The sequence below is a fragment of the Episyrphus balteatus genome, chromosome 4, assembly GCF_945859705.1.
Source record: "Episyrphus balteatus chromosome 4, idEpiBalt1.1, whole genome shotgun sequence".
NCBI lineage: Eukaryota > Metazoa > Arthropoda > Insecta > Diptera > Syrphidae > Episyrphus > Episyrphus balteatus.
Genome location: NC_079137.1, coordinates 34,926,486 through 34,997,083, shown reverse-complemented (window position 1 = coordinate 34,997,083; position 70,598 = coordinate 34,926,486). Strand labels below are relative to the sequence as shown.

Here is a 70,598-nt window from a genome sequence, read left to right as displayed (position 1 = left end):
ATCGGATTTGAAAAAAAAAACCTTCTATGGCAGGTACCGTAAATAATGATTTTCCAAAAAAAAATTTTCATTAGAAGATTGACCTTAGCTTAAAACTAACATTTGAATTTTTTAAACAAAATCGTTGGGGACGTTTTTGAGATATTTCAATTTTACTAAAATCGGTATATGACAAGTACCGTTATTTTTGGTCCAAAAAAATTAATTCCAAAAATCCCTCTGGAGAGTCGCCAAATAACGCTACATACCAAGTTTGACATCAATCGGTCTATCCGTTTAGGCTGTAGCTTCGTTTACAGACAGACAGACTGACAGACGGACAGACAGACGGACCTCCGGGACCCACTTTTTTGGCATTCTCTATCATCGTAATGTCATGGAAAAATGCTATCTCAACTTTTTTTTTTGTACGAATGCATAACTTGATACATTGTACCTATTTATACCGCCGCACCATTATCTAAAATTATATTCTCGTACTTATATAAAAAAAAAAACATATAAAATTAAAGGGTGCGGTTTAGCTGCGGCGGTGGTGAGGTGAAATATTCCATCAAACGGCAGTGGTGCGGCTGCGGTGCGGTGCCCAAAATAATTTCTTTAAAAATTCAATTTCTATATTTACTATGGTGTTTTTCGAAAAAAAAATGTAGGTATGAAATACTGACAAAATTTAATCGGCCATATGTCAGGATTTTTAACAGTGTTTCACAGCATTTAATCAAATAGGATTTCCTCTAGTTTGACAAATTAATGAAAGATGCAGCTTCAGCTCCTTCCACTATTTTGAATATAAAAGAAGCAAAAAAGTGCATTTCATCAAATAAAGTTTTGTGGTTGATTAGATAATTTTTTTTCATTTTTCAACCAACAGCATCGATCCGTTTCAATAATTATGTCAACAATAAAAAAATCAATAGTTTGTCTAATATGGGAGAAGAATAATTGTCAAATTTTTATGTCATAATAAAAATAAAAAAAAAATTAAACGGATTTTTTGTTCAAATATATAAAAAGCAATAAGCCACATCAACATCACACATGTTGGTTGCAATATTTTGGTTAATAAATGTGATACCATAAAATTATGGTTAATTGTAAAATAAACTTAATGGGGTGAAAAATTAGAACACGTTTGTATTGTATTTGTGCAGTAAAATTTCCACCAACCAAACACCTCTCCATCCCCCTAGGTTAATGACTTCATAAATAAATTTTTGAAAACATCGCGTCATAAATGTTACTTTCTGTGAATTAAACTTTTGGTTTCTATGGTTAAAGAAAATTTTTTTTTGAAATCATGAATATAAAAATATTATAAATAAGCATAATAAGCGAAAAAGATAATTTTTTAAATGAAATCTATGCCAAATAGTACACGGAGAAAATATGGCACCTTAAATTGCTACCTCTTAAAACAATACGATTTCCGCTTAAAATAAGTGGAATAAGCTTAAAGTCTGTTAACTTTAGAAGAATTTTCATTTTAATAAACTGAATCATATACATATTATTTATACAAATTTAGAATAACTCTTTCCAATAGATCACTTTGAAAACCTTATTTTGATTTCTATAACGGGGGAAAGTAAAAACGAAACAGCCAGAATCTCCAACCGCACTCCAAAACAGTTAAAATCTGTTAACTCTTCTACAGATTTCAGATAAGTAAAAATCCATGCTTGTGTGTTGATCTCCTTGACATTAATTAATCCTTAAACTTGCCACCTGACCATTCACTGATGCTTGTTATATCGATTGAGACATTCGATTTAAACTATACCATCATCACGACTTCCCTGGAAACACTATATGATGTAGGTATCATCGACATAGTTCAAATATTTAGATAAGCTTATTGAACTATCTTCATTGGATATATGTACAATACATTAGGTATGTCAATTCTATCCCAGTATAGTATCAGTCATCAAATAATCTCTAGAAACAACATCAAATAGAAGATTTTTCTTTTTTTTCTTTTGAACGAAATAAATTGGTTAATCTGAAAAAATCTATACCAAAGATGTCGGTATTCAATAGAAAAAAAGAAAAACGTAAAAAAAAATCAAACTAAGCTACCTGAATCAGTGAACCTTTAATAATAATAATTATTGCTTTAAAATGTGACAAAAGTCGATGAACCTCAAATAATTGGTTTTCATAAAAATTGAAAAAAAAAAAAAATACAAAGAACCAATGTTTTGTTGAAGAAAACAAAAACAAATTGATTTTCTTTTCTTTCTTTATTTTTTGTTGTACCTACACAAAAGTTAATTGCTTTGTTGTTTAAGTCAACATTCCTCCATCATCGCACTCTATAGGTATTGGACCTAAAGAGAGTTTGGTTTGGTTTTTTTTATTTCCATGTCCTTTTTTTTCCATTTTTCTACCTGAATCGACAGGTTAGGTTAGGTTAGGTAGTAGTGGCTGTCAGGCAAATTACCCGACACACTTAGACCCTTATGGATCCATTGTGATACCACAAAAGACTAGCAAGTTGGGACTCACTAGCCGAACCACTCGGTGCTTCTTATGAATGAAGATAGACTTTTAACGTCCGTTTTCACTAGATCACTAGTGTAATCGTAGAAGAATTCTCCTAGATAGAGTTTTCTTCTATTAGAGAGAGCAGGGCAGGTGCACAGAAGATGTTGAACAGTTTCCTCTTCTTCTTCATCCATGCAACTTCTGCAGAAATCGTTAGAGAACACGCCCATTCTTTTTGCGTGTCTACCTATTAGACAGTGTCCTGTAAGGACACCTATGGTGCAGCTAATATGCTTTCTGTTTAAATTTAACAAACCCTTTGAACGTTTCAAGTCTATACAAGGCCATATTTGTTTAGTAGCTAGGCAAGTATTACTCTGAGTCCATCTGAGGTTGGTTTTCTTTAAAGCGTCCTGCTTTAGCATAAGTTTGCATGTAGCGATAGGTGTTCCTATATTGTTCCTTTCTGGTTGAAGAGGAGTAATTGTTCCTAGTTTGGCAAGTTCGTCTGCCCTGCAGTTGCCTGCGATGTCTCTATGTCCCGGCACCCATACGAGGTGAATGTTAAACTGCTCAGACATCTCCCTTAGAGATGTTTGACAGTCGAGGACCGTGATTGAGTTTGTAGAGACGGAGGCAAGAGATTTAATGGCTGCTTGACTGTCCGAGAAGATCCGAATATCCGTGTTGGATATTACGTTTTCTCTGAGCCAAGAGAGAACCTCCTTAATCGCCAGAATTTCTGCTTGGAACACGCTACATTGGTCTGGTAAGCGGAAGAAGAGACTGAGATTCAGTTTTTCCGAAAATATGCCACTTCCTACACCTTCATTGGTTTTTGAACCATCAGTATAGAAGTGTAAAGAGTCATTATCCAGAGTACTAAGGTTCTCCCATTCAGTTCTGGAGGGAATGGAGTTCTGGAAATTATTATCGAACACCAGTTGAGGTGTGGTATAGTCTAGACGATCCGGAAGGAATCCGAAGTTGTTTAGAATGTTTGTGTGGCCAATATGATTACTGGTCCACTGAGAGGTTGCTTTTAGACGAGTAGCTGAGCTAGCTGCTACTTGTTTGCTGAAGATGTCTAGGGGTGTGAGATTTAGAAGTATGTCTAGGGCGTCAGAAGGGGTTGACCTCAGCGCACCGCTTATGCACATACTTGCTGACCTTTGGACTTTGATAAGCTTGTTTAAGTTTATCGTTTTGTCCAGTGCGGTCCACCAAACTACCATCCCATATGTAAGTATTGGTCTTATGACCGATGTGTACAGCCAGTGTGCAATGTTAGGAGAAAATCCCCATTTGCCACCAATGGCTTTTTTGCATGAAAAGAGTGCCACATTGGCTTTTTTAACTCTTTCTTCAATATTGAGCTTCCAGGTCAGTTTTTTATCAAAAATGAGTCCTAGGTATTTAGCTTGATCGGATAGAGTAAGTGTTACCTCTTTAATTGTAGGGAGTTTGAAGTCTGGAATCTTGTATTTCCTCGTGAAAAGGACAAGATCCGTTTTGTGGGGATTAATATCCAATCCACATCCTCTAGCCCAGTGAATTAGCTTGTTTAAAGCTGTTTGTAGAAGTTCTGCAAGTGTCTGTGGGTATTTGCCCGATACGGCAATTGCCACATCATCCGCGTAGGCGATAACCTTAAAACCTTCTCCCTCTAGGTCTAGCAGCAGTTCGTTGACTACTAAGTTCCATAGGAGAGGCGATAAGACCCCTCCTTGAGGGGTCCCTCTGTTGGCTGCTCTACGGGTTTTGAAGTTTCCCAACTCTGAACTGATAATCCTGCTACTAAGCATGATTTCTATCATGTTCTTAAGCGGGTCTTCTATTTTGAGATTGTCAAGAGCATTCATGATTGCTGAGTTCCTGACATTATTGAAAGCACCCTCTATGTCTAAAAAGGCGACAAGAGTGTACTCTTTGTAGTGTAGAGAGTATTCAATGGTGCTAACCAGAGAATGGAGAGCAGTTTCCACCGATTTCCCTTTAGTGTAGGCATGTTGTGCCTTAGAGATCAGACATGGTTCAATTTCCTGTCTTAGATGGATATCTATCATTCTTTCTAGAGTTTTAAGCAGAAAGGATGATAGACTAATAGGTCTTAAATCTTTTGGAGTGACATGAGAGCATTTTCCCGCCTTTGGTATAAAAACCACCTTTGCTTCTCTCCAGGCCTTTGGAATATACGAGAAGCTTATGCAGCTTATCATTATAATTTCCAACTTTCGTAGTATGATATCTGAGACGTGTTGTAATTCAGCGGGTATGATACCATCTGGCCCAGGTGATTTGTATGGATGGAAGCTATTTATTGCCCATATTAGTCTATCCTTGGAAATAAGATCTTTGCTAATTTGATAAAATTGGTTGGGTCGGTGACCGAAGTCACTTATTGAGTTCGAGCTACCAGGGAAATGAGTGTCTAGTAGCAAGTTTAGCGATTCCTCATAAGAGCTAGTCCAATCGCCATTAGAGTCTTTTAGGGAGCTCGGCATGGTTGGATTAGTTGAAAGGATTTTTCTGAGTCTAGATGCCTCAGAAGAATCTTCAATTTTACTACAGAAGTTCCTCCAGGAGGATCTTTTACTTTTCCGTAGTTGTTTCTTGTAACTTTTTAGTGAAACTTTATACAGGTCCCAGTCTAATGGGTTCCTTGTTTGTTTAGCCCTATTGAAAGCCTTTCTACAGTCTTTCCTGAGCGGTTCTAGCTCTTTGTTCCACCAGTGCGGTTTTTTCTTTCCTCTTATTATGGTAAGGGGACAAGAGTTAGCCATGGAATTGTTTAGAGCTTTGGTGAGATCGTTGACTTTTAAGTCAAGATCATCTGTATTAGAAGGGAAAATATTGTCCTGATTATTGTAGCAGGTAGTAAAAGTTTCCCTATATTTCACCCAATCCGTTTTCCTATAATTACGAAGACCGGTGGGTTTTGTGCATTCATCTTCGAGACTAAATTGGATATACCTATGATCTGAGAATGAGTGATCATTAGATACAGCCCAATTCTTTATCTTGTGGTGAATTGTTTGGGATACAAGGGTAATGTCCAATACCTCTTGTCGGTTCTTTGTAACAAAGGTAGGTTCATTACCAATATTACAAATAAGGAGACTAGTACTTAGAATAAAATCAAAAAGTGACTCACCTCTTTCATTTACGTCAGTACTCCCCCACACTGTGTGATGAGCATTAGCATCACTGCCAATGAGGAGATCTACTTTTTGGCTCGCTGCTGCTGCGATCATTCGCCCAAGTGTCTCCCCCGGAGGCGGCCCACAATCATGGCCTAGGTAAGCAGACGTAATCCAATATGTTCCTTTGGAGGTCTGCAGTGTAGCGGTTGTGATATCACGATCGCTGTAATTAGGGAGTAAAAATACTGTTAGTGTTTTCTTTGCTAGTATGCAGGATCTAGGCTCACCTTTATCCGTCACATACAGCAGAGAATAATCTTTCGTCCCGAGGCCTCTCACCAAGGATTTTACAATCCAAGGTTCCTGGATCAGGACTATATCCTCTCCGGACTTGCTTAGTCGGAGAAGAAGGGCGGCCGAAGCCTTTATGGAGTGTTGGAGATTAATCTGTACCACCTGCAGCATGGCTACAACCAGTACGATCAACCTCCACCACTGTGGCATTTAGGTCTTCCGTTTCTGAGGTAGAGTTTAATAGCTCATCCTCAGAAAGAAGATCCTCCTGCGCAACGCTGACAGTGTCCATGTCGGACAAACTTCCAGCCATCTCATCATCTTCCAATACGGAATCGACAGGTTAAACAAAAATCTTTTTTTTTTATGTTGGTTTCATTCATAAAATTTTGAAATTTTTCGTAATAATTCAATAAACACATTCACAAAGGTATAGCTTAGAGTGTTTCGATGATGGTTTTGAATTGAATGTTTTGATTTCATTTCTTGGAAAATATTTGATACAATAAAGAAGTAATCGAAATAGTGGTTTGTTTAGTATTGAGACGGACAAAGTATTCAAATCAAGAAACCATGGATTTCATGTTTTTTTTTTTCTTAATTCTGTGGCATTTTATGATAGCTTTATAGATTTTCATCTTTGAACACCTTATGAAGTTTTTAAAAGAAATTTATAAAGTAAATTCTTGAAACTTTTTTGAATTCCATGACCAAGAACTTCCGATGGTTTTTCATTTGAAACTACAAGAAAAAATAAGGGCTGAAAAAAAAGAGGTTGTCTGTAAAGCCGGTTTACGGACGATGATTTTACGTGATAACGTTGTTTATTTATTTCAAACAATCATAATTAACAAGAAAAAGCTAAAAAAAAATACCTTTTACTTTTCTCATTATATTAATTTTTTTTATTTTAACAACTTAGAAAAAAAATTATACCATTAAAAAGCCAAATATTTCTTCTAAATAATAAAACCATTTTAAAATTTTTACAATGCGCAAAAAGTATTAAAATAATTTATTAAAAACAATCATTTCTTATGAAAAAAGTGAAAAAAATAATTTCCATCACCCAAAAAAATACTTTTTTGATATAACAACCTATAATAAATTTTATACCACCTGAAAGCTTATTGCTTCAGCTCAAAATATATGTATATATCGATCATGTCTATTAGGCATCTACAAAAAGAGCTAGAATTTTTTGAACTCGATCAATTTTCATCAAAAAAGCAAAAAAAAAAACATATAATTATATGTTCTCACGCTATTGAATCAATTTTTTTTAGACAACCTATACAAAATTTTATATCTTGTAAAAGCTTATAATTTTACCTTTCATATGACGTTTCAATCTTATTTCTGCAATGCCTAGAAAAAAAGTTAGAGTTTTTTAAAGTAAACCATGTCGAAATTGCAAACTGAGATTACGGTACTTCCCACACTGGTGGCTGTTCATGATCAACAGATCTCCACAGGTGTTTTGAGGTATTTCGCAAGTTTTTTAATTTAACATTGTGTAGCTTGTAGTGTGAATGCACAGTTATGTGTGATATGCTAAATGAAAGGTAACATCATCAGGATGCTCAATAAAATAAATTAAATCATTAAATCATAAATCAAATTTGTATTTGCTTTAGATCAAAAGATAGAACCTGTTGAATAATAAAACTTTATTTTACCGTTATCTCAAAATTGTGACTACAAAATTGATTGAAATTTATATAGTCCTGTCTATTATCTATCTACAATATAAATTTCATTTTTTTATCTGTTGAAGAAAAAAAAAGATAAAAACAAAAATACCCCAAAATAAGTAGGTGTTTTTCAAAAATTCATACTTCGAAACGCAGAGACTTAAAAAAAACCCGTATCAGACCCCTAACTTTTTTTTTATTATCTTTCGAATGACTTTTTTCAAATTGTCAAAAAAAAAATATCCCTAACTATAATCACTACTTTGTCAAAGGTCTACCTCATGTTTTAGTTTTAGAAAACCATTAATAGCTTGGTTTTGAAATTTTTTAGAAAAAAATTCAATAAAAGTTATAAAAGTATCAAAGTATCGGACACAAGAGAGACAAATTATATATTTCAGTGAATTGGTAGCCAGCCACAAAATATTTCATCTAAAAAAAAAAATATATAACTGATAGGTACATCAGGGGCCCCAAAAAAAATATGTGGGCCTATACGTACTTATTTATTTGTTCTTATTTTCTATATGAGAGGGGCCCCAAAATTTAGCCTTGCCCCGGGGCCCCGACAACTCAACGTACGCCCCTGGCTATAGAAGATTTTTGTATCTTTAATAGTTTATTTTTAATTTTTAATTGAAATTTTAGCCGCACTGCGAAAGTGCGAGAGTGGAACGTTAGAAATTGGCTTCACTTTTTTGTGGTGGCTGCCATGGTTCATCGATTTATAAGACGTTATCACGTCAAAATATATAAAAATCAATGACAACACTTACAGTATCGTGTTTTACATTTTTGGTAGCAAAGAATTACTTTTTTTTTCTAAATTGAAACAATATTCGTAAAATATCAAACTTTAAATTAAAAAACTTGAATTTTTTTTTAAATCTTACTTCATAAAGATTAGTTTTTAATTCCTCTGTTACAGGGTTGAAAGACTAACAATTGAAAATAAAAATGCATTTGAAATTAAAAAAAAAAAATATTTACTGCGAATACAAAAATTTTCCACTAAAAAAAATATTTACCTATTGCAACTGAAAAAAAATTTGAATTAAAAAAAATTTGTATTGCAACCGAAATTTATTTGCATTAAAAAAAAAAATGTTTATTGCCCGTACAAATATATATTTTACATTAAAAAAAATGTTATTGCAACTGAAAAATATCTGCATTGAAAATAAAATTTTTATTGCAAATAAAAATATATTTTGCATTAAAAAATTTTTTTTTTAATTTTCTGCATTAAAAAAATGCAATGCAAAATGTGTTCATTAAATATTATTTTTAATATTCGTCGAATTTCTTACAATTTCGGCTTTTCGACCATATACCTATTAGCCATTTTATATTAATATTTAATGTAGGTACCTTTTCTTGCTTTGCATTTTTTTTAATATTTGCAACAATTTTTTTTTTAATGCAAAATATTTGTAATTGCAATAAAAATTTTATTTTTAATGCAAATATTTTTCAGTTGCAATAACATTTTTTTACTGGCAACAAATATGTTTTTTTTAATGCAAATAAATTTCAGTTGCAATATAATTTTTTTTAATACAATTTTTTTTAAGTTGCAACAATTATTTTTTTGTATGGAAATTTTTTTTTATTTGCACGTTTAGTGTGTTCAAAAATCAAAAAAGTTAATATTAAAAAAAATTCAATTTATATTTCCACTCGAGTATATAATTCAAGCTAAGACGTACCTTTATATTTTTCCCATTACACTTCTTGGTTCATCATTCACGAATTAATTCTTTGAGCTATAAAAATGTAATGTAAGAAGATTTCAAAACAAAAGTATAACAATTTTGTTATCAAAGTGCATAACTTTTGATTTTTTTGTTTTGAAAACATTAAGTATTTATATCGTTTCTTTACATTGTAAATTTTTATTTTTCAAAATGTATATGCAGAGAGAAAAAAAATTTAATTGTTGTTATTAAAAGAAAGGTATTTTCTTTTAATTGAGTGAAATTGAGCAATAAAATATATATTATCATTACCGTCCACCCTCGGCACCCTTCACTTATTTTTTTTTTTTTTTTTTTTCAGGAAAAAGAAGAGAAAAAATGTGAATATTCTTGTGCATAAATTAGTAATTTCTCAGAATTTAGTTATAAAAGCATTTAAATTGGTTGCAGAAGATTTTTTTTTCTGGAAATTTGTTTAACGTTTTGATGATGGCAGGTAGTATTTTTTTTTATTTTTACATTTCTAGTGAAAAAGTACCTACAGAGATACATATATTAATTTCAACGCACTTTGTAATAAAATTTATTTAAATTTGTTTATTCACTGCAATAAAGGTTGCTCAAATGATTTCAATGGAAGTTTAAAATCATACTCAAGAGAAAGCGTAATTCATTTTTTTTTTTCAGTTTTTCACCATTTTCTTTTTTTAACATACATACTCTCACTCGTATATGTCAGTACCACCTAGTGTAAAAATTTCAGCAATTATGTTATTGATTTCCACGTAAATATTTCCAACATCAACTTTTGTTTTTATCCGAAGAATTGAAAAATGGACGAAGGCACTGTTTGCAGAGAATTTCTTTTAATTGCATTTAATTTTAGCCAATCGGCAGAAAATTGTATATACCTCGAGCTACAGCCTAAACTAGTAAAGCGATTTTCTTCAAACTTGGTAGTTAGCAGTTTTGGGTTAGGTACCTAATTCATTAGAGGAAAATTGGAATTTTTTTAAGGACCAAAACTAACGGCACCTGCCATTTAACGGAAATAGAAAAGTATTTTTTTTTTTCAAAAACGGCTCTAACGATTTTAACTAAAATCTTTGTGTGTTATGTTATAGAGAAGGCTTAATTTTTGAAATAAAAAAAAAAAAAAATATTTTTTGCACCGTTATTTTAGATACTTTACTTGCCATATCATCGTTTTGTTTGGTTTCTGAATATCACGTTTATGACTTACCCGATTTCTACGAAAATTTTTATTCAAATGCGTTTAAAAAAATGTTTCAATTTTTTTTTTTTTTAAATCAATTTTATTTAATATTTAGAAATTTTTTTAAGTGAAAACTTCTTTAGTATCGTAGTGATTTGAAACAAGATGAAACGAAAAAGCGACACGAAAAATCAATTGATCATAGCTTTTTTGTTTTAATAGATATAGAATAGCATGGTAGAAATATGATTGAAGCGTCACATAAAAGGTCAAATAATAATGATATAAAATTTATTAAAGGTTTTCTTTTAAAAAATGGATTTAATGGCGTTAGAAGAGAAAAGAGATTGTTTTGTTTTGCTTTTTTTATGAAAACTAATTGGGTTAAAAAAATTCTAGCTCTTTTTGTAGATGTTGATATTTTGAGCTGAGACAATAAGCTTTCAGATGGTATAAAATTTATTGTAGATTGTCATATAAAAAAAAGTGATGGAATAAAAAAAAGTTATATTTTTTCGATTTTTTTAAAATGATTTTTAAGGTTTCACTTCAACCACGTGTGAATTGCACACATGATTTTTTTTTAATGTTATTTAATTATTACTTCAAAATGGCATACTTATTTTTTTGTTTGAAAATTTGCGGGTAGGGTAAATTAGGGCATTATGGCATACCTAAGCACAAACTCAAATATCTTTACTACGGACTACAATTTTTACTTCAATCATTTTTTCTAATTAAATTTCATAAAAACGTAACATAAATAAATTATTTAAGAATAAAAATTCAAGCTTTTTAACAAAAAATAAATTAATTAAAAAATAGTCCAAAAAAAAACCATATTGCCCTATGTACGGGCAATATGGCGAACCCCATTTACTTCGGAACCCTTTACTTTTTTTACGTATATTCAGCATTTCTGAAATATAATTGTTAATAAGTTTCATAAAATTAACGTTAAATTGAGGTTATTTTCAAATTTAAAAAAATGCAGAGTTACTTTTGAAATTAGTTTTACATAAGGGCATTATGGCGCAGTCGGGTATAATATAGCGCCATAATGCCCTTATTGCATCTGCGCCATATTGCAAAATATACACATATTCACAAAACTCCAAAAACTAAACACAATTCTTACTTCAGTTAAAATATAACAAGTGATATAACCAAACCAAAACTGTACTCTGCGTTTCACTCTTTACAACAAACACGTGCACTGTATAGTTACCGAGATACACACAAACAAAAACAAAGATTTATTATATTGGAACCCAGAACCGGTATTTTTTTTTTGTTTTCTTTTTTGTTTGGCACAAAAATAATAGCACTGACCTGCGATCGTCACAAGGCTAGTGTTCGACGAAGGCCAAAGTTTCTGCATTGGTTTTATTTAAAAGTGAGTATTGGAAGTATGGTAGTTGAGAGGTGCGCCATAATGCCCGGTGCGCCATAATGCCCGAAGTTACCCTATAGACAATTTTTTTTTAAGCGGCTCTGACGATTTTTGAAAATTTTTTTCTAAAAATTCGTTTTTATAAAAAAATGATCAAAGTCATTAAAAATGGTATTTCATTAAGTATAAAAACAGTTTTTATTTATTATTTTACCGAGGTATTCAATTCAATTTTTTTTTTTGTGTTTGTTAAATCATAACTTTGGACTGAGTGAATCAATTTTGATTATTCTTTTTGTATTGGAAAGCTGGTGCCTGCATTTCAATCGTTTAGTTGTGGCTATAGAAACTATTAGAAAAATCATAAAACCCAGTTTTGATCCATTAAAGTCGGTTTTGTCTTTTGATAAAAATGATTATTGACTATTAAAAAAGCTTAAAAAAAATCAAATTATAATTTTCCTTATTTTTTTCGTGCATTTTGTTCTGTATTACTAACATTTTCCTGTTATCTTCTTTAGGACTTATTCTTCTGCAGTACGAAAAAATTTCAATAGCCACGATCAAAATTGTTAATTTGAGTCAAAAAATGTTAAAAGACTATTTGAAAACCAAAAATTCAAAGACTCCCAACTATATTTCCGCTGGAGTAACTCACAAAAGACCGAAACCAATTTCCCACAGTTATCAAGCCAACTTATTTTCAAAACTTCTTCAAGTTCTACTCCTACTATTTTAAGGACCAACAAATTATAGCATTCTAAACCTGAAGCTAAAACCTAAACCCTTAACAACCAAAAATATGCCAAAATCAAAGAATGATTGTTATGCAGAAAAGTTGCAAAAGGAACACTCTCCCACAACAGCAACACCATGAACGCACAAAAAAAACACACACACATTTTCTATTGTGTATATGAACATGACATAAAAAACCTGGGTACTTTACTTTGATTCTGTATCATATCGTATGTCCTTGAGCCTGCATGATGTGTCTCTATGATGCCTTTGCCTGCTGAACAAAAAGATGAAATCAATTCATGAATGTGCTTTCGGGGGAAAGCAAGACTTCCTAGGCGGAAATTCAAATTATTAAACAAAAAAGAAAACTTGTATATACGAGTGAGTACCAACCAGTACCAGGATTCTTTTTCTTCGTCTTTTCCTGAATCGAGAGTGTAAGAGGATACAAGTTGTCTATATTTTATGTTCGTCCATAACTCGACAAATCCGACCGAAATCCAAAGCCGGAGATGAAGTCAGATTGGGCGTTGAATCTTAAGGCTTCGAAAATGTAGTTACAAGAGAGAGTTTGTAGGTATAGCTTTTTCTAGGCAAATCGCATATACCTACATGAAACATGATGTAGATATGTGTTGTATATTAATATTTTACCATCTACACAAGTTCAATAGATTTTGTAGCTTAATGTAATTTATTTGTGAGCATTTCAAATTACATTCGATTGAAATATAAGACACAAATGAGGACACAAAACAGGATGTGGATATAGATTGTAGAGGTATAGAATATGTGAAAGTTAAAATTTGAATATTAATATACAACACTCCACTCACGATGACACGTGACATATGGATGACGTGTTGTATAGGTATATCTATACATAATGTATGTACCTTAATGTTTGCATACAGATTGGATGGAGAGTGTAGGTGAAATATTTTGATATGTAAATCCGTCTCTCTGTATGCTCTCAAAGTGAATTTTAAATTTTTTTTTGGCAAGGCTTTGTTTTTGTTATGAAATCAATCAATTTGATGCTTTCAATTCGGATCATTTAATTATACAAACATTTTATGTAATATTTCGTAAATATATGCAAGATCAATATTATGAATTACTTTAATTTGATTTAAGTCACTCCAGAGGGTTTTTGGCCATTAGCAACATCTGGAATAACATAAAATAGGCATCTAAACCTTGAAGGAATTAGGCTCTCGTAACAATATATTTTCTTAATAACTTCTTTTGGCAAACACAACTAAATGCTATTTCCAATAAAGCTGAAAAAGATTATGAGCAAGATCAAAACAGTATAATTCTTAAAATTTAGTTTTTTCTTTTCAAATAAAATAAATTGCACGACTGGGGTCGCACGAACTTGCTCTTATGGTAAAAGTTACTCTAATGTTAAAGGTTTTCATGGAACAAAATAAGGGAAAATTTAAAATTTGATATTTTCATGGAATTTCATAAATGGTACAAAAAAAATAAAATCTGTTTTTATAAATACATAATTAAATACCGTTTTAAATAATCTTTCACAAAAAACTAAGTATGCCATTTTATTTCTTGTATAAAAAAGAATTTTTGGAAAAAAATGTTCGAAAATCGTTAGAGCCGTTTTCAAAAAAATAAATTTTTATATATACAAATTTTCTTACATTTTTCAAAAAAAAAGTTGGAGTAGTTGAAGTTGAAGCAATAATTAATTTACACATAAAAACGGAGTTTCAAAATTGATTTTTCAACAAAAAAAAATTTTGAAATATTTTTTAAAAATCCAAAAATGCGTTTTTTGAAAAATTTAAATTTTTTTTTAAATAATGATTGTTTAAAAGTTTTTGTACAAAAAGTTTGGTCGAAATCTGTTTTATCGTTTACGAGAGATTCATATATAAAAAAAAACCGTTCTATGGCAGGCACCGTTAATAACTGTACAAAAAATATTTTTTTTTTTAAAGAAAGCTTTTATATTCTTCACTACACACAACAATTTTGATCAAGATCGTTATAGCCGTTTTTGAAAAAAATTAACTTTTCTATTTCCGTTATATGACAGGTACTGTTTGTTTTGGTCCTAAAAAAAAATTCAATTTGTCCTCTAGGGAATCATTCAAAACTGTTAAGTACCAAGTTTGAAGAAAATCGTTAAATTAGTTAAGGCGGTAGCTCGAGGTACACACAGACAGACAGACAGACAGACAGACGGACATACAGACAGAATTGCCGGACCCACTTTTTTGGCATTCTCCATCATCGTAATGTCATTTAAAATTGTTATCTCGAGTTCAATTTTTTTACGAATCCTACACTTGCCCTTTAGTACCTAATCGCATGTAAAAATACATACGTGCTTAAAAAAAATAATTTGCTGGTTGAAGGATTAAAACAAAACTCTGCAGTGTTGATGTGGATTCATTTATAGTAATATACCTAGGTGGTTTTCCCAAATTTGTATCTTAGCTGCTTCATGTAAAAAATAGAAAACATTGTTTTTTTCAAAAATTAATTTGTAGACCCAGGTAGACTTGATCGCATTTAAGAGACAACAGATATTTCCACACATTTATGTGCATAAAAAATCATACTTTTTTGGTCTGAAAAAAGTTTTTTTTTTTCATTTGGATTAGGTTCCATTTTTTTTTTTTTTTTAGATATTTTATCTAAAAATTACTTTGTTTGACCGTACTACAACAATACTGCGTTTTTTTAGGGTTGCCAGAAAGAAAAAAATTACAGTATTGTGATATACCTGCTATTTTTTAAATAAGAAAAACACTTTTTTTTTAATAAAGTTGTTTTGATCAACATCAACAGGTTTTAAAATTAAAAATTTTTAAAAATTTGTTATAAGAAGTGATTTTTTTATTCTTCAAATTTTACGTAATTAAACACTTTGAGTATTTTAATAGCCGTGTTTTGTATATTAGTGGTACTCAGTATTTTACTGCCGTAAACATTGTGTGTATTTTGCAAACAACAACGAACGATTACTTTTATTTATTTTATTAATCAGCATTTATTGTTGAAGGGCCAAAAATGTATAAGTTAAAAAAAAATGTTTGTCTCTGTAAACCAACAAATAAAAAACGTTTGATTATCCTTGGAAATAATTTTTTGTTCTTTCCCGTGCAAAATTCTACTGAGCTAAGCACTTTTTTACCGAAAAAACACGGCTAATGTAGGTATAAATAACTTAATGTATAATAAAATTAAATAATAGAAACCGAAAGTATAAATTAATATTTCTCACGTTTTGAAAAAATTTAATAAATATGTACCTACTGTTTTACCTGAATGGACTTTAAGGACATTTGATGTAATAACGTCAAACTGTATACCGCCCAGTTCGAACTGCTGAAGAAAATGTACTCCTGAAAAAAATCTAGAGGGAAATATGCAATTCTTTTATAATTCCATCATAAAACTTTAAAAAAAATTTCAAAAACCTTCATAGAAAAAAATAGTTAGTTAAGAAAAAAAAAACTGCCAGGTTTATTGTTCTTTATTGTGTGCTATTATGATATCGATTATGAAAGGACCCTTGCTCTCCTTTTTATGGACATAATTTATACCTACTAATTTCTAGTTTGACTGTCTTTTTTATTTTTTCTCAACGTTCCATAAAATAAAGCTATCCTCTTCTTAAACTGTATGTCTCAATTTGAAGCTAAGATTTTCAATAATGCAACACGAGATTAGAACAACTTAAATGTCCCAAAAGCATGCTCCTTTTAATGATGATTATTTTAAACCATAATATAAAATAAACTAATAAATAAATATGAGCCTTTAAACCAAGGTCTTCCAGAGTCACAATAAACATTATAATTTAATAAATTTACAAACGACCCATGCAAATGAAATAATATAAAAAAAACAACAACTTTTTGCCCCAAGTGCCTACCATGCCAACCGTAAAAAGGCATAATTTTCGCATCCTTCTATCAGCCTGCACAATGATGATTGTTTAATGCTCCTTTTGGAATCCTCAAAACATCCTTAAGTTCATTGCGCGCGAGATCACAATACACAAAAGAAAATCATGAAATACAAATATAATTTCTGGTAATGGTAGAAAATCATAACCAAAATAATTTTCTGGCGTTGCATCAATAAAACAATTTATTGCTCTTGTTCATTATGAATATATAAGGATTATTATTTATTATATGCGATACCTAACGCTCTTTATAACCCCTTAAATAAGTTTGAATGTTCTTTTAGCTGAATCAACTTTCATATTTCGTTGTGAGAGATAAATTAACAATCGTAAACCTTGTGCAACCCTATAAACCCCCAGATAGATACTGTTTCCTCTTTCTTTTTTTTTATTACCTCACGAAACCGGAGGAGACACCTCATGATAAGACGTTCGCCGAGCAAGAGAGAGTAAACGCAATTTATAACACCTGTAGTACCCAATTGCACAAAATATCCTAACGAAATATCTATGCAAACGCGTTCCAAACCAACACCACTATATACCTCCGTTAACCATCAGTATACCATTACCACCATTACCACCGTACCAACTGTTCTAGCAATCTCATTCCCCAGTCTTTTTGGGGAGCAGCCAGCATTATCATAACGAGCCAAAACAAATGTCAGTAATTTTCTTGTCATAGAAGAACGCTAGAGTTACTCACTGCTATCCGTCTTTCCCTAGCACTTAATCAACCAAAAAGAACGATGAATGAAACATACATACATATATGAAGGTAACTACATCTATAAACCAATTCCAGGATAAAACGCAAGCAACACCAGGTACACCAGTGATACCGCTGAAATCCTTCATAATTATTGTCTGAACAGAAAGAAAAAAAAGGTACGTAACGTAGGTACTCTCAGTGAGATACACCATCTTGAATGATAAGGAAACTTTTGCTAGTTGAATTTATTTCATTTTGACACAGGAAGCGAGCGAGTGAGTGAGGAAAGGAAAAGGATGAGGTCTTAACGTTTTATTCACACTTAACCCCGTGTCGTATAGTCGAAGGATATCTTTCATATAAATCTTATATGGAAATAGGTAAAAGCAAAGTATCTACTTTGCATCCACTTTACGTTTCTTTTTTACTTTCTTTTTTTTTGTGAGAAATGTTTATAACTGAGGGAAGGAAATTGTAAATAAAAATGTTCCTTTTTTTCCCCAAAAAAAAAAAAAGTAAAAAAGAAACGAATTCACTTAGGACGAAGAAACAACAGGGACCATCGAGGACTATATATAAGGAGACTATGGTGGGGTGTTATATTATGGATTTTATTTTATTGCAGATATGATTTTCATACGTTCATCGTTCATTTTATCATTTTATTCTTCCAGATGCTATTAAATTCAATTCAATGCGAAACCTATTTTATCGGTAATAATTTACCTTAAGGGAGCATTCGTCCTTTTTATTTCATTTTTTTTTTTTTACTTTCGTTTTGTTTGTTCATCGTTGAAGTCGTCGTTGTTGCTGTTGTGTCTTGTTTATGATTCCTTTGAGTGTCGACTATACAACAACAACAAAAAAAAAATTGTAAGCACTTTTCTTGTAATAAAACAGAAAAAAAAATATATATTTTCTATGAAGTCGAAGTTCTAGATGGTGTTCCTAAATTTGATCTCTAAACTGACAGATAAAACAATTGAATCTGACTCATCGGAAAAGGTAATACATATCACAGTCAAGTGAGTGAGTGAGTGTGATAAATAAGAAGGAAAAAAAACACATGCAGAAGATGGTCATTAAATTGCTTTTATTCGATGGAATGAAAATAAACAATATATTTATATAGGGAATATAGGTAGAAATAAGGACGATTGAGAATTAGTAGAGTACTTTTTTTTATATTTCTTATATAATATTGCGCACTTGATGTCATATACAGAAATTTATGCTTGTATTATTTTTCTTCTTGTGCAATATCCTTTTTTGCAGGTAAATTCTGAATTCATTTTCATTTTCATTGTATGTAGGTAGATGTAGATGTACATTTCCGCATTTCATAAATTTGTAATTCACCTAATTAAATAATGTCTGCTCCTTTAGCAGCAAGAATATTATGTTCTGCTTTGTTCAATTGAAGGGAGCCGGTTTTAAATGCTTCTTTTGACTTGAATAATTGTAGAATTTATTTTTTTTTTTTTTTAATTTAAATTAACTCGAATGTTATGGTACAAGTATCGCATTTGAAAGAATAAATTTTGGAAATAAATCACTTTTTGAATTTGTTTAAAAAATAAGTTATTTGATTTAAGATAACGTGAATTTGTTAATTATAGGAAAAGTAAAGCTTTGTAAAAACTAGGAACGTTTAAAATTGCGAAAACTAACGAATGGACAATGAATGACCAAGAGAAACTAAACCTTTTCATCAAATTATTTTACGTCCTGCACCACAAGGTAATAAAATACCTATTGCTCAAACGTGATATAAGTTAAACAAAAGATAACATATTAACTCCGAGTCGTAGCTTCCATTGATTTAAAATTTACCATTTAAAAGAAGCAAAAATTTAATCTTCAGTGTTTTTTTTTTCGCCCAGATTCAAATATAGAAGAACTTTTGTCGATTTTTTAAACCATTATGGTTTTGTTAAGATCTTACTTCTTTTATTTCGGGTTGTTCTAATCTGGATTAATTGATGCACCTCACACCATCTTATTACAATAAAACTGTGGTACACTTAGGCGTATACGTACTTTTTTCTATTTATTGATATGTAAAAAAAAATCCTCTATTTTTGGGTTTTAGGAGTTTTGTTGGTTTCTACTGATTGAAAAAAAAATAGAGGACACACAAAAAAATAGAAAGAAATCAAAGGGGTAAATAGAAACAGCACGAACTTGCTCTAAGAGTTCATGTTGCTTAAATTTTTAAGACTTTTTATATAGAAATTTGGAAAATGTAGGTACCTACAAGAAAATAAAATAAAATCTGAAATCAATTTGCCCTCCAAAACAAGTTTGCAGTTTTGATTGATATATTAACGTGCATTTTTAGAAAAAAAAAATTTCAAAATCGTTGGAGCTGTTTTTAAAAAAAACTAATTTTGTATTAATAATTTTTTGGAAAAAAAGTTTTTAAATAGTATTGGTATGCCATTTTGTAGAAATCAGTAGTCAACATCTAAAACCAAATTTAAAAAAAAAATCAATTTTTCAAAAAAAAATTTTCAAATTTTTTTTTTAAATCCAAAAATTATTTTTTTTTTTTAAATTTTGGTTTTGGCTTATATTAAAATTATATAAATGCTTCTTCATAAAAAGTTTCGTTAAAATCGAAGAAGCACTTTCGGTGATAATTGGATTTGAAAAAAAAAAAACGGTTATACGGCAGGTTCCGTTAATAAATGATTATCAAAAAAAATTTTTTTTTATTAGAAGATAGACCTTGTCTTAAAACTTACCTTTGACATTTTTAAACAAAATCGTTGGAGCCGTTTTTGAGAAATTTCAATTTAACTAAAATCGGTATATGACAAGTACCTACCGTTATTTTTGGTCCAAAAAAAATTAATTCCAAAAACCCCTCTGGAGAGTAAATAATAATGCTACATACCAAGTTTGACATCAATCGGTTCATCCGTTTAGGCTGTAGCTTCGTTTACAGACAGACAGACTGACAGAGAGACAGACAGACAGACGGACTTCTGGGACCCACTTTTTTGGCATTCTCTATCATCGTAATGTCATGGAAAATGCTAGCTATCTCAATTTTTTTTTTGTACGAATGCATAACTTGATACATATAAAGTACCTATATCGCAAGTAAAAATTATTGCAACTGAAAAATATTTGCATTAAAAAAATGTTAATGCAAGTAAAAAATTTTCTGCATTGAAAAATATGTCCATATTATTATTATTATTTCCAATAAATTTTTTTTAATTCAAATAGTTTAATTTTATATGAAAAGAAAATGCATTAAAAAAATAAAAAAAAAAAATTATTTATTACAATCTTGGTTTAAGGGACTTCTTTATTAGAAGACCATCTAAATTTAAGCTTTTTTAATAAAATTATTAAGTAAAAAACTGCAATGAAAGCTTTACTTGCGGACAGCTCAAAAAGTTCATAACGATAGGTACCACTCAAAATATTTCTAGAGACAGCTTAGACTTTTAGGAAACTTGGCTTTTTATCATTTTTTTCTGAATTTTTATGGTACTAGTTCTGAATATTTTCTTTAAAAAAAAACACCCTCTTCCATCAAGATAATGTTGTAGTGTATAAGTTTTTATGGCAAACGAACTTTTTTCACCAAATAACGAAGAAAAAATAATAGAAATAATAAAAATTATTTTCATTTTAAGTCGAGCAATTAAATAAAATTCAAGGCTTTAGAGTTGAGGTCACTTGAACTTTAAAAATTGAACTTTTTCACCAAATTTATAAAAAAAAAAAAAATTCATGTCACCATTTTATGAAACCTTTCTTACACAGCCCTTCATAAAAACACCCTTTAACCAAAAAAAATTCTTTGACCCTGCTTCATCTTAAGCATTCATTCGGAATTTCATCAGTTTTAGTTATAATTTAATTGTTGAAGTCAAAAAAACAAACACCATTACTTTTAATCGGCAATAACTTTTCTTGAAGTAATCGTATTGACTTGATTTTGGTATCAATTGATTCAGCATCAAGAACGAAACTTAAAAACTCGTTTTATTAAGGTAACATTTTTAAAATGCCTAGTTTACCTTAGTTAAGAAAAGATATTAGAAAAATTAATCCATTTGAATATTTATTATAGGTATCAAAGTAGCAGGTATTTTTCCCATTTACAGCAAATTCAAAATTCCCTAAAGTTAAATCTGCAATGAAAGCCTTTTAGTTTTGCTAAACATAATAAGCTTTTTGAAAAAAAAAAAACAATTACTTATTCAAAGTTAATAAAGCAAGCAAAAATTAAAGTTCAGGATACCTCTATACCTCTCTTCGAGAAAGACGATCTTATCAGTTTGATGCTGAGCCGCATTTGAAACGCAAAAGGTAGCTTTTTTATCGACTAAGAATCAAAGCATAAAAATACATAATATATTCATTTTTAAGTGTCTTAAATTAAAATTAAAAATTCTCTTAAAATGGTACACTTGGGTGTATACGTACTTTTTATTTTCTTTATTTCTAAGAAAATTTTCATCTTTTTTTGTTTGCTTTATTATAACTTATGTACCTAACAGTCTTTTGAGTTCAATGCAGAAGTTACTTTTTTGATGAACCGATATTATTTTTGGCATCTTATTTTCTGTTTATACAGAATTCTCAATTTTTTTTCGAGTTTTTTTTAAATGATGGTTAAGCCATCGGCATTTTTAACTTTATTTTTCCTAAGTGTAAAGAAAAACAAATCCTTTATCTGGCATCACCAAATAGATGCATTGCATAATATCATATTCAAACAAACCTAATCCTTTAAATTCACAAACTTCAACATGATGCGGAATAATATTTGGCAAACCCGTTTTGTGAGACCAAGTTGGTGCCTTAGTTTGAAGTGAATAATTTTTTTTTTTCTTTAATATTTTTTTAAAATCAGCTTTCACATTTAATTAATAAGTCCTCGACCCAAATTTGCATCATTGTATTTGCTTTATAGTGCTGCAGTCAGCAACTTCTTGTGAGCTTTTGACTGATTTCACGTATATTCCTTGTGAGACTTTAAATAGTCCAGTGTGGCTGTTGCCAATTGGTGTAGTCGCAGTTTCCAATTGGATGAACTCACAAAACTATAAAAATTGTAGCTATATCAATTTTTTTTTTCCTTTTTTTTCTTAAATGCAAAATTTATATATTGTTTGTGGGATGCGACGACTATGGAATATAAGCAACCGGCTCGGCAGTGGCGGCGGCAGCAGCAGCGTCATTAATTGCCACCGCAAACAATTCGTGTTAAGTGGTCCGTTAATTGAATTTTATGAAAGTGTTTCAACTTTTTTTTATTTGAACATATTTTCCATTTCGATGTGGCACACCCCCACTGTATATAGCCTTCGCTGTCGCCCGACGTTGACTTATCTCGGTGGCGAGCGGTGGTATAGTTTGATGGTGGTGGCGCTCGTGCTGCAAAAACGGCCTTTTTCGTCAAACATGAAACAAAAAAAAACATTGCTCCTTTGTGCGTCCAAATCTGAAACAAGCTTATGCCAACGATCCACCGCATAGGCACCACCAGCATCAGGGCATCCTTTTTACTTCTGTTGTTGTTTTTTTTTTTGTTTTATTCTGCGCAACAATATCTTCATTAAACGCAATTAGTCAAGAGCCGAAAGTCTGCCTACTGCCTTCCATTCGTTCTTTAGCCTTCACTTCGCTCCCTAATGAATGGTTGTGGCTCATGCAGTCTTTCATCTGACAAGTTTGGTGCTGTCCTTTTTTCATATCAATGGAATTGAGATTTTTGTGAAATATTGCTCTTCTACATCTTTGCCATTCCTTAATTTTTTGTTCCATGTCCTATCCATCCCTCCACTTTGCCTTTCTTCGCTCTTACTCCATAATTCAGAACTGTTGTGTTCCTTTTGGGTTGCGTCTTTTGTGTTTGTTAGGATTCCATTGGCTTGCGCCTTTGTTCAAAGTGGCTAATTTTCTTAATTGAAGTAATTAATCCATTGTTGCTGACGTGAATCATTTGATGCTGTTATTTTTCGGGGACTTTTTTGTTTTTGTGTGTTGGGATCTCTTATATTTTATTTTTTTATTGTTTCTGAAGCGAGAGTGACAGTCAGTGTATAGTATATAGTGTAAATCTTAATTAGCGGATATACAAAGGCTTGTAAAAGACAAAGTCTACCAAATCAAACAAGATTCTTGGATTGAGTTAATTAAAATTTGACATGGGTTTTTAGAAGAAGAAGAAGAAGGGTACGGATTCCTTTAAAATACATTTTACAAAACAAAGAATTTTTTAAGACTGTCAATATTTTTGCCTTAACCTCTAGCATACAACTTCATACCTCTATATTTTTACCCTTTCTCTCTGAGGGATTTTTCTTACACTTTGGTTTGCTTGAACTTGAAAGGGTGAATTGTGTATTTTTTTTTTTTTTTTTGACAACTTTCAATTTAGGACTTTTAAGTCAGCTGTCTTGCTTTGTTTCTTGTTGTGTTTTTTGGGTTTTTGTTTTTGTGTTTAACTGATTTATGCGTCTGAGTAAGGAATTACAGAGTTGACCTTTAGAAAATGACCCTGGGGTGAACTTGTCAGAGAAAAAGTTAAGAAATTTGTCGTTCAATGTAATGGATTCTGATTTACCTTGTTAAATTTAAATAGCAATTTGAGATATGTTTTTTAACTTACCGACAATTGATTTAAAAAAAATGCCATGTTTTAAATTTTCAAATGTCATGAAGAGCCACAGTACACATAATAAGGTAATATATTCTGAAAAATTTCAAAATTTGTTTGTCAAAAAAATTAGTTTAGCACCAATCTGACAGGCCGGCCTTTAATTTTTATGTTTCAATCACAGTAAACTGGAAATTTGTTTTTGTTTTAATTTATAAAATGTCATTTAAAAAAAATTATAATTTGAAAAATAACAAATTTTCTTCGTGTTTAGTCTCGGAAAATGGTAAATAATTGTTAAAAAATTAGTTGTGTTTGTGGTTTTTCGTTTTTTGTGCGTTTTTCATCGGTAATTTAAACAATTAAGAATTACGGTAGCTGACATTGGTCGCCAAATTGTCATGTTTTGACAATTTGGCGACCAATGTCAGTTCGGAAGATAATACCTTATCATGTGTACTGTGATGTAGAGCAACAAAAGTAATTTTTTTCAGGAAAAACTAAGTTCTTTTAAGACGGAAAAACTAAGTAACGAGCTGAATTTTGACATAACAGGTTTGTGTGACTTAAAAATCCTGAACTATTAAAACAAAACAAAAAAAAACTTATAAGTATAGTTGACTTTATTTTCAAAACATTTATGGAGCATTGTTTTAGTCTTTTTTTAACTAAATAAAATTTTGGATTTGCACCTTTTATTTTCTCAGAATTTTTAAGAAAGAGCTTTCAACTATTAGCATCACACCTAAAAAAAAGTTTTGGTTTAAAAACAAAAACGGTAATGGTTCATATTTTTTTCCTTATTTTATTTTTAAGTTGTTAATTTTTTGGCCAGTCATTTTTTACAAAAGACAACATTGTGGTACATTTTATTTTCCTTCAATTTCATCGATACATTTTCGACATTATTTGCTTTATTCCTTTATTTGCAGCTTCAATAAAGATTATAGCTCAGGTCAAACAAACTCTACATCAAAAATTTGATAGCCAGTTGTAAATAACAATAAATATTGCTGCTGCATGTATCATAAATTGCATCCTTAACGAACGCAATATCATTATCCTCGGCTCCCGGGAAAAAAGAATTTCTACAGAAGGATTGCCTCTTTTCCTCGATATTATTCAGTTTATTTTGATTTCGGGATGTAATCGTAAGAATGCTGTTGCAAGTGATTGAAAACTTTGCATGATCTTTACTGATTTATTTGACTAACAGTAATTTCAGGCCAAATTCATGTCCAGTGCGTATTTGACTTATCAGAATGTCATTTTGCAGTCATTTCAAAACAGCGGATTTTATGAATTTGGTATCCAAAAAATGAAAAACAAAATAATTATATTTTTTTCTTAGCTTTAAATGTAAAAACTAGGAAAATGGGATTTCAAATGCGTTTTTTTTTTATTATTTACGTCGGAAATAAACAAAAAAAATTTATATTTTAATAAATTGTTTGATTTAAATGTTTTTTGTATGTATTTTTATTTGTATTTTAATAATTTTGACTTTGATAAGAGTCAAAAAAAATTTCGTTTCGCTGCGTACTACACCGAAAAAAAAATTTTTGACTAGATTTTACGTTTTAATTTATTATAATGAAACCTATTTCTTTCTTTTTCATTTTTATTATTTTTATTATTTTAAGAATTTTCTTTCTTTTTTCAAAACATTACTGAAAGGATATATTCTTTACAAAATAATGGTGCTATTATTTTTTCTATTATAGGTGATATAATTGTTTTGTTATTTTCTCCCAAACTTTGTGAAGTAAAATTTTAGTGCCGATCAAATTTTCTCAATAAATCATACATTTTACTTCGAAAAAACACAAAGCGCCTTTAAATTAGTACACATTAAGATTTTTTTATTTAATATTTTTCAATAATTTGGAATGAGAAATTGATATGAAAAAATGATAATAAAATATCAAAAAAAATTTCCAAAATGTGACATTTAAATATCATCCTGATAATAAAAATGTTGTTTTAACATTTTAAATATCATAAAACACATTTTATAGAGCATTTTTGGCTGATATTTAAAAAATGTTAAATTGATATTGTTTTTTTTTTCGGTGTAGGCTAAAAGAAGTAAAACAAAAATTTAAGTCTCCAAAGTCAACAGCGAACATGTTAACAAAATAATACCATCGAGCATTGTGCCATAGTCAAAATAATAATAATAATAAAACACAAATAATAAAATTACAATGTACATACAAAAATAAAATAATTCAAGAAAAAATATCAAAAAATAATGTTTAAAAACAAAAACACAAAAATTAAATTTCGTTCAAGATTTCGTTTTACTATTTTTATGTATATGGAAAATTTCGTTTCGCTTCAGCTGCGTACTAGGCTTAAACTATAAATTTTTGTTTTCATTTCTTCAAGTCGATTCAAGACTTTCTATCTTGAATTTTTCTTCTTTCGGCTTTAGCTATTTTGTTTAAAATTTGGCTTAATTCATATACAAAATTATATTTTAAGTCGTTGTTATTTGTGTTAAATATAAGTGAAGTTATCCTATATATAATATATTGATAAGAAAGCAAAAATTAAAAGATTATAAATTCAAAAAAAGCATACGAATGAAAGATAGGTAATATAAAATTCATTGTAGGTAGAATTTATTTTATAAGTAAGAAAAGAAAGAAAAAATGTGAAAGGGATAAGTATCCAAAAACGTAGAGACTAAATTAACCACTTTCGTAATAAAATCAAAATTATTGTGTATTTTATAAAACTTAAACAACAAAAAAGGGTTAAAGAGGAAAATGTATTAAAACGAAATGGAATATGAAAATAATTTATATTTTATAGAGAAGACTTTTTAAATAAAACAAAAGCTTGAGATAAGAATTAAAACAGCGTAAAAAAATAAAAGTTTGAAAAAATGGGATGAAATAAAATCAAATCTGCAGATTTTGATTTGCGGCATAAAATGGGACTTGAAATCCGTTCAGAATGTCAAACTTATTGGGAATTCCCTTTAAAGGGGATCCCAAAAGTAATAATTTAAAATACATACATATCTCAAATTCTTACCATTTTCGATTAATGCACTTCTTGTGAAATTTCGAAAAATTCCTACTTTGAAACAGTATTTTACTTCCCCTGTTCATAAGTAATTTTTGTTTTTACAAACGTTCAATAAGACATTGGTAAATAAAAATCAATTATTTAATCAAAACATTATTTATTTTGTTCGCCATATCGCTACAAATTAGTTAGCAGTTTTAATGAAACTCAATTTCTTACTTTTCTTTTAGAGCAACACCCTAAAAAATAAATTGTACATTTTGAAACTGGTTTATCATTTTTATAACTTGCCTAGTTATCACAGTTTTCAAAAAAAGTATAAAAAATTCGGAAATTGAAGTTAGGACATAGGCTTTTGTTTAAACTAATTTGTAGAGAAATATTTTTTTTTTATTTGTCAATTGTTCCTAACTGTCAATTATTGTTTTAGGGACAGATTTGTAAAAAAAACAAAAATAAATTAATGAATAAATTATCAAAATACTGTTTTAAAGTAGGAATTTTTCGAAATTTCACAAGAAGTGCATTTAATCAAAAACCGTAAATATTTGGGATAGACAAGTTACCAAATTTTAAGAGCCCTTTAAAAAGTCTATCAGAATATTTCATTTGAATCATTAATTTTGAGACACCCTGTAGATGACAGAAAAAAAAAAGATTTTCAAACATTTTTGGAAAATTTTTATTTTATACATTTTTGACCGTTAATCAAAATGGCGCAAATATGCGCAAAATTTTATTTTTATTCCTTGAGTTATATGAGATTCTAAATTCATTCATAACTCGACATCGGCAGTCGTCGGCAAAGGAGAAATCTACAATTGAAAATTAAAGTTGGCCAAATTACTTCCCATTAATTGTTATTTTTTTTAAACAATCAATTTAAGGTACATTCAAAAACAAATAACGGAAAGTAGAAAGTAGAGATTCTGACCTTTTTATTGATAAACAACACTTATAAGGTTTCTTCACAAACTTCTGAGAAAACTAAGTTTAAACTGTTAAATAAAATAGGACGAAAAACAATAAAAATTGAAATGTAAGGTTCGAGACTCATTTTAAGTACTTTTATCCAAAATATATTAAAAACAATGTATGCTATCATAATTGCCCACATTTTTATTATGCTAAATAATCATTACTTTTTTGAAATGATCACATTTGTTAAAACCAATTTTGAGATGGTTTTGGTCGTTTGGTCCCATTGTGCGGGCCACATGCGGCCCACATCGTATATTTGTGCGGCCCAAGCTTAATTTAGGTACAACTTGCATTTTCAATTTTTACATTCAATTTTTCTTTAAAAAATAAAATTTAAATGTCTCTAATGAACACGAACCGGGGAATCCAATAAAATTGTTTTGAATTTCTCCATTTCAACACGATGTTCACTGCAGAGATTTTAATTTTTTGCGATTTATGTCGCAATGGAGAATTTCCAGCTTATATGAGTTCCTGATGGGTGAAAAGGTAAACAAACATTTTGTGTATTGAAAACAAGCTTTTTTTTTGCTGTATTTAGTATTGGAGTGCAGTTTGACCAATGGGAAAGCAGTGAAAAAGTTCCATACGATTTGTTTCATCCTAAGTGAATAAGCTCTAAATTTCTTTATTTGTACAAAAGATTTAAGTCGACTTCTAAACAACCAAAAATTCGATTTGCAGTCGACTTGCAGTCGCTACTTTTTTCTTAAATGAACACCAATGAAAAAAATTCTCTACTTTTTCCCGAAAAATCCATCCTTTTTTAATCTCTTTTTGAGACGGGTTTATAAATATAGAATCAGTACGTAATCATTTGCAAATGGATCTAATCGAAATTCAGTGTGGCTCCGTTTAAAGATCCAAATTCGATGAAGCAGGGATGCCTGAATTTTACAAGGATCTACCAAGCAGATTTGAGAACACTCGAAAATTGGCATATAAAACCATTTGTATGTTTGGAAGCACTTATCGCAGTTTTCACTTATGAATCGAAATGAGTCACCTGTTAAATCCAGAATAACAAATCTACAAAATTTTCATCACAAGTAGAGAAGATGGTACAGAAAAGAGATGCCAAGTGTGAGGCAGAAAACATTAATATTACTACATATTGGTTCTTGTTCTTTTATAAAAATAAATCTGTTTTATTAAAATTGTAATGATTTCTTTTTTTTTTTGCGGCCCATAGAAATTTAGATCCTGCTATTTTGGCCCGTGAATGCCATTGAGTTTGACAAGCCTGGTCTAGTTGAAAAGAAAAAAATGCGTTTAAAACATGTAATCTTATGCACGTCTTAAGTATCTTACAATCTATTACTATTACTATCTATTATTCGAAATTTTTATAATACTGAATATATCAATTTTTTTTTATTAAATTCGCATAGGTACACCTAGATTATATTTTTAATTAGTTAAAACACTTCAAACCGATACAAAAAAGAAAGAAACATGACCAAATGACAACCAATGTGGAAAAATAATAAAAGAAGAATGGCACGAGCTCATTTATTTATAGAAAAATAAACCACTTGAAAGACTCCTTCCGACAACGACGGACAAACGATAAGGGTAATGTCAAAGTTTCCAGATATAACACAACTCGTATATAGTTTCTTTGTGGTCATAGAAAAACCAAGAACAAAAGTATTGAGTATACTATTCTTATGTGGAATACCGCATTAAAGGGATACCGGCACGACATCGACATGGCAATAATATGGCTCAAATGAACAAAAAGAAACTAATTATTCTCTTTAATAAATGAGTAAACCATAAAGACATATTGATTTCAGAGAGGATGCTTAGATTAATTTGAAATCGAAATTATATGATTTTTTTTTTTGTTTTAACAAAGTTTTTTTTTAATAAGGATTCTTAGACAGATTTATTTTTGAAAAGAATAAAATATATATAAATTAGAGTAGATTGTTGTGATGATAGAAAAAAAAGCTAAAATAAATTGTAAAAATTCCAAAAATTTTTAAAATGAAAACAATATCATCATCGGCATTTTTATACCGCCCGCCAAACTGAGAAGATATTATTTTTAATATCATATATATTTTGATTTATATAATTTTTGTATTTGCTGTATCCAACTTGATGGTGAAGTATTCTTCTTTGAAATTGTTACTTATTCATTCTTAAGAACTTGCACGCGGCAGGAACAGGTAATTTCTTATCCCTCCCCGACTTCAGCAGTCCCAACTCTGCAAAACAAAAGCTGTCAATCTAAGACAAAGTACGAACATTTATCTCCTCCCAGAGAGCTAAGAGTATTAGAATATTTTTTTTTTTTGTTTTTCTTTTTTTTTTATTGAAAAGGTATATTCTGCTGGTATTTTGCGTACCCTTACCTGGCTTTACTTTAAATTACCGAAAATCCTTAATGCTAAGTAGATATATGTATCGGAATGTGTATATATATAAAGTTGTATAGAAAACAAACTTGATGGTGTTGTTTGTATTTTTGTTTGTATATCTTTATTTTTTTTACTTTTTTTTTTTTAGGCACAAACAACGTTGTCAATTTTAAACTTTTAGCCATCATTCAACAGATCCTTCAACAAATTTTCCTCGAATCAATCATAAAATGTTACTTCACAATCAATCAACACACATGTTAGCAGGATGGAGGTTTTGAGTTTTGAGTTTTATTTTTTTGTGTTCTATTTTGTTTTTTTTTTTTTTATTTTGTTTTTGTTTGTTTTTATGATCAATGTTCTGCTCACTGTTGCTTGTCCAATCAAACATACATTATTCAAAACAAAAAAAAAATTATATATATACATAAACAAGAAAAAAAGTTTTTATTTTATAATTTCATTTTATTGTATTTACACTCCGTTTCACATGATTGTTCAACGAAATATTAGACATACAAATTAGTATAAGGATTCGAAATTTTTGTACCTAGCATTTGAAGCTGTAAGGAGTCACTGAGAGGATATTTTCTGTCATTATTAAACAGCAACAAGACCATGCGAAAAAGCTAAACACGAAATTTCTTATTGTGTAAAGAAGTCAAAGTAGCTAGTCTTTATACGCAAAGCCGGAAAATTTGGGCAAAAAATTGTACTTATAAGTCCTTCATTTTTTCTCTTTCATACCTACTTTGAATTGAAAAAATAGGATTGCTTCTTTTAAAAAGTGAAATTTCTTTGTGGCAACCCTATTTTATAATAGAAAATTGTCACAAAACTAATACTGTCATGTGTTTGCAGTTTGGTCAAATAAGAGATCCCAAGACTCCCAAGACTAAATAGTGAAAAGAAAACAAAAAAAATAAAGTAATATAAGGAATGAAGGTATACACTGAGGGAAAAGCCACCATAAAACAACGTAAAATCAATGAAAACCACATTGATTTAACTATTATTCGGAGTGATTTTGCGTTGAAGATGAACATTTTAAAATCAACGTGGAAAAAATGTTAATTTTTGATGGTTTCGTATCTTAAAGTCACATGAATCAAAGTAGTTCATCTTTGAAACAACGACGTTTCAACTTCAATTTATTTTTTCCCTCAGTGTACAAATATGGCAACCCTATTTAACTGAAAAAACGTGAAACCGACGAAGTTATGAATCCCAAAAGTATGTGCCACAGAGTTATGCGCGTCAAAGTTATGAAAGACCGAAGTTATGAAAAACCAAAGTTATGAAAAACCAAAGTTATGAAAAACCAGGAGCGTGTTTCAGACCTATTACATCAACTACATTTACTACATCAGCAACCTCAAAAATCAAGAGTTGAGTCCGATTGAACGTCGGGAAATATTTGTATTTTTCTAAATATAGTGCAAATGCCCAATAAATTGATTCGCTGATGTAAACTATGTAGTAAGCTCTGAAATAGGACCCAGAGCTATGAACACCAAAGCTATGAATTTTTTTTTTTTGGTTGGAAACCATTAAGATGATACACGATATAAATGTACCAAAAAGCGAGAGCGAGTTTGAGTCAAGACAAGAAAAAAATTGTATGGGACGGGGTGGTCTATTCTGCCGGTCAATTCTCTCTGACTTAATTTGGAAAAATTTTTTTTTTTAAACAATGGTTATACCAACAAACTGTTTCATTATAGCTGTTTTGTCATTATCATGTTAAACTTTTCCCTACATTGGAAGCAGCTATCGCAATAACAGCCTCAGCTCTAAAGAAAGTAAATTGATGGCATATAGAATAAAGGTGATTCGCATGGCAACAGGATCAAATAAGATGAAATCTTCACATCAAAAATACCATCTTACATAAAATACAGCATAATCAACGAAGATGGTAATGTCATCTACCAAAAACCAGAACTGCGAACCCAGTTCAATAAGCAATAGCATATGACGCACGTTCAAAAACAATCTTGATGAAAAGGCACAGGACCAAAAACTCCTGGAGAAAAAAACGGGAACGGGTCGTTATTCTGCATTCCAAAATTCTGTATGACCAAAATTCTGTATTTGAATAAAAAAATTCTGTATGAACATAATTCTGTATTAAATTATTCTGCTTTTCTATTATTCTGTATTTCAAAATTTTGTAAATCCAAAATTCTGTTTTCAAAATTCTGCAAATCCATTATTCTGATTTTTGGAATTCTGTATATTCTAAACTTTTACATTTTTATCTTGCCTGTTGAACAATTTATATTCAATTAACAAATTTAGTATAACAGTGTTTAAGAGCCGTTTGCAATGTGACCTTATGTGACAGTATACGCAGATTAAAAATTAGGGCATATGAGTGTATGTTCTACTTAAATATTTCAGTTTTGTGTCAGCAAATGGCAATAAAAGACCTTACAAAAAAAGAGAAATAAACCCTTACCTTACAAAAAAAACAAATACAAAATAACAATAAACTATATTTGATGAAATATGTACATAATGAAGATTCTTGGATAAATATTACTCGTATTTTGGTATTCAAGGTATGTCATTGCCATATATGCAAATTAATTAGGGAGATATTTTATTTCAAAGTATTTTCTGCAAAGAAAATAGCAAAGATCTGTATTCCGAAATTCTGTAGATGATTAAAGAAAAATTGTTTTGATAATGAAAAAAAGTGCGTAATTTTTTTCATTATCAAAACAATAATTTTTCTTCTATCATTTACAGAATTTTGGAATACAGAATTTTGAAATCCAGAATTTTGTTTTTACAGAATTTCAGAATACAGAATTTTGAATTTACAGAATTTTAAAATACAGAATTTTGGAATACAGAATTTTGAAATCCAAATTTTGGCCCATGCCGAATTTCGACCCCAACCTTATTATTAAATATACCATGAGTAAAGTTATCCCTGGTATTATTTTTTTCTCCGTGCAGAAATGGAATATTTCGTGAGGTTTGCCCTATGTTCGATATTTATTTGAAATGCGTCAAGTTCAAATAACTTTGAAAGAAAGTCTCCACATGGCAGTTGTCCGAACGACAATTTTTGACAGTATCCAAATCTTTGACAAAAGCAGCTAAACGCAGATTAAAGTGGTACAAGTGATTGTATGAGAATCAACTTAAAGGAAAAAAAATCTTCGCCACCCTTTACAAATGAAGTAAAAGGTAACCATTCAAGTGTCTTAGAGTGTAATTTTCATTTTTATTGTATATATGTTTAAAAATTTTATTATGTTGCTATATAGTATCTACTTCCTGTTTTTCTTTTTGGGGAATATTTTGTATTTTTTTTTTTTTGTTTCATTTCTCATTTATTTTTCAACATTTTCTCAATTTTTCCAACAACAGAGTCTCAGAGACTTTTCTGAACCACTCACTATATTCAACCTCTGCATGCTGCCTTGCCCTGTAACCAAATGTGTACCTAATCAAACATACCCGCTGCCAAACGTTACGAAAAAGAAAAGGATGTAATTTTAAATTTTTGCATATTTAAAATACTTCCTTGTTGAAATGAGATAGAGTTGGTTCTGGTCTTGGGTCTCTTGCTTTTCGTATATAGTAGATACTATATGAGTAGATATCATCTAAAGAAAAGAAAGTTCTATGGATGGGAATCACATTTTGTGTGCATCCATGGGGTTGTGAATCGCGGCAAGATAGTACATCTAGATTCTACGCACAATGCTGTGTAAAAAAAATGTCATCATGCCAACGATATGTTCTTGGTTTTAAATGCATTTTTGAGATTTCGTAGCTCAAGTTTATTTATGGTTAAAGAAATAAAGTCAACCCATTGTGAATAAGTTGCGCGAAATATGAGGAAGACCGTATTTCTTGGAAAATTATTGGGCATTTTTTTTTTGTGTGTGTTTAATTCACAGCACTGTAAGTGTGTACTTTCTGTGCTACTAGTTGCCTCTCGCATCGCAATTGGCAAGGGGGTGTGATGTTTTTTTGTATTTTATTTTATGTGGATAACCCAGCAGCAAGTGTTTGACTGGTTCCTTTCAAATTACTTGAAGGAAAGTTCTTTTTTTTTTTTTACTTGATTCTTTTTTTCATTTCAACCAAAAAGGGAACATTTGGAGAATACCAATCTGGAGAGAAAACGACGACGTCTCCTTTACGTTGAATATATGAGTATAAACGGATGTTCGCGTTAAAGGTTAAATATAAAAGATGTACAAAAAGTTTTTTTTTTTTTTATATATATTTTTTCAAGCGAAAGAAACTTCTAATTTAAAACGGAATACCGTTGTAGAATATGTAAAAAGGATTCATTCGAATGTTGTGTTATACGTATAATATCTCGTTTCCTTATAGTTGTTCATCTTCATATATTTTATTTTACTTTTTTTTTTAAATCTTTTGCTTTTTCTTTCTCCAATCACTATTACTCTTTTTTATTTTCTTTGTAAGAAAAAATATAATGGTTTTATTTTATTCTTTTAGTTTGGATAGTTATGTTGAAATGTGGTTTCAATTTATTATTGTATTTACTAGAAATGATAGACGGTAGAATACCAATTAAATTTATATTTAGACATTTCATGTTAAAGTTCTTTTAACGTAAATATTGACTTAATTTTACTTTATAAATAAAAAATAGAAATATTAAATGACACTGAACTTTGCAGACAATTTAGCTGCTAAAATTTGGACAGCCACCAACACCATAAAATGAAGCGATTTAATCGTTTCGTCCCGACAAAATGTTTTTTTTTTAATTTGACGTTCAGGCAAAGTTTCGGTCAAAACAGTTATCTCTTTTTTACGAGGGTAGTGGAAAGTGGAAGTCCAAAGTTTCGGACGACAATTATTTAGCTCCGTGAAGCAAAATTTTCACCGTTTGTTCACAGTTCGATTATGTTTGTCCACCCAAAATTTTTGTTTGTTCACCCTTCAAAACAATTTTAGAGCACATTCTTTTTTTTTAGGTATAGGAAGTCTGAAAAATGAAAAATCGTCTAAAACGCTCAAATTTTGAGATAGCTATATATACAGTACATATCAAATATTAGTTTATTCTTCGTTTTTCCACCCCCGTTTAGGAGCAATTCAAAAAACAAATTTTGCACTGAAAAACTGAAATTCCCGTAAAATTACCAAAAATCAATTTTTTTTTTCAAACTGCTGTCATTTGTCCACCTCGTATTCTTTATGTATACCAAAAATAATCGCTCGGTAGACTCCGATTAGGAGATATTCCAAAAAGAATTTTTTTATAGCAACTCTCATACAAAATAACGTTTTTCCTAAAACCCCAAAACTATTTTTTTTTTCTTTTTCAAAAATTCAAACGGGTATCGTTTTTTTCTAAAATCCCGAAGAACCATTTCATTTTCAAAAATTCAAACGCCCATTGTTTGTCCACCTCGAGAAATGGATACATAACAAAAATCATCGTTTGTCCACCGTACGTTTAGGAGATATTCAAAAAACAAATTTTCAAAATTCACATAAAAAGTACGCATACACCACAGTGTACCTACTGAAAAATTCAAATTTCTGTCGTTTGTCCACCTCGAGTTGTTTAAATATACCAAAAGTCGTTGTTTGTCCACTCTCTACGTTTACAAAATATTTTTAAAAATAAATTTAGGGGACTTTGAATTTGTCAGTACAAAATTTGTTTTTTAAATACCTTCAAAACGTAGGATGGACAAAGGACGATTTTTGGTATATGCAAACAATTCGAGGTGGACAAACGAAAGAAACTTGAATTTTTGAAAATAAGTAATTTTTGGGGATATTATGGGACTTTGAATTTTTCAGTTCAAATTTTGTTTTTTGAATATCTCCTAAACGTACGGTGGACAAACGATGATTTTTGGTATGTATCCATTCCTCAAGGTGGACAAACAATGGGCGTTTGAATTTTTGAAAATGAAATGATTCTTGGGGATTTTAGAAAAAAACGATGTTTGGTATGAGTATTTGGTATTGTATTGAGCGTTTTAGATGATTTTTCATTTTTCAGACTTCAACAAAGAAGAGAAAGAATGTGCTCTAAAATTTTTTTGAATGGTGGACAAACGAAAATTTTGGGTGGACAAACGGTGCACAAACGAATTAGACAAATTTGGTTCAAAAATTTTGAGGTTGCAGTTCTGGCTTCACGGGGCTCAATTATTTAAGAGTATTTCTGACTCTTTTTGTCGAAAATTCACTATAATGGTAAACAACCTAAAAATGATTAATAGAAATTTTATAGAGACAAAGAAACAGTCTCCTTTTTACGGTATTGGTGGAGTTAAAAATTTCATTACATTGAACATTGCAAAATGTATTTTTTTTTTAGGTGTCGAAAGTCGAATGTAATAGAAAGTAAATAGTGATCTTAAAACAGCGATCTATAAAAGGTATAATTAAGTTAAATTTTGTATATATGTACATATGTATCGTGCCAGATTTGAACTGAAGTTTTTAAACTGTTAAGAAATTATCACAAGATATGTATCATTGAATTCTGACGTAATTCTGTGGAAATTAATTTATACAAAGTGATTAATGAGTGTTTCCATGGAATCAAATTTCAGTCTATTTGAGGTTTTTTAAGTGACTATATTTTCCTTATAAATTAGTCTCACTGGAATTTAAAAAAAAGTAGATTTTCACACAATCCTAATGAAAATCGAAAAGAAAATTGTTTCGAAAAATTTCCGGACCTTTCTTTCTGTCTAAAAACTTGGAAAATATTTTTCTTGTTCATTCCGCTTAAATTAGCTTTTTTATAAGTTTCTACGACCACTTCGATGCTGAGATATTTAACTTTAAATGGAAAAGGACCTTTTTTGTCTTTACTCATCAATATCTGAGAAACCGCTAATTGCAAAAGAAACTTAAGGAGGAGTTTGAAATCTTGAATAATTTTCCCACAAAAATCAAGTATGGTTTTTTAATTTTTTGCATTAAGCTAAGTATACAGTTCTTCTAGCAAAAAAAAAAAACAATGCATTTCTTATAAAAGAGATTTTTTTAGATTTTTCAAAAAAAAATATTTTTTAACTCACCACAGCTGTAAACCAAAATCGAAAAAAATAAATTTATACTCACCACGATTTTTTTTCTTCGCAAAACAATCTGCAGCCCATTGTTTCAACGGATAAAAACTTACAACTGTCATCTGTTCACCACAGATATATATTTTGTTTTTTCATTTAGGTATTATTTTCAAACTATGAAAAAGAAATAAACAATTCTAAAAGCTAAGTGTAACGAAGAGTACATTAATGGTTTTCAAATTTTTCAACTATATACCCGTTAAGAATTGTTTACCTATTTGTCTTTGAATGACATCTTTTGGGACTAGCTGAGGTCCTCAGAGACCCGATATAATCCGAAAAAAAAGTTACTTATCAATCTTTAAAACGTCCAATATTCTGCTTCAGATGAGCTTTTCCCTCTGTTCATTCTAAATCAAAAGTTTCACAGAAACCAATCAATCTTTTCTACCCAAAACATAAAAAGGAATCTTAACAAATAGAACAATTTTTTGTCTATGAACCTTTTTTTGTTGCCTGTGAAAATTATTCTTGACCCAAAAAAAAAAAAAATTCCCAGAGGGTTCCATTTTACTTGTTTCTCATCTCATTCACCCTCCTAGAAACAAACATTTCATCCTTTGATGAAAATATGTACCAATCTAACCATCATCTTACAAAATACTTATGTATTTTAAACATTTTCTTCTTCGAAATGTAATCTTTGAAAATAATTTTAATTTACGTTCATTTTTGTTTTTTTTTTTTTTTTGCTTTTGCTTTCCATTAATGTTCATTACATTAACTTCCTGTTAACAAAAATGAAATCCAAAAAAAAAAAACAAAATCCTTTGAAACCATCGCGATCGATAATATTGCGGAAATTATCCAGAAATGATTTCGTAAATTTTCAAACATTTCTTCGTCGTTATTTTTCATCGGTTATGGTTTTTTTTTTATTTTATTTTATTTTTTTTTTGCTCTGAGATTTTCTTTAATATCCGCTGAATTAATTTCCAATCGCAAGTTCGTTGTTGCTTGCTTGGCCTGGTCTCTTACATGAAACACACAACTTTTTATAATATCTATTAAAAATATCAAAAAAAAAAAAAAGCAAAAAAAGATACGATGCCACAAGATAGCTAAACGAGACTGTCTATTTCTTCAAACAGAAATATTTAATACACTCAGAAAAAAAGTGTTTACTAAAATTTATAATTTGAGTTTTGAAGTCTCTGAATCCAACCATGATATAAAAAAAGCACGAAATAGGTAGTATAATTTCAGAATGACACTTCTTAATTCATTCTTTATTATGTCTTAAATTGGTATGTAATTTTTGACTTCCTTATTTATATGAACTCCTTCTTCTTTAAGAAGATTATCAGAACCACTTTAAAATGCATAGCTTCTTCTTTAAGTAATTTTGTGTTTTTATGAATTTTCCAGAACTGAGAATTGTTTTTTTTTTGTGTTTATATAAGGATTTCATAGTAAACATTACCTGGGTGTCCTTTTCCTTCTACTTAAGTTTTTTTTTTAAGTGTATGGCAAACATAACTTTATTACCTAGGTAACTTTGTACTACCTTTATTTGATTTTGGGTTGAAAATAGAAACAAAATATTAAAAGTTAAATTAGTCTCTTATTTTTGTTTTTCTTGTTTTAAAAAGTCAATTAAAGACAGATAAATATATAAAAATACTATTTTTAGGATTCTCAAGAAAAATTAACTTTTTGCTGCCTAAAAAAAATCACTTTAATATTTTCTGGCTTAAACATCAAAACCAACATCAATTTTATTTGACTTTTTTTTTTGTTTTTATTTTTTTTTTTTGATATATTTCCCGACCGCTTTAAATCCAATTATTTTCGAAGAAACACGTGATTCAGACAGAAAAGACATTAAGATACATTTTTCTCTGTGAAAATCTCTGCAATATACAAAAAAAAGTAGTGTATGTATTTTTCTCTATAAGGTGAATGAAAAATAAATCAATAAAATACACAACTGAGTCGCACGTGGTTGCTCTTTTTCTTTTCAAGTTCTTGTTTTTGTTTTAGAAATTTAGAGGTGCATATTTGTCTGTACATTCACATCAACGAGGCGTTGTCGATTCTTAAAGAAAATTACTGTACTGAGACTATTGAGTAGGCGTAGTATTAAAATTTTAAGGACATAATAAGCCAGCCATTTACAGAAAATATAATTTTTAGTCTCTTAAAAAAATGTGTTAAAATAAGTTAGGTTTTTAATGGCCATTTGCTGAAACGAAACTTAAATAATTTAAGTCGAACATAAGCTCTTATTCCCTACTTTTTCCTCTACGTAAACTTTCACATAAGAATTTATGTAGAACATAAATGCTTAAGTTTCGATTCAGCAAACGGCTCTAAGACTCTCAAGGTATCATATTACCTATATTTTTGAAGTTATACTTCTTATGGGAGGGTGGGTATGAAAATTTACTTTTTGACAAGAATGTCAAAGGGATTATGACGCGATCACCCTGGGTAGCAGGGCTGTCGTTTCACCTTTAGAGTACGCAGTACTTTAGTATTTAAAAATGCAGTACGCCACAGTACGGCACACATAAAACACACAACACGTAGCAAGTTACATGTTTCATGTGGCAAGTTCCATGTGGCAAGTTGTATGTGGCAAGTTGCATGTGGCAAGTTGCATGTGGCGAGTTGTATGTGGCAAGTTGCGTGTGGCAAGTTGCATGTGGCAAATTGCGTGTGGCAAGTTGCATGTGGCAAGTTACATGTGGCAAGTTGCCAGGGTTGCAAAAAGCTAACATTTCAGCTCAGCTCACAGCTCAGCTCAAATTTGAGCTAGCTTAGCTCATTTGAGCTGAGCTGAAAGTGAGCTGAAAGTGAGCTGAGCTGAAAGTGAGCGCCCCAACTTCCAACGCCTATATCTCGGAATTTTGAAAAAAATGAAAAAAATTTTTTTGATGCCAAAAGGTAGCGGGGACTCTAACCTACATTTGGGTACAACTTCCATCCCTGTAGGTCCACGCGTTCTCAAACCGGGAGAATTTAAAAGTAAAAAAAAAATAGGCACGATTCTTAAAAAATAGGCATGATGTGGCGGTTTAACATGGAAGGCGATTTTTTAAAAATCTGACAATGTGCAAAGCGTAGGCCCATGACACAAGCTATCATTTGGCATCACTCCCAAAAATTGCTCTCAAGCGGCTTAGCTTCCAGGAGCGTTCAAAGATTCGGGGATTTTTCGAAAAAAAAATTTACCCCAACTTTCAAACACGATTTTCTCGGAATTTTGAAAAAAATCGAAAAACCGGATTATACCACTTTCGGGTAGCTGAGAATATAAGCTTTCATATGGCACCACTCCCCTGTCTCTAGATCAAAGCCTTCCAACGCCTATATCTCGGAATTTTGAAAAAAATGAAAAAAATTTGTTTGATGCCAAAAGGTAGCGGGGAATCTAACCTACATTTGGGTACAACTTCCATCCCTGTAGGTACACGCGTTCTCAAACCAGGAGAACTTAAAGGTAAAAAAAAAGTTAAGCCCGATTCTGAAAAAAAAGGCATGATGTGGCGGTTTAACATGGAAGGCGATTTTTTAAAAATCTGATAATGTGCAAAGCGTAGGCCCATGACACAAGCTATCATTTGGCACCACTCCCAAAAATTGCTCTCAAGCGGTTTAGCTTCCAGGAGCGTTCAAAGATTCGGGGATTTTTCGAAAAAAAAATTTACCCCAACTTTCAAACGCGATTTTCTCGGAATTTTGAAAAAAGTCGTAAAACCGGATTGTACCTGATTTTTTTTATGATTAAAAAAGAAATATTTTACTAAAAAAATAGAAATATATTTACTATTAACCCTAGAAAGATAATCTACGTCTGTAAGACGTATGGCGTGTAAAGAACTGTTTTATCTAATTCAATTCAAATTTCTGGGTTTTTGTTAAATTGATTTGATTTATTATATCACTTCTTTAAAATAATCTAAGTAATGAGTTAAATAAATATGACAAAAAGTGTTAACATAAGACCATAGAATCATACGTCTCTGAGACGTATATTATGATTATCTTTCTAGGGTTAAAAAAACCAAGAGAAAGATCACGAAAAATTATCTGTTTTATTTATAAAAATATCCATGTGTTAAAATAATTCCATTAATAACTAGAACCAAACATCTTGAGCTATGGTGTTTTATAAAAGTTTAACCCTTAACTATAGTGGTGGGTCCAGGGGACCCACGTCTACTTTTAAAAAGTTAATAAAAACCGTTGAAAATGAATTTTCTCTTTTTTTTTTTTTTTTTTACTTCTTCTAAAATTGTTATCTTTTAATGCTTAAAAAAAAATTTATAAAAAAAATCAATTTTGTATTTTATTTTATCATTTAAAAACACCACAAATTTTCACCACTATAGTTAAGGGTTAAAATATCTTCATATTTCATTATACTTTCCAAATAAAAATCAATGTATCCTCTCACCCATCACAGCTCAGCTCAGCTCACTTTACTTTAGCTCACCCAACAGCTCAGCTCAACCATCAGCTCAGCTGACTTTCAGCTCAGCTCAAATGAGCTGAGCTATGGTACATAGCTCAAAAGTCAGCTAGCTCAAAATTTGAGCTGAGCTGTGAGCTGAGCTCAGCTCACTTTTGAGCTTTGTAGCAACTCTGCAAGTTCCATATTGCTACTACTAGTGCTGAAGCACACACAATTCTCATAAAATAACCATATCGCACATTTTATGCTCAATTCATTTAGTTTCGTTAAGCGTATACCGTACGTTCTGAACCGCACAACATGTGTAAATTTCACAGAATAAATTGAAAACTACATGGACGCAAGGAGGATGAAAGAATTAATTTATTGTTCACTTGATAAAAATGTAAAAAAACGATGTGTGGATTAATTAATTTAATAATAGAAATTAAAAATATCAAATGAAATTCATTTACATATACTGAATGAGAAGTATAACTTCAGTCGCGTGTACATGTGTACACACACTCTTTTTTTTATATTTTATCATAAAATTCATTATCTAGTCAAAATGATCCTTTTACGAATATGTATTTGTTTTATACACTGAAAATAATAACTTTAGTAAAAATATACTGCCGGTCAATAGAATAGGTTCACCTTGTAAACGGCAAGGAAGAGATTTTTTCGCTTAAAAAAAGCTTTTCAAAAACCTTTTCGAGAATGCAGTTTCAAAGCATGGGTTTGTTCCTAACTATAAATCAGATAGAGGTAGTTGAAAAACTATTGTAACGGTAAATGTATATCTTGTTTTGGAATGTTTCTAAAAAAAGCCTTATTTTAATCGGTCAATAGAATAGGTTAACCCACTTTAAAGTAAGTTTGGGTTCAAAGAAACTTAGATGAGTGTGCGGGTTTTTTGGTGGATTAAAGTGAGGTTTATTTGAACATGTTTTAAGGGAAAATGAGACAGTCGAAGTGCCTTAGTTTCGAAAAAAAAAAATAATAAAAATCAAGCTTTAGACGGAACAAAATTAAGGTGTGTGTGTAAAATCGAGAAAAAATGAAAAATCGTAGAACCTCGTTAGCAATTCTTTAAGAAATAAAGAAAACTACGAAAAAACTATGATAAAAATTTGATACAAGGGGAAAAAAGCCTAAAAATGAAAAGAAAAGCGCACTATCCTTTGGTTGGTATTCGATTCTTCCGTATACAAATCTTAAATTAAATCTTCCCCTGCAAGTACTCTAAGTCTTTGAACTGTAGAAATATTGTTGAGAAGTGCCCAAACCCAGACCTAGATAAAACCAATAGAAAACTCCGTTAAAACCTCAAAAAATCGAAAGTAAGTTGAATTTCGAAAAGTGTCATATGAGTTAAAAACGAGATTTGCAGCGTGTGTGTTCTTTCCGAGGAATTAAATAAAAATTGGTGTATCCTGGAACCCTTAAATCATTTCTGATTTTATTTAGGAATGGGTGAACTGCTTTTGCTGCGAAATTATAGCCATTAGGTCGAAGTAATGGTTATAGTCGATATTCCATATTTTGATAAGAATAGCCTTGATTTTCCGACGTCTTGTTTCACTGCAAATTCATGCAAGCTCATTCTCAAAATGACTTTTTCAGAGTTGAGCGATTTATTCGGACCCTTTAGCCCTTTAGGTAGACTAGGTTCCTATTCACACCGTCAGAACAGTTTTACTGTAGAAAAACGAGTAAACTCTAGCACTTTTGCAATAGTCTTTCTACTCTTCGGACCTTTAACTTGTTGGAAAAGGTCGGAAATGTCTTGTTCGTGAATTCTATCAGTGAAGATAATATTTTTTAAAAAAAATCCAATAAAAAAAGCCCGAAGAAAGTAAACTTAAATTACATGAAAAAGTTTCACTACCCCAAACCTAATGGAGTTTTTGAGATAGTTGTTAATTAAAAGTTTTTTTTTTTTTAATATAAATAATATATTCTATTGAATATTTAGCATTGCAATAAATAGTATTAATATTTTGTTTTTTTTTTTTTTTGAATAATATGAATCATTACAAAGGGTTTTTGTTCTGTTTTTGTAGGCGCAAAATTCAGTTCATTATCGTTTATAGGGTGAACCTATTCTATTGACCGGCAGTGTATGAAAATCGTTTCATTTTCATACACTACATTTTCGTTGACTCAACGAAAATATGTAATTTTTCGAAATATGAACACCTTCATGATTTTTTCTCCCTTATGCTTCTATGCTTCTTAATTAAAAGATTTATCACTTAATGAAAAATTTTATACTAATCTTAACAAAAAAATTATTATCAAAAACTTATAACTTATTTCATAAACTAAAAAAATCAATAAAAAAAACAAAAGTTTTCATTTAAACATGAAAATTTTGCATAGCTTAACTAAATGAAATAGTTACTTAATTTCCTAAAATAACGAGATACCAACTAATTTAATAAAAAAACTTCGACTAATGTATTTTTGCTCATATACAAAAATTGACTCATGTTAATTTTTTTTTATTCAGTTGATTTGTTCATATAGAAAATTAAAAAAAAAAAAAAAAAGAAGTGCTCCAAAAAATATATTTTAACTTTAAATTATTAAAATTTTGTTGCAACACACATATTTTCAACTAAAATTTTAATTAAAGATTCGAAAATTCAAAATCCGCTCCACTTTATTTGAATTCCAGGCTTTTTAATCCAAAGTTTAGAGAAAGAAATTGGGCAAAACATTTTTTTTCATAATTTAATTAAAATATTCATAAGATTTACGAAAATATTCTTTAGCTTACGAAGCTTTCTTAAATAAATTAATCAAAAAATACATTAACTAACGAAAAATATCATATTTGGCGCACCGTAAATAGTGGAGTGGTGCAGGGTCATAAGTCCACGGGCCAAAAGACCATAATGGACTACTGACTCACTTGGGTGGGTTATAAGTCCACAAATCAATTATGGACTTACAAATCACCTGATTGTGTCAGAAACCCGCAAAAAAGTGAGCCAGAACTCCATAATGTCGAAAAAGATGTGGAAGGTGCTTAAGGAATATTAATTTGTAAAGAATGTTGAAACGTAAATATTTTTTTAACAATATTTGTAAATTGATTTTTTAATTTTTTCATAATTTTTTTTTTTGAAAATTTTATATTTTTTTTTTCTTAACTGACGCGAGTTTTGTTTGTAAAGCTTATTGAAGTAGTTTTCGAAAACTAGCACAAAGCAAAGAAGAACAAAATTTTGTTCAAAAGACGATTAGTTTGGAGTCTCATAGTGATGATCGCCACTCATTTGGGGAACTATCTCGCAAAATTAATTATCACATGGAGATTAAAAACAAATAAATCCCAATTAATTGGCGGAAACCGAAACGGAAAAAATAAGAAGAAGAAATTTGCTCACATGAGAATCTATTTAAATTGCACAAGCCAAACGCGAGGTGTGAAAATAAAAATTCAAATATGAATACATTTTTAGCTTTTTAAAAATGTATATTTAAATATTGTAGGTGTTGCCGTTGTGTTCAAATATTTTTTTGTGTTTGAAGTCAATTTGTGAGAAAATTGCATTTATCACCTAAACGATGGAAGATTGTCCTTCGTTCCTACATAATTGTTTTCCTTTAATTGCCTAGACAATCTTTTTTCATTAATAAATTTATGAAATTTAAGCAAAATTTTTGGAAAACATTTTATTTTGCTCAAAAAAATCTTCAATTGAATTTAAAAAATCAAAACGGCAACAGCGGCAAATTTTAATTTCTCGACTTTAAAGTATTTTTAATTACCGATGTTTGAAAAAAAAGTTCATCAAAATCAGAGCTGTTCGCCCGGGTTCCCTAATATTGTCATTTTTTGAGCTTTAGTTACTCTACTAAAAATGTAAATGTTAATTTTTAACTTTTTGTATTGATCAAAAAATTTTATGAAAGAATTTCATTAAAAAAACGATAGTTTTCGTCAGTTGATGAAGCTTACCGGCTGAAAATTAATTAAATTTTGCGTTGGGTCACCGAATTTTTTCGATGTACCTACCTATTTACGTTAGGATTTGGTTAAGTGAGGTCTTTTAAATAAAATAAATGTTGAACAAAATAGATCAGACCATTACCAGTGCTTAAAAACTGAAAGTTCAGCTTCGCATTTTACATGTTTGACAGTTGTTTATACTACTTGGACATAATATCAGTTGAATTATGCACGTATTTTCTAATATCTACTTCCTTTGTGTTTTGCATATATTGTGTCTAGATATTGCGAAATGGTGTAGAAAATACTTTTAATATTCGCATTTACGTATAGTCGTTGGGTCGATTTTTTTTTTATAAATCCATAGAATACCTTAACAGTAAATACCTTTTTTCTTTGTAGCGTCAGTAAAAAGAAATACTGTCGAAATGATTTTTTTATTGGCGCATCGCAGAGGGATTTGATGTTTAATATGGCAAACGAAATCACCTGTTGTATAGCGAGAAAGTATTAAGAAAGTGCTAACAGATTGCTTGTTACATCGCTTAGATGTGTATAGTCGTATATAGTCAGTCAGTCATTCTCATTCACCATGTGGCATCCTACATTTACAGCATTAAAATGTTCGCGTTATTTTTTTCATATTTTCGTCTTTATATTTCTATTTTTTTTGTGTGTGTATTTTACTTAAATCACATCACCTTAAAACCTTTAAACATTGAAAACATCTGGATCACCTTAATATTACTCTACCCAACCCTCTGACTAAAGTGATTTGATGCTAATTATCTCTATCTGCAACATTTTGTTGTATGCTGATGTGCTTTTTGGGTACTTTTGTTCTTTTCGGTTTATACGACAAATTGATGTGAAAATTTGAAGTCTCTTTCGTAAGCTGATGAAACAAAAGGGCGGACATGACATACAACACGAGCTTACCAAACAAGACCGTTGTTATCCATTAGAACCAATTTGACACACACAAAAAATTGCCCTTAAAGTCACCTTCTGGTCCCTTGTTTTATGTCTCAATTTATAATGGATAAGAACACTAATTATATGAACAAAAACAAAACAAAAAAAAAACTTAGACAAACGAAACAAATAGGTATTAATATGTATCTTAGTACCATACCTGCTAAGCATACAACAAACGTATCTATTTCAATATACACTAGATTTTAGGTTTAGGTTTCTAGGAATGGAATTTATTTGCATTGAATTTGTATAGGGCAGTGAATAGACAGCTTAGGGACGTAAAATTAGAACTTTTCTATTTTTATTTTGATAAATCTGTACTATTGTACTGTATCAACTAGAGAATACAGGGTGAGGTACAAAATTTACCATAACAAAGTCTAGTACTATGTACTTTATAATTTCAGTTGAGTTAACTGTTTCTCGTTCCTAAATAAGAGACACCCCTAAAATTTTGTTGGAGATTACGTTTGTTAATCAACCAGTTTTAGAGCTTTTATTCATTTTTTCGCATCTGAAGCCCACCGAAGTGTTCCATATGAAAGTAGCATAACAAAATCTTGAATGAAATATTTGGTAATGCATTTCGATTTCAGTACGCAGCTCTAAATTCCAGATTATTTGGAGAGTTTTCACTAATTTGTCTCTCACTTTTACTGTCCTAGATATTTTAGAGTTATGTTGATGGTTTTTCAATTTATTTTCGAGTAATTTAAAAAAAGTTTTTTTTTTTATTAATTTATTAGCATTTTCGCTCTCTGCTTCGGAGATTTGTTCGTTTTGCTTCATATGGGTTCTAACGTCCCTTACTTTGGCGGACACTTTGTGGCGGAATCAAAAAAAATGTATCTCATTAATTGTAGGTAATTAAATGCTAATTTGTTGCGCAAACCAATAATTTGTAGCTCGCATAGTTTTTGAATTATTGAACTTTCCGCTAAAATAAGTCTAAAGTTAGCGGACAAAATCTGAAATGATTGAATATAATGAGTTTAGTTGACCTCCAAATTTAAAGCTTTTAAAACGCTTTTCATTTACATTAATTTGGTTTTTGTAGCTTGAACAGTTTTTTGTTATTCAAAATTCCGCTAAAATAAGACTCAATTTCAAATGTAACGGTCGAAATTTTCAAAAAAGTGATATTTTCAAATTTTTTTCTTTTTTAGAAATTGTAGCTTTGCAAAACAAAATTTGTTGCGCAACAATTAATTTTGTAGCTCCTCTCAGTCATTTTCTATTTCAATTTGAAGTTTAAAGACTTTTTTAAATTTTTTCTTTTTCCATTAATTGTAGCTTTTGAATACATTATTTCATTTTTTTTATTTTTGAATACATTATTTATTTTGTAGATTAAACCGTTTTTGAAATATTGAAGATTTTGTTTTAAAAACATAGCTCAAAAGCAATCTTCCAAAATCCAAAAAAATGCGAAATACAAAATTTTTTTTTGCACAAATTTGAAGTAACCTAGACTAAGACGAAATCCAAAAACCTCGATTTTTTGAAAATTTTGACCGTTACATATGAAATTGAGTCTTTGTTTAGCGAAATATTGATAAACCAAAAAAAGTAATCGAGCTACAAAATCGAGGTTCTTGGATTTCGCGAGTTGGCACCCGACATTTTTTAGATAGAAGAGAGTATTATCTAAAATATTGTGTATAGTTTAGCTTTCTAGTGCATAAAAAGTTATACTGTGTTGTTCAAAGAAGATTTTTGTCAGTGTTGTTTTCATTTGGATGGGGTTGCCACATTTGTAGGGTTACGTTCTTTATATTATTTTATTATTTTTTTTTTACTATTTTGACTTTCGTTTGACTTTTCAAAAAAAAATTTATGTGACCAAACAACAAAGATATGAATGTATTAGTTATGTGACAATTTTTCCTTTAAAATAGGGTTGCCACATGGAAGTTCCCATTTTAGAAGTGGCAACCCTATTTTTTTATTTTCAGTGTCAACTTATCTTTCATTTGACACTAATTTTAACCTCTAACCTTATGACTAAGTAACTCGACGGTCGCCTCTCCGACTATAAGCTTTTAAACAGAAATTTTATATGAACTACATTCTTAATTAAAAATTAAAAAGGTCACTGTGGTGTATGCGTACTATTTTTTTTTTTTTTTTTTGTGAATACAAAATAATGGATCTATAATAATTAAACTAAGGGTAGGATAGCTAAAATAAAAGCTGGGCTATCGTGGGCAAACCACGGTTTTTAACTAACGGTTTTTTTCACAGGAAAAAAATTACATTTTTTTCGTTTCTGATAAATGAAAAAAAGTTTTTTGTTGTATCTTTTAAAAAAAATAGTGGAATAAAGATAAAAAAGTTGCTCAATCCTGGGATAACTTAAAGCAAACGAACCACAGTGCAAAAACAACAATTTTTACAATGAATAAAAAAAAAATATTTTTTGTGATTTTTGAGATGAAACAAAAAAAAAATTCCTTTTTAATTTTAGAACTTAGGGTGGCATATCCTGGTTTAACCTTGGGCAATCGAACCAGGAAGGTTTGAAAAAAATTTAGCATTTGGAAGTGCCAACTTCACAACAATATTCAGGCAGATATTTTTTTTTTCAAGGAAAAAGACCCAACAAATTTTTTGAAAAATATTTTTAACATTTTTCATTACAATTTTATAATCTTGCAATTAAAGACTTTAAGCTTCAAATTTCTTTTTCAAGCACTCCGATACGATATTTCTAACAACGATACTGAAAAATCCTTAATTGTAATTATACATTTTTGTGTATATCCTTTCTGCTTGTGTGTTGTGTAGTTTAAAGAATTTGACTCATGGTAAATTTAAGTAGTCGAAATACAAAATTACATAAAATTACTGTTTTTGACCATTTCATTGTAACGTTCACTCTCGAGAACATACAAAACTTCAATTGATTCACATGAACGTTTTGACACAGAACTGACATAAGATAAGAAATATTATTGCATAACATTTAAAATTTAATTCTCAACCTACAACTCAGCTTTAGAAAATACCCACCAATGCGTAATTTCACATTTTCCCCTACATACTAAAAATAAACATCAAAAACTTATTGCACCATGCAATAAAAAGCATGAGGCTATAACAAAAGTCTTAATATCTTCTATCTAACCTATATAAGAACCCTTTTTGCCATAATAAACCTTAATATACCTATATGGTCTATACATATTAAAGTAATTCAATGATTCAAAGATTTATCGCTCCACCCTGTAACATGTATATCTTTCTCTGTGTATCTTTTGTTAAAATGATGATTTCCCTTCCATCCAATCCCAAAATTAAACATGTGTGTGTGTAAAGTATAGGGGAGAGATATTTGTTTGTGTACTAAGAAACAAGGCATACAACAGGTAATGTAATAGACGATTGTCAACGTGAAGATTACTTAAGGTTTGACTTTCCTACCCCCCAAAAAAAAACATTGGTCGCAAGGGAATGTATCCCATTATCTGTCGAGCAGTGGGACGAATTTGAATCTGGGAATCCGCATATACCAGAATATACCTATACGGATAAGGATAACCAACTAACTGGAGCACACGTAAGAGATATATTGTATCTAAATGTTTGCTAGGGTATTTATTTCTTCATAATGAATAATTGAACAAAACTAATGGGCTTGTTCTTGTTCAATGCCAGAATTGGTGATCCAGAGAGAATCCTGTGATTTGATTCACATTATCATCCCTTGCAAAAACAGTTTCTATCTCTTCTCTTGTTTCCAAGAAATAATAATTAGTGTAGAAATGTATTAGATTTTTGTTGAAGGTAAGTTCATGTAATTGTATTTTACTAAATACTTTTGAGTTGTTTTCAGAAAACCTAAGAAAAAGAAGAATAAACTTCTATTGAACTTTTGACATTTAACATATTTTTTGGTTTAAATCGAATTAACAAAATCCTGTCATATATTGATCGAAACTTCATGATACACTTTTTTGTATATTATGTCGAAACAATCAAAACTTCAAGATTGCTAGGCCAAGTTTTTTTTAACTCTGACAGATGAGAGTTTAGGCTGGACAGAAGGAGATTGAAGAATTGCAGATCAATGACTGAACTTTCCTGCGTCTTCACAATCAGCGCTCGCAGCAAGTTTTGACTGCTTGTAACGGATTCCTGTTAGACGCTAAGCTGAGATAAAAGGAATTTTTGTATCCATTACCACTAATTTGCGAATTTGCGTAGTAGTCAATATAAAACTTGGGCCACTCTATTTCGAGAGTCTCCAATTTCGCACTTTGATGGAAACCCTCTGCACCCTGGTCGCTTCATTGAGGGTTTCTGTAATCTTACTAAATCTATTGATAGCTTTTTGACCAGCGGCCAATTATTTCATTTTAAATATGAAATGTTGAAGACTCGGGAATTCTCCAGGAATTGTAAGCTTGTGAAAACCTAAAAGTGGCAACACTGTGATTTTGGTCGCATTTTAACTAGCTCATGCGAACCTTATACGATCTCTTTACAAAATGGTCATTATGACCTTTTTCTGCAGAACAATTGCCAGAATCCATACCACTTGAAGAACAATTAACTGATTGAGCGCAAGTGCCAGCGGTTAAATAACCTTTCTGAATGTTTTGTAGGTGTTAAAAAAAAATGTTAACTCCATATTTAAGGGAATGCTAAGAATTCAAATCAAAGCTTAAACACTTTCCCAAGGAAGAATAGCTTGTTCATTATCATTTTATTTGGATGACTTATTCCAAATAAAATGCATTAACAATGCAGTGCTAACCTACCTCTCCATCAATTTACAGCGAAATCGGTTCAGCCGTTCTTCAGTTATAAAAAAAGTTAAAATTTAATAAAAATTATTCAAAGAAATAATTATAACAATTTGTTTGGAGTATTCAAAATAGTTTTTTGCCAAACCTTAGACCTACGACCTGATATGCACACAGAATCGTTCCAAAAAAATTGTTTGGCCCACCCTAATGGTTTTACAGTTTTGGCTGCAGCTTAAGATACATACAGACGGACTGACAGACAGATTTAAGGAAACAAAGGCATTTATAATAAACATAACTTTTTTAATTTATTTGCATTAAAAAAAAAATTTTTCATGAAATATTTTTTTTTAATTTTGCATCGAAAAACAAATTTTAAAATTTGTTTCAAGACAAGGTGCAACAGTTATGAAAATTTTTAATGTAATGAGTCAATTATTGTAGAAAATTATACCTGAAAAAAAGGAATCTTTTCGTTCATTTGTAGTGAACAAAAACGAAAGAGAAAGATGATGAAATTTAAAATACACTGAACGAAAAAAAAGCTTATATTTTCTAAACTGGTTACGATATAAATTTTCTCTATTTGGTTCTAGAACAGTCACAAGTGTACGTATCAGCCATTTTGAAACGTATCCATTCTTTACCGGATACCCTGTACCTATAAGAAAATAGTAAACGTAGAAAAAAAGCTATAAGTCATGAGGCACTGCTTTCATATTTCAGTTGGTACTAAAATTGTCTTTCTTAGTGATATACTCCGGATCCTACGAACATTTGTTTCGAAAAAACCATAGGTAAATTCTTTGCCACCGGGTACAAAGGGGTTAAGTCATAATTGATAGTTTGAATGAAAATGTGAAGTTGAGCTAATCGATGAACTTTTGAGCATGGATCCTCTTATTTTCATAGAAATGAGTTGTTCTAAATTTATGTTTTTGATACCAAATTCTTATTTCATCGAAACCCGGAAAGTGCAATTTAGTGACTTAACCCCTTTGTACCCGGCGGCAAAGAATTCAGACTTAAATAACAATTTTTTAAATATTTAGCACACATTTATAGAGCTTAACATAAACTTTCACCCAACCCCAACACAAGTCATATTTACATACATAGGTATGCCTTGAGCCCAAGCTCCATAGAAAAATGAAACTTTGAGTCATATCCTTTCGAGTGGAAAAATTGAATTGCCAGTTACAAAAATTTTAAGCAACTTTCAGAATTCCGTGATAAATCTTTTTTTTTCAACTTAAAACTGATCAACTTTATGAAATTAATTACCACCGTGAAGGTAACATTCTGCCAAGCTGATGGCGTGTGTTGTTGCGTTAAGTTGTTCAGCCTTTTGCCAATCAAAACAAATAACAAAAAAAAAAACAACGCCTCATTAACCAGAGCCGAGCCGATTTGGTTTTCAATTAACGAATTTCGACAATCACATCCGCGAAGGCTTTCGTCGCTCATATTTTTTTCATTATTATTATTATTATTTAATCAATAATCAATGAATTAAAATAATCAATTTAAAGAAAAGCAACAACAAAAAAAAAATATAATAAAAATATATTTTTAATAAACTGAAAGCGATAGTGGTTTTTTTTTTGTCGGGACGCGTAGCAAACTCATTAATAATTTCCTCTTTCGCTTAATTCTATCAGCAACGATGACTTAAAAAATATATTTAAATGTACATGCGTTTGTAGGGCTTGTTGTGTATGGTGCTCGTCGTATGTCGCATGCTCCAATGCACCGTCAACCATGGACATGGGATGTGCATTTTAGCATGCAGCCGTGTCTGTGATGCTACAGCTGGAACTACAGCAGCAGCAGCAGTGGCAGTGTGTGAAGCATTTTAAACTTGTGAGCCGTGAGACTCAACAACACCTCTTGTTTTCATCACCATTCACAACCCACTGTATTATTGTGACTGTGTAACTCGAGCCATCACACCGCTGAGCTAGCCGCTGCTGCCGACCAACGCTGTTGAAGCCCCACAATCCTTTCTGTGAACGCGTGTGCCGTAGGTCAGTATTTTCAACGACGACGACCGACGGAATCGTCCACATCTCATATTTGTTATGCAAAACAATTAATTAACGAAAGAATGGGTCGGTCTTAAAGCAACAATTGAATTCACTTTTATATGAGACTCATGAGAGTCTTCCCAGTTGGGTCTTTTTGTTGGTGGTGGAAAAATGGAAGACTCAGGAATTGGTTTCATCGAACAAAGAACAAGGACTTTTGTCCTTTTTTTTATACTCTTTAAAAATTAATTCAGGATTTTGTCAAAAATACTCAGTTATCAACCAGCTATGATATTGCAATTGCAATTATAATTAATTAAAGGACCCTGTATAATGGAGGGGTTGCCGGTTACGCACTTCCGCTTGTTGGTTATTATTTATTTGCTTGCTACAAAGTCAGTTTTAAGAATTTTTGTGTGTTGAAACCCGATACCTAGAGAGTTGTCATTATCTATTTCTATATGGTCACATGTCACAAGTAGATACATTTTCGGAATTTAAAAAAAATATTTAATTTTGTATCATAAAATGTCAAAATCAGTGGCCTGTTTCAAAGCTTATTAGATCACCAACCTAAAAAATCAATTATTGAGCCCTATTTATTGATTTATTTGTTTCTCAACTGTGATTTTACAATTATTTTATAATTGTAAAACCGGGAGTGGTAGTTTTCAAAACAAATGTACCAAGTTTGAAAAAAAATAACTTATTCTTTTATTTTGCTTTTAAATAAATTCGTTTTTAGGAATCATTTTTGAAAAATTAATTTTCCAAATAAAAATTTTTGAAAAATAAATTGTATGTAAAAAAAATTTCAATCTAACTTTCTTCAAAAATGTGGGTAGTTAAGTATTAATTTCGTTTTTTTCAAAATAAATAAACGAAAAACAGGAATCCACATGCGAAAATATTTTGTCGTTTTCGAGAATTAAATAAAAAAAAAAAAGTAGTTTATTTATAAGGAAACCCTTCGTCTTTTGTTTTCCGTCTCTGAACTTCTTGGTAAATTAATTTTGGAAACATTTACTTATATTTCGAATAATTTCAATATCCGTATTTAAAAAACAAAATGCGGTTTTGTTAAAAGTTAGATATGCTTGCTACACGCAAGCACATCTAACCAAAATTCTTTGAGCCATTTCCTAGAAAATTGAAATAACTCGAAAATTATGTATGTAAATAAACAACTTCACTTAAAACCAATAAACAATTTTGAACAAAATTAGTTATAATTTTTTTTAGTTATAATTTTTTAGTTATAATTTTAATAATTTTTTTTTTTTTTAATGTTGAATTTAATAATATATTTTCCAAAAACTATTCAATACAGTGAGGGAAAAAACAACTTAAAAACAATGAAAACCACGTTGATTCAACTATTTTTCGGAATAATTTTGCGTTGAAGTCGAAAATTTTAAAATCAAAGTAGAACATCGTAAGTTTTTGTATTCTGAAAGGTCCTGAAAGGGTACAAAACTTAAATAATATGGAAAAAATACCTAATAAAAAAGTCGGATTTCTTAAGAAAATAAATTTTATCTCGGTTATTTATAGAATATTCTCAACAATGTTATACCATTTTGAAAAGAGAATTGAACACACCAACTCTTAAGGTAACTTGCCGAAACATCGTAGTGCATTTTTTTTTACACTACGGTTCATTGAATTAGAGTCATGTAAAATTTTTAAGTACTTAGTTGGGCAAAAAAGTAATATTTTCTTTAAAACTGATGCAGCTGAGTAAAAATTCGAATGCATTTGGCAGCAGGGTTTTTCAAGGTTCCGTAACAAAAGAAAAAAATGAGAAAAATTAAGATTTGTAGTCACGGCACATAAAAAACCGTCACAGGGTGACTTCGACTTTTCTTTCAAATGCCCATAACTCACAAAATATATGGCCGAGATTTTTTTTATTATTTTTCTGACAACTGTCACCACCTACCCTATCTACCGTTTCGACGTTATCTTTTGGGACACCCTGTATACAAAAATAAATAATTTAAACTTTTTTTTTTTTATTTTAAGTATTTTTTTTAGAAAAGTGCCCCTCTCGCCTAAACGGGGGGACATAGACCCCCCCCTTCCATAGTAAACAATGATTGTGTTTAACGCCTCTACAAAATCTCATTATCAGTTCTTGGTGCTTAAGTTATTGTAATTTCCCCCCAAATGTTTCTGTTTTACTTGAGTAAAACTAAAAATTCGAAAAAAGATAGATTAAAATGGCCACTCAAAACTTTGCTTGGTTTACGAGGTATATTGAAAAAACCAAAAAGGGGGCTTTTGCACCCCTTAATACGTGTTTTATTATAATTAAAGGCAAGTCGATTGACATTATTAATTTTAAAATTTGCGATCTTGGGTTACAAGGGGTTAATTATCAGTTTAAGGGGGGAAATCCCTCTGGACGACGGGTTTTTCAAGACTTTTTTTGGAAACTGAAAGCATTTATTAAAATTTATTGACATCATAGTAACAAAAAAAAAAAAAAATGGTGGCTTTACAGGCGTTTAAAGTTTACGCCTTGCGTTTGCGCCGTGCAATTTCCAGGTCCAGTAAATTATTTATAATCAAAAGAGAAAATTTTTGTCCATTAAAATACGTTCATACGCCTTGCATGAACCTAAATTTAGCAAAAAAAAGTGTAAAATAAAAATTAGAGACCAAAAAACACAATGTTTTTTTATAAACAAATTGTTTAAAAAAATATTTATTGTGAAAATTATATTGCACTTTTAGGTTCATGCAATGACCAATTTGCACTTTATTTCAAGACGATAGCTTTACCTATTAGTTTTTGAGTTTCGAGAAAAATGAGTTAAGAGTTTTCGTTTTTGTACTGTGGTAGGCTTGGAACTCATAGGTTTTGGGACTATCTGCGGGCTTCATTCAAGGCTAAGACCAATTAAATAGTTTCTTCGGTTGATAAATAAATTTTTTAGTCAAAAAATTAATAATGCAAAAATAAAAAAATTCCAGAAAGTTTTCACCCCTTAATATTATCAGGAGATTCAGAAAGTATTGCAAGGCCATTAACAAAACATTAGCAACCATATTAGCAATGCGTATTCCACAAGAAATATTTTTCAATTTATGTAGGTATAATTTATTAATAAAGAGACATTGTCAACATCCTTGTTTTACATTTTTTTCACATTTTCTTGTTTCTGGTTTGAAACTCCTAAATAACTAAACACTAAGGAAATATCTGATCAATTATTTAATTTTTTTTTCAATGAATATTGGAAATCTGTCAGAGGATGCTTTTTTCATCTACCCATTCTTCTAGTTTTCCCAAGGTATGTCTTGGCTACATTATTCATAAATATGATTCTGAAATATTGCTTAAATAATTACATATAAAAAATTAAGCCACGACAGTTTATAAATTTATAAATTTATTCAAGGAAAATCAAATAAGCATTCAAATCGTATTTCAAAATCTGCATGAATTTCCGCTATAATTTCACTAAACTTAATTTTTCCATTAATATTTTAACTAGGTACCCCTACAACATCCCTATACCCTATCTATTCACTACATAATTCAATTTAAAAAAAAAAATATATCAATAAAAACGAAACGACACACTTCAAATTACGACCTAAATTTCAATAAACGTTTTTGTATATATTTTTTTAATTTTTAGATTAAAAAACATTTCAAAGCACTTATCCGCACAAATTTGTTTTTAATTTTCCAGCTGTGAAACAAACTGCCTGTTTACTTATGCAAATATAATATAAGTACTTAACCTACCTTATACCTTACAAAAAAAAAAAAATTATAAACTAACTTGTAAATTTATCCTCAAGGCTACAAACTCTGTTAAATGACTTAACAAAAACCATTAGTTTTGTAAGTACATCAGCACCAACCTTTAAAAACAGCGGAGCTCAATTTAGGTAGTGTTCTCAAGAATTAGAAGGCAACGTCAAAAAAATAAACTAAACTACAAAAATTATATACATAATTTCCTTAAGCCTAAATCATAAAATTGCAAATTAACTCAAGCGTTACCTAGAATAAGGTTGCAAAAAAAAAACTAAATGAAAAAAAAAAAAACAAAAACAAAATATACAACGAACTAGCAATGCTTGTATAAGTAGGTACTAACCGGAGAAGAGAATTAAGAGCCTTAGTGCAGTTAAAAACATAACAATTAAGAGCTTCTATGCTTTTTTTCCGCTCAATGCTTACATAGATCCATTTCAAAGCATAGTCCTCGCGTATAACATTATCCGCTTGGTATGTGTGCTCAGCAGGTAAAACGGATTAAATACACTAGTACCTACGATATACTATAGTTGGTTTGATGGTAGATGGATGGAAGGCAGGTATACAACATTCATCCATCCGAGATTCCATTCCTCTCCTCCATCATGAAGCATAGGAGTATACTTTTTCCTATCTCAACCTTCTATTCGCCTTTTACCACCCTATTTCTACCACCTTTAAGCAAAAAACTGTTGTGAAAAAAACAGAAATTTTTCGTCAGAAAATGATAAATAACAAAGTTAACGAAAGAATTTCAATATTGTGCTCTGTGTGTGTACTTTTTGAAGAAGGTGGAAACAATAAAATTGAGCCCTCTCGCACACACATCCTTGCTATCAGCATAGTTCAACCGCAAGCTTAACGTTTATCCATTATCCTCTCGCACTCATAAAGCCGATGGTAGGTACCTTGACATCGCCCTCACTCCGCACCAGCAGCGTAACGCAACGATCCCTTCACATACAGTTCCTCAAATCCCCGTTCCTTTTGTTACTCATTCCATCTGCGTTCCCAAGATATGTGCTGCCATCCTTCTCCACCAAAGTTGTTGGTTTAAGTTGAAAATTCATATCGAGCCTGAACCTGAGCCTCCTCTGCCTTGTTTTTGTTTACCTCTAACAAGTATTTGTGATTATTAAGTTTGTTCAAAGAGTGAGAAAGAGAGAGAGTGTGAGAGAGGGCGCACCAGGTACCTATACACATAAATTTGAACCAACAAACAACCTTTAACATCACGGGTGTAAGAAAACGGTGCCTGCCATTCCATTTTATTATTATTTTACTATGATTATACTACGGTTAGACCATATATACTTGTGTACATATATGAACAAAGTGTATTCTTACCTGGTTTCGTTCGTTAAATTTAAGCGTTGACCTTCTTGATGTTTGGTTTAGATTTTGCCTGCAATATAAAAGGCCTATTATGACAAGTTATATGCATTCACGAGAAACGAAAAATTTCAACTCAAAATTCAAATAATGTCAAGGACGAGTGGTGGTAAAAGATACATAGACCTGAAACTTGGCTCGTCTGTTTATAAGAGCTCCAAGCCTTTAACGAGTAGACCGTTTTCTTTAAACTATTATTATTTTCATGAGGTGATAGAATTTCAGGATAAAGGCAAAACGATACTTTATAAACGAATTCCCATATTTTTATTTTAAGCCTGAAACAAGGAAAGTTCGACACTCTATCCATTTTCGTTCTCATGAAACAAGATTACAGTTGTTAGTTTGAGTGTTTTCAATTTTAATTATAGCGCTATTATGTGTAACAATTTAAATGGTCACTGGGGTGTATGAGTAACTTTTTTTTTCAATTAAGAAAAATTCATTTACTAAAGAAAGAATGAAAGCAGTTAAGACTTAATAATTTCTGACCATTAACACTTTGTTGTATAGCAAGTAGAAATTGACCATCAATAAAGTGCTTGTTTTTGGGGAATATAGGTAAAATATTAGATCTACTAGATCTTTAATAAGAAATTTCAAGCTAATTTACATAGTTCCTACTAGTTTTATCTGTTTGTTTGGTTTCAAAATCTATTTTAGGATATCGAGATCCAGTAGTTATTCTTTGATGTTTATACTGATGTCACATTGAAATATAAAAAGTACATACATATTTGAAAACTTGAACATTTTTTGAAATTTATTCACTTTGTGGCTTTAAAAGTTGAAGATTTCTTGGATTTAATCTCTTTTTTATATATAAAAACATAATGTTTTTAAAATTTGTATTTAATACATTTTATCCAGTCAAACTGTATTCAGGATCATATCCAAGTGGAAAGTTCCGAATTTAAATGGCTAAAATTATGGGTTCCAACAAAATCTTTCACAGCAACTGTAAGAAATTACCGAAATAATTATTGTTCGATGCATTTGCTTTCTATTAAAAATAAAAAAATAATTATTGCAAATAAAATAAAATCATTAAAAATGCAAATGAAAAATAATTGGCATTAAAAAAAAATTATAAAAAAATGTTATTGCAAATAAAAATGTTTGTACCTACTGAAAAAAAAAATTAAATGCAAAATGTGTAAATTTTTTTGATCGTCGTGGAATTTTTTACAATTTAGACTATTTTGTCTTACATTAACTTCAATGTTGTAAGTGATGTAGTTTATGTAAGATCAAAAATTAAAAATTGTAAAAAAAAAAATGCAAAATATTTCCATTTGCAGGCAAATTTTAATGCAAAAGTTTTTTGTTTGTAAAACATTAATAAATTGATATTCTGATGCAATTCTTATTTGAATAAATTTATTTTGTTATTTTTAAAATTCGAACATTTGTAAGATTTTTTTGAAACAGATGCTGATGTATTTGAATTTTCTAATGAAATTGTATGCAGGGTTATTCAAGGTTCCATAATAAAAACAAAAAGAAAAATATTGAGTTATAGCGGTTATATCAAATCCTATAACACAGGTGAACACGAAATTTGTGCTTGGGTTGTGACTATGAAATTATGATAGATTTATTGATACTCATCTGGAAAACATTTTTTGTTTTTTTTTTTTTTACCGTCTTCCAAAAAGGAGGAGGTATTCAATTCGCCTGTATTTTTTTTATTGTGTTTGTTACCTCATAACATTGGACTGAGTGAACCAATTTTGATAATTCTTTTTGTATTGAAAAGCTGGTGGCTGCAATGTGCAATTCGATTTCGTTTAGTTATAGGAACAATTAGAAAAACCATAAAATCCAGTTTTAATCCATTGAAGTCAGTTTTGTTTTTTGATAAAAAAGATTATTTATTATTTGCTTTTGAAGTCACCAGAACAATTTCCAGTTTTCAAGTAAATCTGTCTTTTACAAAAATTGTCGTGCGTAATTTTGGCAAAAACTGAGAACGTCTTAATCGATTTTTGTTTTGTTTTCTTCATTTTAATGCTGCTTTCATATTCATATTCAGAAAAATAAAAAAAAATGAAATTCAAGAAGAAAAAAGAAAAATTAAATCGAAATTTTCGTTTTGTTCGAATTTTTGTCAAATGGGAGCTTGAGGCATTATTTGATACCTTCTATTTTCAATATTTATGGTAAAACTAATTCACTCTGACAAATAACTGTATCCAAACTGTAGCCAAACTAGGTCATATTGAAATTCTTTATTTATTGAAAAATTAAATTAATGTTTTTGCATAGTAGTTTTTATTATTTTGTTGCATATACAGGGTGTCAAAAAAGTTATGGATTAAACGAAATGGGCTCATAGGCTAACTTAAGATCTCTCAGAATTTGGTAACTTGTTCATCCCAAATCCTTACGGCAGTTCTTGTGAAATTTCGAAAAATCCCGGGTTGGGGTCGAAATTCTGTATGTTGCAAAATTCTGTATTCAAAATACTGTATGCCAAAATACTGTATGTCAAAATTCAAAAAGTGCGCGCGCACTTTTTTACATTATCAAAACGATATTTTTTTACAGCATTTTTACAGAATTTTGATTTACAGAATTTTGATGTACAGAATTTTGAAATGCAGTATTTTGACCAACCAGAATTTTGCTATACAGAATTTTGACTTTCAGAATTTTGTTCCTACATCATTCTGCACATACAGAATTTTGACATACAGTATTTTGGCATACAGTATTTTGAATACAGAATTTTGCAACATACAAAATTTCGACCCCAACCCAAAAATATTACAGTTTGAACTCAACAAAACAAGGTTTTTTTGGAGCAAAAAACCCTTATATTCATCATAATTTTTTCTTATAATAATTAAAGTCAAATAAAGTGCTGTAGCAAAAATGAAAAAAAAATTCTGTAATAGCTGGAGGTATCAAAAATCGTTTTTGACCCTGAATCAAGATATCGGGGGTATTTTGAAAAATTAAAGTATCCTATAATTTTTCGCTGAACTGCTGTCAATAGAACCTATTCCATAATATTTTTTGTAGAGAATCAGATACGCTTTAAACGGCGCTTACAGTACTTTTTGAAGACATCCACTGCTAAAGAGCTATAATGTACCTATAGGAAATTTTCGATAAATCTAGTGGTATCTTAGACTATTACCTACATTTTAATAAAACTTATTGAGCTTATTAATTTTCAACATGGCTGGTATAAGCAGTACCTTTAACAAGTAGCTAATAAAATCAAGGTTTTCTAAGCTAAAAACTTCTTAAAAATTTGTAACTCTGAATTTATGCTCCTTTAATTTTAATGAAGTAAAACTACCAACATCGAAATAATGATTTTCACAAAAAAGTAGGTATTCCAATAAAAAGGACATTCCAAAAAATTCCGTACATGTCATTGTGTGATTATTACCTAAGTTCTTCAGTGCTAAAATAACCAAAAATGTTTACCAAAATTTTCTAGATAATTTGGCTGGGCACTATACCGTGTCTCGCATTAATTTAATTTTTGCACAAAAATTTTCTAGCCCAAAACTTAACCGAACTTTTAAGGCCAAAACTTTCTTGACTTGGTCGTGTATATAATTTTGTCTTAGAGACCTCCTGCAACTTTTCGACCTAAAACAAAAAAAAACAAAAACAACAAATTCTCGTTATTCTTGTATGATTTTGTTTATAGTCTCGAATTGCACATAGCGAGGTTAAGCTCTGATGCGAATAAAGTTTTTCGGCGAAGCATGTCTCTGAAATCTCTTTAGCTTAACCACAACGGCCTTAAAAAGCCATTGTGCACTAGAGAAGAGAAAGATGACGACGACAACGACGATGCGATAGCAGCGATGGTGTGGCGTTGCGATAGTTGTTAGATCTGCTTAAGCATAAGAAAATTGTACTCATGACTAATTGCAAAGGGAGATGCCGCCACTGCCATTTGTATGTATAAAAACGCTATGGCTGCCGCCTTTGCCGCGCAAAGTTAAGAGGTGTTTCCAACATTACCCCCTGGCAATTTGTTTAACACCCCCCCAGCCACACTCATTTGCCTATACACAACACTGACGAAGACAACATAAAGATGAGCGCAAAGTTTATCTGGAACTAAATGGAAGGAGATGTGTCTGAAAGTGTTAAACGCATCTCTTTTCGTATATATATGGTGGTAAAGTGAGGGTTGAGGGTGTTTGTGATAGAAGGACCATGGGACTGGGAACGGGACCCCTTCTGCTACTTATTCTTCGACTTATTCTATTTGAGTCGTTAGGAATATTCTGAGGGTTTTATTAAATTTATTTCTGCACAGCATAGGGAATAGGGATCTTAGAAAAGGATACGTCTGCCAAACCATCATACCGAAACACCATCCTACTCCTACATCCTTTATATAGAGGTATAAGCGTATGTAAAGAGTTTATATGAGATGAGAGGACGACAAGAACGAGTTACCAAGCGAAGCAACGCGTCGACCGACACGACTATGAAAGACTATGACTATATGGAAAAAAAAAAACAAGAAGAAGAAATGTTTTATCTGCGGAGGATGTTTGAACAATTCTTAGTCCCGCATGAGCAAATGAAAGTTTCGTGTAATTTATTGTTGCGAGGGTCCTGTCAGGATCATTCGTGAGTTATTGTTTAGCAGTATAAGATGTCGACTGGTGCTATTAAAACAACACGACTATGACGACAACGCCAAAGAACGACAACGAAAACGTAAACGACGCACGATAACAATTTTCTAGCGTTGAAAAGTTAATTTTCTGGTTACTTTACCCGCAGTAGGATCACACAAGCACCAGCAGTATCTATCTTCCCAGGCATCATCAGCAAAAAAAGAAAACAAAATGAAATGAAATAAAAACAAACAAAGCAAAAATATTCCAAATATCCTTTAAATACGCACATATTGGGTACTTAGGTAGATATTTGCTGCGTACTTATTCATTAGATTTGTTATGATTGAAATAAACATCCCACATGTGTGTGCAGGGTAAAATAAATACACTCAGTTTCTCGTGATTGAGCACGTTTTGTTTTTAATTTTTGGGTTTACAAAATTTGGGTTGGGGTCAAAAATTCTGCCGGGGTCAAAATTCTTTTGTCAAAATTCTGCTTTACAAAATTCTGTTTTTCAAAATTCTGCTTTTCATAATTCTGTTTTTAAAAATTCTGCAAAAAATTACAAAAGGATTGGGAAAATGTTAAAAAAAAATTTAATTTTTTGCAAAATTCTGTAAAATCATCTTCTTGAAAAATTATCTACTTGTGTGATTAGGGTAAGCGGGGGTACATTTGACACCGGGGCACATTTGACTTTGCGTTTTTCGGTATGATCGTGCCCTTAATTAACAATAGTTTGGATGAAGAAAGAAGCTTAGTTTGATTTAAAGAAATTTTGCTTAATTTTGCAGTCTTTCATTAACTTTTCGCGGAGTACAACGTGTTTTCGTGTTTTCTGTATTTCTGATCTTATTTTTGACCACAGGTATGTAAGCGATTTCTGAACCTAATAAAAAGTTTTTTCAATGCTGAATCAATATTTTGATAGCACTATGCTTCAAGTTAAGTAAATTAAAACCAGCTTTGTAAAAAAATAGTATTAGTTATTGAAAAAAAAAGAAAAACAGTTATGAAGCTCCTTCGGGGCACCTTTGACTTTTGCAATTTGGGCACATTTTTACGTTGATTTTGGGGAATTATTTAATAAATTATTTAAAAGTAAATCGACATCGATTAATTTTGATTAAGATTTAAATGGAGAGATTTTTTGAAATATTTTATGGTTTTTTGTTTTTTCTTCTTCTTTTTAGAAAATAAATTTTTTGATTTATTTTTTTCGTTATATTGTTGAGTAGATTGTTTAAAACCAAAAATGTATTTTTTTCTAATTAAATAATAGACGAATAAGATCCGCTAAAAGTTTTAAAAATGTAATGCACACGATGTGGGGTTTAATCCACCATTGTCAAATGTACCCCTTTTAAAGTCAAAAGTGCCCCGGGATCGGGCTTTTTTTAGAAAACATAATTTTTTTAAATGTTGTAATGTTCTAAAACAAAAAAAATTAATGTTAGTATAATCTTGAATAGTCAATAAATCAAATACAAAACAAAACATTGGAAAACATTAACAGTTTTCGAAAATACAGACCTTTAAAAACTAAGTGTCAAATGTACCCTCTTCTCCCCTACTTACCTACATAATTTGTCATTCTTTGAATGCATATTAATTTTTGTTTTATAAATGAATAAATTTGAAAATATTAAGAAAATGTTTTTAATACTAAACATTTCCGAAAATAATTCAATTTTTTTTTTAATTTATCAAATAAAGATGAATATTCAAAAAAATGAATAAGAAAAGGAATATTTTGTATCAAACAACATCGGTTCCAATAAGTTATAGATTTTATTTGAAAGAAAGTCAGACTATGCATTTTAAAAAATATTTGCGACACTTAAACAAAAAAATTTAGGAAAGTACCAATGTTGAATTACATTAATGAGGTGTATTTTTCTTTAGTCAGCGCATATGCTATAAAAAAAAAAAAAAAAAAAAACAGAATTGGCAGAATTTTTTGTTCAATTATAATGCTAGCAGAATTTTGAAAAGCAGAATTTTAAAAAGCAGAATAGAAAGAAAGCAGGATTTTGAAAAACAGAATTTTCGTTAAAAGAGCAGAATTTTGAAAAGCAGAATTTTGAAGCCAGAATTTTCATCCGATCCCAAAACATTTTTATGTTTACTTTTGCAGTGAGGAAGATGTTGTTTTGAGGTAAGTGTTTTATTGAAAATTTGTTAAAGATGGATTGAGTTGATGACTAACGGTGGGTGGAAGGCTAATATAATAATGAGAAACATATGACTTTGGGTTAAATATGTATTTCTCTTCAGAAGGATAAAGTAGGTAAGTGCACGCAGAAAAACGATCGGTTAAAAACAAAGTAAAAATCATGTAAAATTAACAGAGGGAGATTGTTAATAGGTATAGCACCTGCAAACTAACCCGATTAAAATTACACGAGTCGATTCAGTTATTCAAAATTGTTTAACTACCCGCTTTCTCGTTTAAATTTTACTAATATCTCAAATTTTATCAATATAAACAAGTTGATCGATTAAAATAACCTTCTAAAATGGTAATTTTAAACAATTGAACTTAACCGAGGCGACTACGTTGATTTTAGTAACGAGAACTACGTAGTTTTTAACCAAGACTGCGTTATTATTAACACATTTTGTTTAACCCACCGAAAAAACCTCTCGGTAGGTCCATTATGCGTGTGGTGATTTTTGTATTAGTTTCTCTGTCGTTTAGTCAAAGGACTTGATTTTACCTTTCATATAATTTTATGTTGAATAATTTCTGTAGTCACCGATTAGACCTGAGTTGGGTCGATGTAAGTACCCAGGATTTATCTTTCGAAGAATTGGAACTTCTTAGTAATTTTCTATCAGATGGTTTGGTCTGAGTAAATGAGTGACTGGTCTGAATTACTGCTTTTATTTTTAGTATCGACTTTTTTTGATGTCACTTACTTTGGCGGATACCTTTGTGGCGGAATCAAAGAAATTTATTGTCATTACTCATAGATAATTAAAAACCAAAAATTTGCAGATCGCATGGTTTTTGAGACATTGAATTTTCTGCAAAGCGGACAAAATCTGATATGATTGAAAACAATAGGTTTTGCTTGGATCCAAATTTTAAGCTTTTTTAATTTCATAAACATCGTTTTTATAGGCTCAACAGTTTTGTTGTTTTTCAAAATTCCGCTAAAATATGAATGATGAGGAAAGATATTATATTTTTGATGTCCAAAGTTATAACTAATTAAATGCTAGTTTTCTGCCCAAATTTATTTTGTAGCTTCACCCAGTAATTTTTTATTTCAAATTAAAGTTTCAGGAGTCCCCAAAGTGCACTCAGGGCAGAAAACTTCTTTAATTTTTTTTCCAGTAATTGTAGCTTTTGAAAATAAATTTTTCATGCAACTCCCAATTTTGTTAGCTCCAACGCTTTCAAAAATAGTTATTCAAAATTTTGTTTAAAATAGTGAGATCAAAATTTAGCTCTAAAAATCCAAAAAAAAATTCGTAATTCAAAAATTGTTTTGCAAAATTTTTTTTTTTTTTTTAATTTGCAAAAAATTTGAAAAAAACATTCATTTTTGCGCAATAAATTAGAATTTAATTGGCTACAACTTTGGACCTAAGAGAAATGACAACTTTTTTATTCATTCAGTCATATTTTAGCGGAATTTTGAAAAACAAAAAAATTGTTGAGGCTATAAAAACGAAGTTCATGGAATTGAAAAGAATTTAAAAAAGCTACCAATTTGGATCTCAACCAAAATTCAAGTATGGTATAAAGAGGATACTATCTTCTCAGCTAAACGTTGTTGATCCTAAACACACACCACATATTTCTAAGAAATATTCAAAATAAGAATAATTTAAGGAATTTTTTAGGCTGAGTAGTTTAAAATTGGGCAAGACGTGATCCACAAATTCGGTCAACTCAATGCCTTAACGTATAGGTGCTGAGTAGAAGATCAGAGGAACAAAGAAAAACTTAATAATGTTACAACAACAGAACTAGTTAAGAATTCCATGTTTTTTGAAACTGCTAAATAATTTGTGATACATATGATCATAAAAATATGAAGATAATCATTTTAAATTAAGTAGATTTCCGCTTAATTTAAGACAGAAGTCTTAATTTTAGGTGGTCTTTAAGTTTAAAAAAAAATTAAAATGTGGCTAGACGATATTCTAGATTAAATGCCAAAATTTCATTAGAACATTAGTTTTTTGCAATAAGTGTTGTGTGGACCTCACAAACTGTGCAGAAATTTTCCCAATTTCTCGTTTTCTCTTAAAGTATAATAAATCGAAGACAAATTATTTTTTTTTTTTTTCATTATGTATAATGGAAGTGAAATCACGAACTGAAAAATGCTTATTTACTTTTCGGATCACTGTACCTAATTTTTTTTTAGTTTACTCCACTTTTAACATAGATTAAGTGATTACTATTTAAACTCATGGATTGAGTAACGTAGTGGTTGAGATATTTCTCGATTTAAATTTTTTTTTAAATTAACCGCCTTTTATGCACTGTACATTTCTTATGTATTTAAACAATTGAAACGGAGTGTATACGCACACATTTCCTTTCCAAAGCAATATAATAGTCGTCCTTATTTCTAATTCAATAGAATAGCTGATTATTTAAGTAGACAAGAGAGCTTGAGTAATTATTTTATACATCATCATCATCATCATCCACATAAAGGTATCGTATAGAGGTCCTTTACCCTTCCCATACGCCTTAACCAATACATCATATTCACACGTGTGTTATATTTATGTGTGAAAGAAATATACATAGACTAAACATAATAATGTGGTATAATATAGGTATAGTAGATATCAATCTATATAATATAATATTTTCACATAAAGCGCGCTTAACACGTGGGTGTTTACCCCATATGGTTATAATTAATACTCAGACCTCACATATAATATGCAATAAAGCTTCCTTCTTTAATTAACTCTCTCTGGCCAGGATATATTATTTGCTTTGATATACCATACACATACTAACACACGTTCACATATGATTTGATATGAATTTAATTCGTTTTTAATTTCAGGTTATTGAAACTTCAAAGATATAATTGGCCTTCATGAACACATATATAAAAAAAAAAAACAACTGCAAAAAAAAGTATGATTTCCATAACATATTTTGCAAAAAGATTTAACTCGACGTTAACATCAAAAAGTGCTTCCGGTTTTATTTGTGTTAAAAAAAAAAATTGTACCAGATAATAAAAACATAATTTAAAATTAATTTCCGGGGTGAAAAATTAATACAAAAAATAAATAGAAGAGTTTTTTTTTGTGGTTTTTATTATTTTAAACTGGTATATTATGAGATACATATGCAATTCTTGGTAAAAGTGTCTGGCAGCTGCATTGACGATACTTACAAATAAGAACAATTTACGGAATTTGATGCTATAAACAGCCACAATTCTGGATATTCTCGGATTCTTCTCACGTCAAAAAATAACTTATGGTATACCACAAAATTTTAATAATAATAATAATTTTAAATAAATGAATACAAAAATACATCGCATGATTTTTTGTTAAGAAGTTGTTATTAGTAATAAATAGGCGCTTCTCCTCAAATTTTTTTGATATAGTAATAATTGTTTAAGACCAGATAGGTTATAAAAATAACGAAATTTGGCTTTTTGAAGTTCTTATAACAAGATATAATGAAAACATAAAACTAGTCAAAATATTTATTAATTACTTCAATTTTAAAACACTTCTCTTGTTTTTTTCAAGCTAAGAAAAGGGATAAGAGGATGATCATAATTATAATTTTTTAAATTAGTTAAAAATTATTTGAGAAACACATACCTAGATCCTAAAAACCCAATATTTCTATTAGTATATTTAAATTTTATGTCCCGAATGTGTCCCGAACGTGACTCGAACGTATCCCGAATGTGTCCCGAACGTGTCCCGAATGTATCCTGAACGTGTCCCGAATGTGTCCTGAGTGTGTACCGAACGTGTCCCGAATGTATCCTGAACGTGTCCCGAACATATCCCGAATGTGTCCCGAACGTGTCCCGAATGTGTCCCGAACGTGACTCGAACGTGTCCCGAATACAAATTTGCCTTCCAATCGATTGAATCGTTTACGACTGATTAAGAAATGAAGAAAATTGTTTTATGACACGTACCTACCGTTAAATAAGGGTTCAAAAACTTTTTTTTATTTAAAAAACGACGTTAGTTTTCACACTGTTCACATTAATACGAATTTTTTGAAAAAAAAAAATAGATGTTTTTCATTTTGGTTGTATGACATCGACATGTTCCGTTAGTCCTGGTCCTTTTTTTAAATTATGTATATTTAATTTCTGTTAAGGCTGCATTTCAAAATGGATAAAAAGATAGCCTTACCGACAGACAGAAAGACGCGTTGTGTTGCTTCGTGTTGTGTCTTGTTGTGTCGCGTTGTGTCGCAATATGTCGCGTTGTGTCGCGTCGTGTTACGTAGTGTCGCGTTGTGTCGCGAAGTGTCTCGTTGTGTTGCGTTGTGTCGCAAGGTGTCGCGTTGTGTCGCAAGATGTCGCAAGATGTCGCAATGTGTCGCAATATGCCGCGTTGTGTCGCAAGGTGTCACGTTTTGTCGCAAGGTGTCGCGTTTTGTCACGTAGTGTCGCGTAGTGTCGCAAGGCGTCACAAGGTGTCGCGTCGTGTCGCGTTGTGTCGCATGATGTCGCGTTGTGTCACGTAGTGAAAGAAAATACATGTCTGGAGAGACATACCACATACTCGTATCTGTTATTCACCAATCACCAATTCCCTGCAGCTGATCTCCGATGTTGACTCGACGACAATCACGGACAAACTGAATTATTTGATTAGATTATTTTCTTAGATTGAAGCCTGGTACGCAAATGACAATAATTTTTACCTCCCCTACAATTTATCGAAAAATTTTAGCCGAGCTAAAATTGATACCATACAAATTAGCCTGAACGCCAGATAGACAGAATTGTTGAATTCACTTTCAGCCCTGTCCCCTGTTCTATTGGATGAACGAATAAAAAAGGTAACTACGATTGTTTTTATGTCACTGATTTTAGTTTATCTTCTTCTAAAGTTTTGAGACTTTCGACTTTTGAGATTCCGGTTTTTTAATAGCATGTTATAAATTTCTTGTCCTATAGGTATGTCAACATTTCACTATCAGCTAGGGTTTTTAAAAAATTGAATTTTAAAAGTATGCATTTTCATTCCATACCACATCTCATAAAATATAAATTTCAATCTT

At 30.4% G+C, this 70,598-nt stretch overlaps 1 long non-coding RNA gene across 1 annotated transcript; it reads left to right on the top strand.

Annotated features, from left to right (window-relative positions):
* Positions 1-24,208: 24,208 nt before the first annotated feature.
* LOC129918759 (uncharacterized) lies at positions 24,209-68,588 on the top strand. Its single transcript, XR_008773001.1, has 3 exons — positions 24,209-24,303; positions 24,449-24,509; positions 68,389-68,588. It is a non-coding gene; the product is annotated as an uncharacterized LOC129918759 (long non-coding RNA).
* The last annotated feature ends 2,010 nt before the right edge of the window (positions 68,589-70,598 follow it).